This window comes from Aedes albopictus, chromosome 2 (genome assembly GCF_035046485.1).
Source record: "Aedes albopictus strain Foshan chromosome 2, AalbF5, whole genome shotgun sequence".
Lineage (NCBI taxonomy): Eukaryota > Metazoa > Arthropoda > Insecta > Diptera > Culicidae > Aedes > Aedes albopictus.
Window position 1 is genome coordinate 251,015,827 of NC_085137.1, and position 72,089 is coordinate 251,087,915.

Here is a 72,089-nt window from a genome sequence, read left to right on the forward strand (position 1 = left end):
GAGATTTTACTTTTATTGAACCCAATGTTACGCAAGAGTGAGTGTGCAAGGTCTATGCGTTATACTCATCATTACATTTGGAAATTAGAAGACAATGGGCGCTAGGATAGAAAAAATGACAGTTGAGCTTAGATTAATAGAGTGAAAAGACTAAGGTACACCGGGGTAAGTTGAAACGGGTGGGGCAAGATGAAACACGAAATTTTGAAATAGATTTCAATACAATTTGAAAATTTGTCCTTCGCTAAAAGATTGTTCAAATCAAAACCTGTGTGTAATGGCGATCAAACTGTTTATCATCATTAGAAAACATCATGTTAACCCGCTGTTTCATCTTGCCCCACCCGTTTCAACTTGCCCCGGTGTACCTTAATAGGGTATCAGACCATTTGATTGGAAGAGACGAACCAGCCAAGGGCTGAAAATCTCTTTAATAAAGACAAATCAATCAATCAACCATTTGATTGTGGACGGCAGAAAATAACATTTTACTTTTCATAATGATCTACAATAAATGAAGTTTAAGCAAGAACTAGAATAATGAATATTATTTGACAGAAGATGGTATCCCTTGGTCCTCCTAAATTCCTAATGTCCTCTGGCAACCCTGCTGCGTTAAGAAGCTGTGTTTTTGTTTTGTGCTATCTGTTTTCCGTCGAATTTCGTCGCAATCACCACCCACAATTGTTTTCCGCCACATCATTGAACCTGCAACAGCCCGATCCAAACGCAACACAAATTGTTTGCTGCATTCAGTCAGGTAGGATTAGTGAAATTACATTTTCCGAGCTGGCTTGAGTGTGGTATGAGAAACCGTCCACTCCGCCATAGCCCAATATAAACCGTCTCCCACCTCGCCGCTCTCCACCTGCACTGCTATTCGCAACTTTGTGCACCGTACCGCTCGGCCCTTTAAGGGACGAATGACCTTCGGGTTAAAGTCCCTCGAACCCAACAAAAGAAGAAGAAGAAGACCGCTCGGCCCAAACATAAACAAGCCTACCAGCTGGTACTCCCGCCTAGCATCGCAGTCCAATTTCGTACTCAATATCGATCATATCAACTCACCTGTACAATTCATGCAAATAGAAAACGCCTGCTTCTTCTGATCTTCTCATTCCGTAATCCGAAAAACCCACCGGAGCTTCGCCAAGACTCAATTTTCGCATAGCTGGAAATCATCAACGCCGTCATTTCATCCCGGATCGCAAAGGTAAACAAGTATTCAGTACCTCTTCTTGGTTTGAGTTTGTGTGAGTAGAACGAAATCAGAGAAAATCAACCGCACATGAGCCTCTGCACAAATCTGGCATACTGCTCACTCCCACAGAAAATTTGAAAACAGTTCGCACAGTAAAAGTCAAATGTGACTTTTACTGTGCGCGGTGTTTTCAAATTTTCTGTGGGAGTGAGCAGGACAGGGCAAATTCGTACAGAGGCTCATTGTTTGATGATCAGTCAACTTCACTTCGCTGTCATCGTTTGAGCTAGTGGCGCCATCTGTTTGTCAACGCTTGAGTTATCATTAGACTATCTTCATCGTTGGCGTTATAGCACAGGGTAGCTAAATAACACCATGGCATGTTCTGAAGTTTGTCACAGCTGCGCTTGCAGTATGAATGCTGCTGAAGTTGTCTGTCGCGGTTTCTGCAAGGCAACTTTCCACTTCAGTTGTGCGAACGTATCAGAGGAGTTGTACAATGAAGCTTTGGGAAAGCCCGCTTACTTCTGGATGTGTCCTGGCTGCCGTGAAATAATGGGCAATGCACGTTTTAAAAATGCTTTATTATCGATGAATGCTGCAACCATCGAAGTCAACGATACTTACCAGAAGCTGATCGAGGACATGAAGAGTGAGATAAAAGACAGCCTGATTGCCGAAATCAGACAGGAGATCAAAGGAGGGTTCAACATGTTATCTCCAGCGGTGCTATCTCCTCATCCTCGCTTCTTCAACTTTAATAATCAAAACCAACCGAAAAGAAGGCGTGACGACGAAGCTTCGACATCCGACCAACCGTCAAAAATTCTGCGTGGTGCTGGTCCATCCATAGCCAACGTTGCAGTTACTCGTGTGGATAGACCTGTAGACCAATTTTGGGTATATCTTAGCAAAATATCACCCGAAGTTTCTGAGACTGACGTAGTGAAATTCGTTAAAGATTGCCTCCATACTGATGAAGTTGCCGTTAAGTCATTGATACCGAGAGGCCGGTCTCTGTCGACCCTATCTTTTATTTCATTCAAGGTAGGAGTCAGCCGTGAATTGGAAACAAAAGCCATGGATCCTATGTCGTGGCCTCAAGGTATTGAATTTCGAGAATTCATCGAGTAGGAAGGACGAAGGCCACAGAATTTTTGGAAGCCGATGCCGAGTGTAGATTCGGGTCCGGTGTTCAGCTCGTAGAGCCCACCGCAGTTGATTCAATCAGTGTCTTCTATATGCTGCCACCTCAGCCTAATCCCGCTCAACCTCGTGAACAATTGACCGTATACTACCAAAACGTCCGGGGTATGAGGACCAAAACAAGCACGCTTCTTCTTAAATTGTCTTCCTGTGATTTTGACGTTATAGTGTTCACCGAGACGTGGCTTCACGCTGATATTGCGAATGCTGAACTGGCAAGTAACTACACTATTTACCGCTGTGACCATAATCCTCGAACTAGTCAGCTTCGGCGTGGCGGCGGCGTGTTAATTGCTGTAAAATCGGAACTCAACTGCAAAGCTGTCCGTCTAGTAGACTGTGAGAGTCTCGAGCAAACTGCCGTGGAAATAATGCTCCCATATCATTCCATTTTCGTCTGTTCCGTCTATATCCGTCCTGTAAGCCATCCTGACAAGTATATCAAGCACGCTGAATCCGTACAACAGCTTCTTGACATGGCAGCTCCTTGCGATACGATAATCGTCATGGGCGATTACAACTTGCCTGATCTAGTCTGGGATTTTGATGAGGATGTGAGTGGGTTCTTGCCAATCAACGCGTCTACCGACCAAGAACTAGCCGTAGTTGAGTCTTTGCTCTCTAAAGGGCTCAAACAAATCAACGATCTGGTCAACGAGAACGGCAAGCTGCTCGACCTTGTTCTTGTGAGCGACGCGGACTCCATGGTACTATTTGAATCGCCGTCTGCTATGCTGAAAGTCGATCCGCATCATAAGCCGCTGGTGTTAAGATTTGACATCCGATCTGCTAAACATTCATCTTCGTCCAATTCAACCCGCAGTGAGTATAATTTTGCAAGGTGTGATTTCGACCTCGTGAACGCGAGATTGGATGCGTTGGATTGGTCGCAGCTACTCGATCTGCCAACTGTTGATGCAGCCGTATCCGCTTTTTATGATAACATTTATCAAGTAATAGATGCGACTGTTCCTCTGAAAACCCGCAGACCTACCACAGTTTTCAAACAACCGTGGTGGACTCCGCAACTGCGCAACTTGCGTAACCGTCTGCGTAAGGCACGAAAACGATATTTTCGCTGCCGTTCTCAAGAAAACAAGTATGCTGTTCAATTTGCAGAAGCTGAATGCGAAAGCCTATGTGAAGTTCAGTTTCAGGAATATGTGGGTAATCTCCAAGCTGATCTCAAAGAAAATCCGTCGTCTTTTTGGTCGTATGTAAATGCTCGTAAACGATCCGCAGGCATTCCAGCAGATTTGACCTATGGTGATCAGAGTTCGTCCACCGATGCTGCTTCCGCTAAACTTTTTGCTGATTTCTTTAAAAGCGTATTTGAGCCCAGTCAAACTCTTCCGTCGCAGCAGTATATCGACCAGCTACCTAGTTACAACATCCGTTTGCCACAGTCCGATTTCAGCCTGGATACTGTATACAAAGCCCTCTGTGCAGTCGATGCTTCGAAAGGACCTGGACCAGACCGTATACCGCCATCTTTCGTTAAAACCTGCGCAGCGTCATTGGCCTCGCCCGTCATGTTTGTTTTCAACCGTTCGCTTAAGGAAGGTATTTTTCCTGATGCCTGGAAACTCGCGTCCATTACACCGATTTTCAAGTTTGGAAATATTCATGTGGTTGATAACTACCGCCCAATCTCGATTCTGAACTGCTTGGCCAAAGTCTTGGAAGGTCTACTACATGACTTGGTGTACCCAGTAGTTCAACCTGCGATATCGAAATTTCAGCATGGATTCGTGAAAAAACGCTCGACCATAACGAACTTAATGGCATTCACCAGCACCGCTACCAACACCATCGAGAAGCGGCATCAAGTTGATACTATTTATGTTGACTTCTCCAAGGCTTTTGACAAGGTTCCACACGATCTCGCCGTCGCAAAGCTGAGCCGACTAGGGCTTCCTCCATGGATAGTCACCTGGATTGATTCGTATCTTTCCTCCAGAAAGGCCTTTGTGAAGATCCGCAGTACCAGATCCGACGTTTTTGATATCCCTTCGGGTGTACCACAAGGAAGCCTCTTAGGGCCTCTAATTTTCATTCTATTTATAAATGACGTGTGTGACCATTTGTGTTCCTGCAAGCTGTTGTATGCTGATGACCTAAAAATTTATCGCATAATCAAATCAGTGCTGGATTGCTGTGCACTTCAGTCTGATATTGACAGATTGACATCGTGGTGTCGAATGAATGGAATGCAGACAAATCCATCAAAATGCAAAGTCATCACCTACACCCGAAAGCATGAACCGATACGGTTTGAGTACTCGATGGACTCTGCGATGCTGCAGAGAGTTTACTCCATTAAGGACCTTGGAATAACTCTAGATAGCAAACTAAAGTTTAATGAGCACATTTCCAAGACCATTGCGAAGGCCAATTCAATGCTTGGCTTCTTGCGCCGTAATACCGCTGATTTCGATGACATCTACGCCCTAAAAGCATTGTATTGCTCGCTGGTTCGCAGCGGCCTTGAATATGGAGTTCAAATCTGGGCCCCGTATCGCGGTGTTCACGAACTACGAATCGAAAATGTTCAGAAACGGTTCGTCCGATTTGCATTACGCCGACTGCCCTGGATTGATGCCCGAAACCTACCACCGTATGAACACAGGTGCGCTCTAATTGGACTGCAGACTCTAACGGAACGACAAAATTTCCTGCGGAGAATGTTTATTTTTGACATGCTGACCAACCGCATCGACTGTAGCTGCTTGCTCCAAAGAATCAGTTTCCGTGCACCCAACCGACAACTCCGCGTTGCTAGCCTTTTATGGATTCCCAGCCATAGAACTGATTATGGACGTAATAATCCTCTGGACAGGTCTTATGAATTATTTAATGCTGTTTATGACGAATTTGATTTTAGTATTAGTAGAATAGAGTTTAAAAATAGGATTAAGTATCGGTCTGTGCAGTTTTTCTAACTAAAGACGGCAAATAAATAAATAAATAAATAAAATAAATTAAATTGGTTAGAAAACAGTCTGGAAAACGCGATGGGCGTAAAGTGGGTGGCGGCGTCTAATATGAGACCCGACTGTATCCAGAGAAGTACAAAAAATGAAAAAAAAAAAAACAAACGATAACATTACCATATGCTGATTTATCGACCGTATTCTATTAATAACTTGATGATTTTGTTGCTATATCGGTCTCTTTCTACTCATAGTATAAGGGAGTAGAGATCAAAGTGGATAATGAAATGATAGATATGATAGAATTCGCTAGGTAGCGAACAAGTGTGAAAATTTTATAGAAAGTGAAATTAGGCAAGTAGGCCATGTATTGAACAAATACATCGAATGCGTGAAACTTCTGCCGTGCGACCTGTGCTTTTAAACAGATCGGCTTGGTTGGTAGTTCATACCACCTTACCAAGACTGGCAAAAGTTTCAGGCACCCGACTGCCTAATGTATTGTTCTGTTTTCATCACAAATTCTATCGATCAGTAGCTTTTTCGGAATTCGCACTCCGTTCATAGGGGTATGCCTATATCGCGGTGTGTTCTTCCTATTAGCTTTTTCGATCAATACATGGCCTACTTGCCTAATTTCACCTTCTATAAAATTTTCACACTTGTTCGCTACCTAGCGAATTCTATCATATCTATCATTTCATTATCCACTTTGATCTCTACTCCCTTATACTATGAGTAGAAAGAGACCGATATAGCCACAAAATCATCAAGGTAACATTACAAAATTTAAAAAATCTACATCAAATAACTGACAAATTGACAAGAACCTAACAGAACTTGCTACTAACCCTATTTTTCATAGTACTTTCTGCAGTTCCGGGTAGTTGGCAAAGTGAATTCTTGGATATTCTTGGATGGGAACACCATCCGTACACGTCGTGTAAACTGCTTCAGAAGGATTTTGTTCATATCCTGTTCTGTCATATTTTGTCTTTCCATTGTGCGCACCTCCAACTTTGCAGGGTTATCGTCCGGCATTCGTGCAACATGCCCTGCCCACTGTATCGCTTTGACCAGCTTCTGGACGCCGTAGAGTGCAAATTCCGACTGATCGCAGGCCTATGTATCGTGTCCGTAGAGGACCACCGGTCTGATACGCGTTTTGTATATGGTGCATTTTAAGCGGGGGTCTATCGTTTTCGACCTGACTTCCACTGATGATGCGCTTTCTAATTTCTCGACTCACATCGTTGTCAGACGTCAGACGAATTCTTCCACTAGCTCGAAGGTATCTTCGTCGATCGTGACATCATAGACTAATTCAGCATTTCACTGCCCTGGAGGATTATTACGAAGAAGTCGGCATTTAATCCGAGTAATGTGTGATTCATAGCAGATCCTAAATGCTTGGCATGAATATTTTTATATTCATCAATGGTTGTATCAAAGAGTGTGTAGTGCAGTGAGCTAGAGAGTTGCAAGAGGAATTCAACGTTCACTCTGATACCCGCCAATGAAACACAAATTTCGTATTACGATCAACGGGAACAAAGAGAAACTTTGGAGTTAATCAAGAACTTCTTCAGGAAGCAGTTCCACGGTATTTCTTCCAGGAATTACAAGAATTTCCCCGGAAATCCATCCAGCAATTATTCAATAATTACTCAGTTTCACATGAGTCTCTTTAGTTATGGGAATTTTCTTATGGATTCCAAGGCCGATTTTTCCGCAAAAATATTGATTACCAGACTGCATTATCTCGAGAATTTTTATGAGAAATCCTTCAGGATTTCGCTGGGAATCCTTCAAATATTTCCTCGAGAATTATTGCGAGATATCTATCGATTTTTCTCCAGTAGTTCCAGAAGTTTCACAAGCATTCCTCCAGCATTTATGTGAGACTCCCTCCAAGATATTTCTGGAATTTCTTTTTTTTTTTTTCGTATTTGCTAGTACAGGACTTTTCTAGAAATTCCTGCAGAAGTTTCTCAGAAATTCAAACAGCATTTTTGTGGAATGTCCAATCCGGGATTTCCCTCATTCGAGTTTCACAGAAATTCATCCTAGAATTGCCTGGGACTTCAACCAGGTTTTTCCCGACGATGGTTTTAGAAGTTCCCTGGAAACAAGAAACTCATCAAGAGTTTATAGGAAATCCCTTCCAGAAGGAACCCGTGAATTTTCTTCATTAATTCCCCGGAATTTCCTTGTTCCCGGGGAATCCCTCCTGCAGTTCTTCAGGAACTCCTTCAGCAGTTCCACGAAAATTCATTCAGATCAGATGATCCCAATGAATTGTCCCAGGAGTTTCCCTGGAATTCCTCCATGGATTCTTCAGGAATACTTCAAGGAGTTCCATGAGAATTCCTAAAGAGGATCACCAATAATTCACTCAAAATTTTCATGAACATGTATCCGAGATTTCTCTCGAAATTACTTCACAGTTATTTCTAAAATTCCCATCAGTATTTCCCCAAATCCTTAAGCATTTATGCAAAACCCCTCCAGGATACCCCTAGTACATCTAATTTTCCCAAAAAAATCCCTAGGAGTTCCACGAAAATTTCTCCCTAAGTTCATCGAGAAATGCTTCAGAAGTCCCTCGAGAATTTCTCCAGGAAATCATCGGGTATTCCTACAGGAATTCCCCGGACATTCCTACAGAAGTTCCTCGGTTATTTCTTCAGAAGTTTCTCATGTATTTCTTCAGGAGTTCTCCGGATATTCATCCATGAGTTACTCGGGAATTCCTCCAGGAGTTCATCGGGGATTTCTCCTGGAGTTCCTCGAGAATTCCTCCACTAGTTCCTCGGGAATTCCTCTACGAGTTCATCAGAAATTACTTCAGAAATTCCTAGAGAATTCCTCCAAGAGTTCCCCGGAAATATCTGCAGGAGCTCTTCGGAAATATCTCTAAAAGTTCCTCGAGAATTCCTCTTCAAGTTCCTTGGAAATTTCTTCGAGAGTTCCTCCAGAATTTCTCAAGAATTTACTCGAGCATTAATCCAGGATTTCCCGGGATTTTTTTTTCTAGGAGTTTATCGGAAATTCCTCCAAGAGTTCCTCCGAATCACTCCAGGAGTACCTCTAAAATATCTCCAGGAGTTCCTCGGGGATTCCTTCTAAAATTCCTCGGGAGTTCGTCAGGAATTTCTCAAGAATATCTTTGAGGATTCATCCAGGAGTTCCCGGAAAATTTTCTGCATGAGTTCCTCGGGAATTCTTCCAGGAGTTCCTCAGGAATTTCTCCAGGAGTTCCTGAGAAATAATTCTCAAGAATTTCCTCGAGGATTTATCCAGGAGTTCCCGAAAAGTTTTCTCCAGGAGTTCCTCGGAAGTTCCTGCAGGAGTTCCTCGGGAATTCCTCCAGGAGTTCCTTGAAAATTTGTCCGGGAATTGCTCAGGAATTTCTCAAAAATTTCTTCGAGGATTCATCCAGGAGTTCCTGGAAAATCCTCTCTAGGAGTTACTCAGAAATTCCTCCAAGAGTTCCTCTGAAACTTCTTCAGGAGTTCCTCGGGAATTCCTTCAGGAGTTCCTCAAGAATTCTCCCGAGAGTACCTCTGGAACTCCTCCAGGAGTTCTTCGGGGATTCCTCCTGAAGTTTGTCGGGAATTCCTTTGGATGTTCCTCTGAATTCCTCCAGGAGTTCGTCGGAAATTCCTTCACGAGTTCCTCAGAAATCATACCAGGAGTTCCTAAGGAATAGCACCAAAAGTTCATCGGGGATTTCTCCTGGAGTTCCTCGAGAATACCTCCAGCAGTTCCTCGAGAATTGTTCCAGGAGTTCCTCGGGAATTTCTCCAGGTGTTCCGCAGAAATATCTTCAGGAGTTCTTCGGGAATATCTTCTGAAATTCCTCGGGAATTCCTTTAGGAGCTTCCTGAAAATTTCTCCGGGAGTTTCTCAGGAATTTCTCAAAAAATTTCTCGAGAGTTTGTCGAGGATTTCCCGGAAAATTTTCTCCAGGAGTTCCTCGGGAATTCTTCCAGGAGTTCGAGGGTTCCTCCTGAAGTTCCTTGGAAATTTCTCAAGAATTTCCTCGAGGATTAATCCAGGAGCTCCCGGGAATTTTTCTCAAGGAATTTCATGGAAATTCCTCCAAAAGTTTCTCTGAAATTCCTCCAGAAGTTCCTCGGAGTTCCTCCAGGAGTTCCTCGGGGATTCCTTCTAAAATTCCTCGGAAGTTCGTCAGGAATTTCTCAAGAATATCTCTGAGGATTCATCCAGGAGTTCCCGGAAAATTTTCTGCAGGAGTTCCTCGGGAATTCTTCCAGGATTTCCGCGGGAATTCCTCCTGAAGTTCTTTGGCAAATCCTGCTGGTGTTTCTACAAATTGCTTCAGGACTTCCTTGGAAATTTCTCCGGGAGTTCATAAGGAATTTCTCAAGAATTTCCTCGAGGTTAATCCAGGAGTTCCCGGAAATTTTTCTCCAGGAGTACCTCGGAAGTTCCTGCAGGAGTTCTTCGGGAATTCTTCCAGGAGTTCCTCAGGAATTTCTCCAGGAGTTCCTCAGAAATAATTCTCAAGAATTTCCTCGAGGATTTATCCAGGAGTTCCCGAAAAGTTTTCTCCAGGAGTTCCTCGGAAGTTCCTGCAGGAGTTCCTCGGGAATTCCTCCAGGAGTTCCTTGAAAATTTGTCCGGGAATTGCTCAGGAACTTCTCAAAAATTTCTTCGAGGATTCATCCAGGAGTTCCTGGAAAATCCTCTCCAGGAGTTACTCAGAAATTCCTCCAAGAGTTCCTCTGAAACTTCTTCAGGAGTTCCTCGGGAATTCCTTCAGGAGTTCCTCAAGAATTCTCCCGAGAGTACCTCTGGAACTCCTCCAGGAGTTCTTCGGGGATTCCTCCTGAAGTTTGTCGGGAATTCCTTTGGATGTTCCTCTGAATTCCTCCAGGAGTTCGTCGGAAATTCCTTCACGAGTTCCTCAGAAATCATACCAGGAGTTCCTAAGGAATAGCACCAAAAGTTCATCGGGGATTTCTCCTGGAGTTCCTCGAGAATACCTCCAGCAGTTCCTCGGGAATTGTTCCAGGAGTTCCTCGGGAATTTCTCCAGGTGTTCCGCAGAAATATCTTCAGGAGTTCTTCGGGAATATCTTCTGAAATTCCTCGGGAATTCCTTTAGGAGCTTCCTGAAAATTTCTCCGGGAGTTTCTCAGGAATTTCTCAAAAAATTTCTCGAGAGTTTGTCGAGGATTTCCCGGAAAATTTTCTCCAGGAGTTCCTCGGGAATTCTTCCAGGAGTTCGAGGGTTCCTCCTGAAGTACCTTGGAAATTTCTCAAGAATTTCCTCGAGGATTAATCCAGGAGCTCCCGGGAATGTTTCTCGAGGAATTTCTTGGAAATTCCTCCAAAAGTTCCTCGGAGTTCATCCAGGAGTTCATTGGAAATTCTTCCAGGAGTTCCTCGTGAATTCTTCCAGGAGTTTTTCGAGAATTCCACCAGCAGCTACTCGGGAATTTCTTATGCAGTTCCTTTGAATTTCTCCGGGAATTCCTCCATGAGTTTCTTAGAAATTCCTTCAGCAGTACCGAATTGCTCCAGGAGTTCCTCGGAAAATCCTCCCCGGAAATATTTCCTGGAGTTCCTCGGATATTCCTCTCAAGTTTCACAGAAATTCTTTCGGAACTTCCTCGGGAATATCTTCAAAAATTCATAGAGAATTCCTCCAGGAGTTCCCTGGAAATATCTGCAGGAGCTCTTCGGGAATATCTCCAGAACATGCTCCAGAAGTTCCTCGGGAATTCCTCCTGGAGTTCCTCTGAAATTATTCCATGAGTTCCTCTAGAATTCCTCCAAAAGATTCTCATGAATTCTACCAGGAGTTCCTCGGAATTCATTCAGGAGTTCCTTCCTGAGTTCCTCGAGGATTATTCCAGGAGCTCCCTGGAACTTTTCTCTATGAATTTCTCGAAAATCCTAAAAATGTTTCTTTGAAATTCCTCCAGAAGTTGCTTGGGAGTTCCTCCAGGAATTCATTGGGAATTCTTCCTAGACTTCCTGAATTCCTCCGAGTTCTTGAGTAGGCTATAAACATAATTATTCAGAGAGTAGGTTGAGAACCAGGAGAAAGTAAATAAACGTCATTGTTATAATTGTTTACAACCGAACAACACGGTTTGCTACTATTCTACATTGGCGACGAGAATAAAGTTCAGTTTTCCGCGTTTGATGTGTTTATTTGCCCTGGAGAGGCATAGCAGATTCAGAAATTTGTAAATACGTAGTGGTGTGGTATGCGCGGTATTTCGAAGAAGGAAGAAGATTTCGTGACTTGACGTTGACATAGTTTGAATGAAAACGAGTGTTTTGGCCAAAACAAATAAAAAGGAAGGAGGTAAGGAAATATAATCCTTAGTTAACCTTGAACATGTGTAGATTTAAAAAAAAATTGGATATCCGGATTTGATACGGAAGAAGCTAGAAATGTGCCAGAAACTTCGGTTTGATTGAGGAGCTGCACAACAGTAAAATAGTGATGGTTCTGTTGAAAATCATATCATGGAAAAAATGTAGGGTTACTGAACCAACTTTGTAAATCTGGTACATATTATAGAATGTGATAAGCTGCGTGGAATCGAAGTGCAGGTGCCATTCAGGAGTGGTTGAAAATTTTATGCTTTTTTCTTAATTGTTACGAGGTTGCTATGCAATCAGATGATGTACACAGTTGCTTTGTTTGAAAAATCGAATATTTACAACAAGTTTGCTGAGAGTGAAGAATTTAATTGGTCTTCATGCAAATCAAGTATGAAATGAGCATGTATTGCATATATGTTATCGTATCACTGTCCGTTGCTTAATCAACGGAACTATTTCAGAGAGGATCATTCTGCCAAACGATCTATGTAAAATTTAACGAAGTGATCTCAGATTTCTTATTTCATGAGTTTCTCAGAAATTCCTTCAGCAGTACCGAATTGCTCCAGGAGTTCCTTAGATTTGATAGATTCCTTGATTCCTCCCCGGAAATATCACCTGGAGTTCCTCGGATATTCCTTCCGAGTTTCTCAGAAATTCTTTCAGAACTTCCTCAGGAATATCTTCAGAAATTCGTAGAGAACTCCTCCAGGAGTTCCCCGGAAATATCTGCAGGAGTTGAGGGAATATCTCCAGAACATGCTCCAGAAGTTCCTCGGGAATCCCTCCTGGAGTTCCTGTGGAATTGTTCCAGGAGTTCCTCTGGAATTCCTCCAGGAGTTCCTCGGGAATTCCTCCAGGAGTTCCTCGGGAATTCCTTCCTGAGTTCCAGGAGTTCCTCAGACATTTCTGCAGCAGTTCCTAAGGAATATCGTCAGAAGTTCATCGAAAATTGCTTCAGGAGTTCCATGGAAATTCTTCCAGGAGTTCCTCGTGAATTCTACCTAATTCTAAGATTGAACTAACATGAAGTGCAAAAACATTACAAATTGTCGTATGTCATTAAATAAATGATATTTTTCTCCGAAACCTGCCTTAGACGAGCTAAATCTGGTACACTGATGGCACCCTAAATATTCTCTCTATCATACTAATGTTCTCTGATCCTCAATACTTTTGGAATATCCTTCAGTAATAAATCTATATGATTTTCGATTGAATAACTGTTAATATTTTTATCTCATAGGAAATATTCTGGAAGCGGATTCAGGAGGAGGTTGGTGATGTTCCTGTGTACCTTCAAAATATCATAAATTTTCATCAACTGGCAGCAACCAAAGCCCTAGGAAATTTAACTCGAGAGGATATACACACCATTGAAGACGAAATGCGGAAAGCTGTCTCGCGAATCGAGAGTTCGGCGGCTCATAGCGGAAAAGCTTTGCAGGATTTTTATGGAAGCTACAGTGAGATGCCGTCGGAGTTCCGCTTCAGCATCGGCGATGTACGGATTCTTCAAACTATTGTTGCGACCGTCCAGCAAAACGGGATACATAATCTGTTGAGCCTGAGTCCGGTATCCGGACAACTGGCTTCGGCTCCAGCTACCGTGATCCCCTCAGTTGAACAAGAATGTAATGCGCTGAAAACACGCATCAAATTCCAGTTTGGTGAAAGGTATGAAACTCAGAAATTAGTATGGGGATTCCGATGCAATAGTGGTTTCTGAGGATTTATCTTTTAAAGTGGCAAGTTCAATGCTTGTATACTGCCTTTGATCGCATAACTGTTCCATATGAATAGAAAACCCAGCAAATATGGGACTGATATGCTATCATGGGCAGTATATTCTATGACCGATCCAGTGTTCCCCAGTATTAATATCACCGAAAATGTATTATACGATATTCTAGGTATTTATCTAGACCTAGACCTGCAGGTCCTTAAGGTACAATAATTCGTTCTAATTTATTTTACAGATCCACTGATGATCCAGAAATTCGTAACCAAATTCTCCAGTCATTGGATAACGTGCAGCCTAAAATGGAAATAACGACCGGTGGAAAAATAATGGCAAAGGTTACGTGTCCAACATGCAGCAAAATTATTAAAATCGTACGGGATCCACCCCTTTCATGGCCACTGTATAATTTTATGCGACACCTAAACCGCCACTTACCAAACTTTTCCGGAGTTTCTTCTAAGAAGAAGAGATCAAATGATGTTCAAGAGATCACCTGCGATAATTCCAATGTTATTGGACAAGATTCGCCAAACACTCCGTGTATTCTCCGGCAATCACCGGTATTGGCCATCTCAGATCCGTTGCACAACGACGACACGTCCAGCCGAACCGATCTCAACATCACCTCAGGCTATCTAAGTGAGACCAGCATCCAACAATCAACGATCGAATACGGAGAAGAAAATAACGAGAAGAAATCAGCTGTCGTTACTCTGTGTATCGAACCGGTCGAGTTCACTGCAGCTCTACACGACGAAATCGAAGATGGTCTTTCTGATGTAGAAGTAACGAGTGCCGAAAATATGGCAAATGTGCCAGATAAGTGTTATGGTGAATAAAAAGTAACCCATTTACCAACACCGACATTGGACAACCAATAAACCTTTTTTTTAAATTTCAGAGAACGACCCATCTTTCCATCGTTCGGTTGCTACAGATAATCACTTTGAGTGTAGAATTAGCAACTAGTTAAAATACACATAAATAAAAAAAAAAAATGATAATCACTTAAACACGAATAGTAGTGACACAGCCTTTCTGAACATCTGGAGTAACTTGCATGAAAAAACCAAACAAACTGATTTGCAAACTAGAAGATATAGCGCAGTAGAAAAAGATATCTGTGATTTTGAGTATCTAAGCACCGGTAATGCCCATTATTAGTACCGTGATTTCGGGTGAAATTGATCAGTGGGGTGAAATTGATCGGCGAGAGGGCCATTTTTATTTGTTAAAATAACACTTTAAACTTGGAACAATTTGTAAAACATATCCATCAAGGGTTATTGAATGATGAGTTTACATGTTTTACAACCAATTAGCCGCATATGTATGTATAAAATTCAATATTTTCCGAAACTTCCTGTCAGGCGAACTTCAAAGACACTTTCAAACTTTTGTTACCGTAGCTGTATGGCAAATGTACCGTCGATGGGGGTGACAATGGGTCTGGGGGGTGAGATTGGGTCAAAACGGAGAAACATAAAATTTGAAATAGCTCATCAACTATCGCTAATTTATAAAGAAAGCTTTATATTATTTCAAAGAGGAGATGTTTTTACACGTCATGATTTAGAATAACATTTTTAGCAATAATCGTTTTTTGTTAAATTTGTGGCTAAATATACATGATGAAACTACTAGTAAATCACTCTGAAAAAATTTCTCCTCCGTAATGTTTCACACAAGTACCTAACCATAAATTTTCTTATAAGTGGTTAGCTGTAGGTATTGCTTAGTTGATGCAACGAAAAAAGTGGGCTGTCATTGCTCTTTTTATTTAAAAATTCAATATTTACGACCCTATGTCAAAATATTAAGAATGGGGGTGAGATTGGGTCAAGCAAGTTATTGAGTGCACATACCCTAACTAAAAATTCAACTTGTTATACAGTCCCCGTTTGACGTTAGAGTGGTGCCATGTTTACCGTATCTTCATAAAAGCACTTTTTTTTTCGAAAATTTGTCGAAGAAGTGTCAAGCGAGTGTGTTCCTAAGATTAGTGCCTAAATTATTTATAACAATAAACCCATGCGTTTGGACGGCTCCTCTATTCATTAGCTAATCTTTAGTGTACTGCAATATCGTTAGCTCAAAAAATAGACTTAATAGCGTTCTTTTTCTCCACTTATTTTTTAAATTTTAAGGAAATATCGTGAAACTACCAGACGGTAGTGGGATCCAGGAAATAGTGGGGCTATAAAACCGGTGACATAGCACAATGTCGGAAAGTTTTTTTGTTTTGGTTTTTATTTCTGTGTATTTTAACTATTGCTACATTTCAATGTCGGAAAGCAAACGAGATGCGACATACGTGATTGCTTATTGAGTATTTAACTTGAACTTTATGAATTAAGAGTGGCATATAAGGATCATTCATAAAATACATAAAAATACTAAAGAAAGAAAAATAAGTCTATCGTTGTACTAGGACTCATACAAAATTTATAAAAAAAAAATCCTTTAAATATTATTGCGGGAGAGGGTCTAATAATGTGAAATGCTGTGTAACAAAACATTTGAACGACCCTCTCTCTTGAGATATAGTGACAATACAGGGACCAATGATCATGTACATAAGAGTTTATAACGGAGAGTTTGGATAAACATTTCTTATGCAGTATACTATAAATATCATGTTTTTTCGATCAATTTTTCAATGCGCCCTTCCTTCCTCTCATGGAAGTTGAAACTTTAAATAAGGATGATTATGGTATCTAAAAATAGTGATACAACATACAAATTGAAGAATACAAACGTTATTTTATCAAATTTCAACCATTTCTTCGGTTGTATTAGCCCTTTTAGGTGGATTAATCATCTTTTAAAATTATCTAAGTTTTTATTCGTCATGGTTACATTGTATTTTAAGTAGGTTTACTAGATCTGATCAATAAAATAAACTTATATTCTCGGATAGGCGATTTCGAATACTTTGACCCATTCTCACCCCCTCTAAGGGGTGAGATTGGGTCAATTTTCAATCATTTGTAGTTTAGTGAGCAATTCATATAATGTGATTCTTTCTTGCTAAACTATCATTACCACATAGAAGAGTATACATACCAAATAAAAAGTTATTCCGACTTCAACTGCATTTGTTATTTAACAAACAATCTTTTTTTTTTTTTTTTTTCCTTCTAAACCATAGGGGGATAAATCTGCTCATTAGACACCCTAACAGGAAGGTTAGGGTAGTGTGGGGATGAGGCCGTCTTCTACAATGCCGGTAGAAGCCAGGACTACTCTCTCCTCGACCCACTAAAACACATTCCTATGGTCGCCAAACCCTACGTCTCTCCGGAACCACCAAGAAGGTATTGCTTCAGAGTGGGGCTAGTGCATATCGCACCCTCAAGGTTAGCTGCCGTAGCCTAGCAGCAACGAACATCGATGACTCGCACTGGAGAGTCCATCACGATAGCATGCTGGCGCTTAGCCAGTTTCCCGAGTGGTCCTCGCCACTCCCTTTGTCCTCGGAAGGCGGGCAGGGTCAACCCCGCCCGCGCCCTACTGCTGAGCGGACATCAAGAACTGATGCCCACGTGCAACCCGATCTGACCTGCCCGCAAAGGAAGGGTATCACTACCCTTCAGGCCCTATCAGATGCACCCATAGGTTGCAGACAGCAGGATCTCACCTACCCCGACCCTTGCCGAGGACCCCTTTCCAACCGCGGGCTCAGATCCAACCCAGTAGACCGACGCCACGACAGCACCGCTACCGGGACTTCCTCTCCGCGGCCACTTAATCGCTGTAAGGGTCGATCTCGACCGCAGGGCACCGGTATGACCTACGAAGCCGACTTCGAACCCCTGGACCACCTCTTGTACTGCATCTGGACTAGCCATTCTCCGAGTCCACGCGCCACCTCCTCTGTAGCTCCCAGACGATATGGGTGATTGCCGTTGAAACGGCATTCCAGCTAATCTCATCCCTACACATTCTCTGGACCAAGTTGTCCGGAGTTGTGTCCTCCCCGCATGTGGCAAGCATGCGGTCACGCATTGTGCGAAAACGCGGGCACACGAACAACACGTGTTCCGCCGTTTCCTCTAAACCATTGCACACTGGGCATTCGGGAGAATCCGCATGCCCGAAACGGTGTAGATATTGTCGGAAGCAACCATGACCTGTAAGGACCTGTGTCAGGTGGAATGATACTTCCCCATGGCGCCTATTAATCCAACTATCTACCCTCGGTATCAACCTATGGGTCCACCTTCCTTTGGTGGAACTGTCCCACGCGCGCTGCCATTTGACCATAGAGGCCATCCTGACAGTTTTGCGTATGCCTCTTGTGCCGCGCATTTCGAAGCACTCCATGTCCTCACTGATAAGAATGCTGATAGGCACCATACCAGTAATGACACAGAGAGCGTCGTGTGACACGGTACGGTACGCGCTTGCAACCCTCAGACACATAAGCCTGTAAGTACTTTCCAGCTTCCGTCGGTAGCATTCAGTACTTAGCGCGGTACCCCACGCCGGGCCGCCATACCTAAGTATGGACGTAGCAACACTAGCCAGAAGCTTGCGCTTACTGGCGTACACCGCTGAGCTATTGGACATCATCCGGGACAGTGCCGCAATAGCTGTGGAGGCTCTTTTACAGGCATAATCGACGTGGCTACCGAAGGTAAGCTTATCGTCGATCATCACGCCCAAGTGCTTGACAGAGCGCTTCGACAGGATAGTGCATTCTCCTACACTGATCTCCGTCTGCTGCGCCGACTGCATGTTGTTAACAACCGTCACCTCTGTCTTGTGGTGAGCCAGCTCCAGTTTTCTGGACCGCATCCACGCCTCCACAACCTTGATCGAGTGGTCGGTAGTCAACTTCACCTCCTCGATCGTTTCACCGTAGACTTCGAGCGTAATATCGTCGGCAAATCCGACAATCACCACTCCCACTGGGTACTCTAACCTCAACACCTCGTCGTACATGACATTCCATAACACCGGACCCAGGATGGAACCTTGCGGGACTCCTGAGGTTATGTGAAAGCACTTCCGACCCACCTCCGTGTCGTATACTAGAACGCGATTCTGGAAGTAGCTTCCGAGAATCTTGTACAAGTACCGTAAACCGGGGTCAAATTGATCAGCGGGGCGAAATTGATCACTCGGGTACTACATTGTAATTCCATACAAGGAACTCTTAAGCGTTGTAATGATCTTAAACTTTTTACGTCATCTGATTCGTAGATGTCTAGAGATGAGTGTAGACTTTCAATTTTTTAGAAAATGTTAGTTTTGCCTTATTTTTTTCGAGGAATTTTCAATGTATTTCTCATTTAGCCGAAATCATTTCTACTAAACAATCAATTGCTAATAGGACTTCCCGTGCATTCTCTGTTTTAACATTTTTGTGGAGCCTTGGTAGGGATGTAATGCAGCTAATCAGAAAATGAAATAGTTATAAAAAGTTCATTTTATGAAGAAATAGTCATTTTTTGTGATAGAAATCACTTATTTTAAATGAAATTGCCTACCTTTAGGCGTTTAGGGGGGAAATTTCAAAATTTAATTTTGCATTTAAAGTAATAAATTCACTAGTTGTAAGATTTTAAACGTGTTATTCGCTTTTAGAAGAGCAAAAATAAGTGGTGAAGGAAATTTTCCTTTCCAACCGATGCTAAATTGTATACTGATCAATTTCGCCCCAAAGTGGCATTTCCAATATGTTGATATATGAAGTTATTTAACTTAAACTTTAAATTTGTTGAACAAAATTCTGTCACATGGTTCCATGGAGATCCACTGGGTACTGGTTTTACAGAAATTCTTTTGGCAATATTTGGAATTCCACTAATGTTATCAGCAAAAGTTGTTTTAAAGTGATCAATTTGACCCCGGATTACGGTACTCCGGTATCCCCAGACGCAAGAGCGCATCGGCAATAGCAGCCCAACTGGCGCTATTGAACGCATTCCTTACATCCAGAGTCACTACCCCGCAGAAGCGAATTCCCCTCCTCTTAGGCTCGAGTGCTTTCTCGGCGGTTTTTGTAACCGACAAGATAGCGTCTACGGTGGACCTCCCCTTCCGGAAGCCGTACTGGTTGCTCGAGAGACCATTTACGCCCTCAGTGAACTTCAACATTCTATTGAGGATGATCTTTTCGAGCACCTTCCCCGCCGTGTCAATCAAGCATATTGGTCTATATGCCGACGGGTCTCCGGGTGGTTTCCCCGCCTTTGGCAATAGTACCAGGCTCTGCCTCTTCCAAGCTTCTGGGAAAACTCCCTCGTCCAGGCATTTCTGCATAGCAGACCTGAACATCTCGGGAGCTTCTGCAATAGCTACTTTTAAGGCCAGGTTCGGAACTCCGTCCGGACCTGGGGCCTTACCTACGCTAAGGGACTTAGCTATCCCCGCAAGTTCCACATCGGTGACCCTTTCCTCATCGCCAGCCCCAGTCCCCGGCTGTCCTACGAAAGGAGGCCAAGGACTAGGATCATGACGCGGAAAAAGTCCTCCAATGATCCCCTCCAACATCTCTGGAGATTGCTCTGTAGGAGCCATCACACCTCTCGTCTTGGCCATAACGATCCTGTAGGCATCACCCCACGGGGTCGTATTGGCACTCTGACAGAGACCCTCAAAGCAGGCCTTCTTGCTTGCTCTTATCTCGGTCTTGAGCGCGGCTTTTGCAGCGGCGAACACCACCCGCCGTTCGTTTCGCTCTTCCTCTGATCGTGCTCGCTGCATCCGCCGCCTAGCCCGTAGGCAGGCGCGGCGCAGGTCCGCAATCGCGTCGGTCCACCAGTAAGCCGGTGGCCTCCCATTTCTAGGGTGGACTCTCCTAGGCATGGTCGCATCACACGCACGTGAGAGCACCGCTACCAGCTCGTCGCTGTCTAAACCGAGTAAGTTTCGCTCACGGCGGAGCGCTTCCCTAAATACCTCTTCGTCGAAGTATGATGTCTTCCACCTACGAGGGCTTGGCCTTGGCCTAGCCGCCTCTTCTTCTATCCGCTGTCTGCTGTTGTTGTAGTCGATACTGTAGCGAACCGCCAGGTGGTCGCTGTGAGTGTAGCCATCATCTACTCTCCAGTTCGAACTACTTGTTAGGCCAGGACTACAAAAGGTCACGTCAATAATTGACTCCGCTCCGTTTCGACTATAGGTACTCTTGGTACCGACGTTAGCCAAGTCGACATCTAAGATGGCCAGTGTTTCTAGCAGGATCTGACCCCGCTGGTTCGTGAAACGGCTTCCCCATTCCACAGCCCAGGCATTAAAGTCACCCGCTATTACCACCGGCCTTCGCCCTGTTAGCACGGTCGTTAAGCGGTCCAGCATCTGCGTGAACCGATCGATCGGCCACCGCGGAGGCGCATAACAGCTACAGAAGAAGACCCCGTTTACTTTGGCGACCACGAAGCCCTCATAGGTAGTAGACACCAACTCCTGCACGGGGTATTTACCCGTCGTCCATATCGCCGCCATTTTCCTGGTCCCATCCGAGGCCCAGTTGCCGTTGCCGGCGGGTACTCGGTATGGGTCCGAAATGATGGCGATATCCGTCTCCCACTCAGAAACCGCCTGACAAAGCAGTTGCTGAGCCGCATCACAGTGGTTCAGGTTCAGCTGCGTTACCTGCACTGTGATTTGTTGCTCACTGCGGCTTTCTTAAAGGCCGGGCACCCTGGACCACCCATCGCATGTCTGTTTTTCGAGGTTTTCCCGGTACAGATCATGCAGATGGGCGGACTCGTGCAGCTTTGGGCCTTATGGCCTTCAGCGCCGCATCGCCTACACAGTTTGCGCCTGTCGGGGCCTTTGCAGTCCCACGACTTGTGTCCTGGTTCCAGACACCTGAAGCAAACCTCAGGTGGCTCGTGGAATGTCAGGTGACAAACACACCAGCCCACCTTAATACTCCCTACTTTAACGGACTTTTTAACATCCGCCACAGGTAGCTGAACCAGAGCTATCTGTGTCCCTGCTGGCCCCTTCCGCAGCCTGACGGCTGTGGCGGCCGCCTGAACATCGCACTGTTGCCGCAGTGCCGTGACGAGCTCTTCCGCTTCGGTGATCTCGTCTAGGTCTTTGACCTTCAGAGTCGCCTCATGCGTAAGAGCCCTCACCTCCACTCCATCTCCAAGGACCTCTTCTGCCAGCCTCTTGTAGGCGGCGCCCTTGTGATCCTTCTGGCGCTTAAGCTCCAGGATCATTTCGCCCGTACGAGTACGTCTGATACTGCGTACGTCGGCTCCAAGACCCTCGAGCTTGGCGTCGCACCTCATCGCCTTCAAGACGTCCGAGTATTTCGACTGTTCGGTCTTGATGACGATTGCGTCACCTTTTTCGCGCCTGGCACCTGCCTTCCTACGCCTTGGCTTGGCGACCTGCGCTTCTACCTGCGGATTCCCCTTCTTCTTCCTTTTCCGCTCCACCTTTGTCCAAGGAGGGTCTTCTCCTTGGACCGCCCTGCTCTGTGGCTGCTGAGGGCCCACCATTGGTCGCAACCCCTTGTTCCCATCCGAGACGGGCCGGCCTTTTCAGGCCCACCCTTCCCAGCTTTCCGGGAACCCTGGCTGGGGTCCGACTTTCCGGCATAACCACCGGCTTTCGGGGTTATTATGCGCCTGGCCTTGCGGGCACCGCCAGACAGCTCCTCACCTGACGGCTGCCTCGCCCGCTTCTGCGAATGCTTGTCGCTTTTGTCGCGAGCATTCGCTTCCACACTCTTAACAAACAATCTTTGAGTATCCTTTTTTGACCCATTCTCACCCCCAACGACGGTTATGAATATTCGAATAAATGTTTCTAGCAGTTAAATATTCGATAAACCCGATTTCGACAACAAAAGTTCTATAAATATTGAAATTTATGAACAAAATTGCACTGTTCCGGAAGTTATATCATATTTAGTATGGAAAGTGCATACTTTCAGGCGTTTTCTTAAGATTTATTGAACTTCAAACTTAAATAATTTGAAATTTAGTACAGTAGTAAAAATTTTGCCTAGCTTTTCGCATTTCAGGGTGGTTAATTTAGGATGAAAACATATTTTTAGCACTTACAAAGACATCTCACTGACTGATCAATTTCACCCCGAAATTAAATATATTGATTTTTTATTTCAAATGATTTTTTTTTGTAAAAAAATGATTTGCAGTAAAATTTTTAACCTCATTGACTGATGAAAACCGTGGTTGTACTTGTTTTAATGCATTAAATTTATCCATATCGATAAGTATTCCAAAATTATTCACCAAAAACTACGAAAAGTGATTAATTTCACCCGAAATCACGGTACGTGCGTGCCAACGTGGCCGTGATGTCGAAAAAAACCATTCAAAGACACATGAAACGGAATACCATCCATATCAAGGAAGGTATCGTAGACGCTGAAGGCTTGAAAGCATACCTGATCGAGTACGGCTTTCCGTTGGTTGTAGTTTTATGTGAAGATGGTACGAAAATAACTTCTTCTACGGACTACGAGTACAACAATGATTCGATAATCGGGCTGGTAGCTCCGATGGGTTCTAATGGTTTACCAATGACAAATTTGTTCCAAGCGACCACGCCTTACAAAATGGCAAGTGATTTGAAATCGTATCCCATTGGGAGTTACGCCTACATTCAAATGGCCATTTCATTGAGCAAAGAAGCCGCGCCGTATGTGCTCTACCATGCTTGCTCAAATAATCAGTTTATTTGTGTATAATAATCAGCTACACAGACGTACTTAATCGCTGGGAATACACAGAATCTCTATTAAATAGTCATGGGATCACAGTGTTGGCTAATGCGTCGGACGGTGATACAAGACTTACACACTTATTTCAGATTTAGCTGTTCGGTACTTCTTTTAACTGGGCTTGATTTGTAAATCTCCAAATTAGCGCCAATTCAGTAGTTTTTGCCGAAAATTGCTGTTCTTCGGTAAAATATTTACCTTTTTAACTGATTACTGTAAATTCAACAACTGGATTTCCAGTAATTTGAATGTTTTACTGAACTTAGCAAAAGTCAGTAAACACGAGTACCGAGTTTCAGTAATGCTGATCATTTTACTGACTTTTTTGTCAAAATCAAATAAAAACAACACAGATCCAGCAAGGAGCTGTCAAATTTCAACAATTGAACCAAATTCGAGCAGCAGCAGCGGCGGCGGCCACAAAAGCATTGGAACTGCAACTTATTTGCCTGCAGGATTAATTTTGCCTGCAGCGCCAGCATAGATTCCGGCCTTCTGGATGCGTCTTTGCCAAGTAAGTAGCAAAAAATCTGCGACAAATTTGTGCTCACCTCGCAATTGTTTGAACTTTGAGGCTTCCGCCAATGGAAGTCTGCAACATCGTAATTAGAAACGAGCGGGAGGAATCTTGAAAAACGCAACACCGCTCAAAGAACTCTCCTGATTTTGCGAACTAAGCAAATGTTAAAATAAATCATTTTCACCGCAGTCGCAGATTTTTTAAATTTACAAGGTCAAAGCTTCACAATAAAGGCTAAACGATCCGAAATAATGATCGAAAACACCGAAGGAATCAAATGTTAAATGTGGAAACGGGCTGCTGGTGCTTTTCTTTGGAACTGGGAATCTCGGTAAACTAGAGTAAACAATTATTTAACTGAAGAACCCAGTAAAAGATGTTACTGAAAAAATACTGACTTATTCGGTAATTTTTGACAGATCAGCATTTTTTCATTTACTTGCTTTTCGGTAACGGCAAAATTTACTGGGTGTTCAGCAGTTCAAAAACCCAGTAAAAATTTACCGAAGTCGGTAATCAAAACTAGCTGTGTATGAAAGCCATGCGGATCAGAGCCGGTTTCGATAAACCATGCATTCCTTCTCCATGGGGATCATGGTTCCGTGTAGACTGGTCGAGCAAAAATCCGATAAATGTGCAAGACATGACACACACAGTGAATAAGTTCAGAAACCGCTTGCTGAATGGAGATATGACCATCGGTAAGATTATCTATTATTAATCTAGTCGAAACGCAACATTTAATGCGAGCGAAAATCGATTTCACTCCAAATCCAAGCGTCTCCAAATCTAAGGTCCTATCTACAGAAGAGAGGCTCTCTTTGGTTTTCCTCTCTTTCGTTAATATCTCAGCTGTTTATTTGCATTATGATTGTCTCCTTGCATTGGACGATGGTCAAAACAATCGTCTTTTGATTTGTACTGCAAAAGTAGCCGAAAAATGTACCATTACATTGCAATAATTGAAAGAGAAAGAGAGCCTCTCAAACGCAGATATCACCTATTGAAATGTTTGGCCTGATACCAGCCCACCCCGCTGCCAGTTGGTGTCGAACTCAGCCAAATCCCTTTATGCCTTTTCATTTGCAAACTATAAAAAAAATATTCATTCGAAATGAATGATGCGTTTAGACTCTGCAAACGACTCGAACGGACACTTGAATGCTCTTGAATGCATCTCAGTTGAAGCAAGAGTGTTTACATTGTTGAATTCGTTCAGTTCGTAAGCAAGCTGAATTGAATTCAGTTCATTTGACAGAAGACTTGAATTCAACTCACATGAAACGCGGGTTCAGACGGGGCAAGTGAGATGATTTCGTTCGACTTGAACCAAAAAGTTCAACATGTACAACTTTCGTTCAAGTCAAGTCAATTGCTCAAGTGAGATGAATGGTGGTGCTAACACGTTCAATTCACATTCAATTGGGCACTTTCCATTGACTTCAATCAAGTCACTTGCACCATGTAAACCAGGAATATTTTTTTACAAGCGGTGGTGCGATAACTATGGGCCTTTTCATTTGACGTCTTAAATCAGCTGATTTCTCGGACCTTTGACAGTTATCCTATGAAAATGACAGTTTAGCGTTTGCGCCTTTGTTCGGCAGTTGTAAACAGTGGCCTGTCAGCTGGAAAGGCCTATTAGTGTATACAAAAATGTTGCATCTACCGGGCTATCAGTAAAAAAGCATTGCCGTTAACCCTTTGTGAGGCCGAGAAAACTAGGCGGTGTAGGTTGGTTGATACTAGTTATGCTAAGCCGAAATATTCCAAATAAAGACAAAACCAACAAAAGTTTTGCGGGTTTTACCTTTTTTTGTCTTTTTTCGGCTTTTTTTTATATTAAGGCTTGGCAAAACTAGTGTAGCCCCCCAGTTGCAAACATTGACGGAACAAACTTTTACAACTAATGTAAAATCTTTAAATTTTATTTGCAATAGTGTTATGTATTAAAACAAATTCGTTGAATTCCAGGAATATATAAAATTAAGAAAGACCATTTGGAACAGCTTATCGCAAATCATAGCAAAGATAAACACAGCTTGTGCGTTTCGGACATCTATCTAAAAGACAAGATGAAGTTTGATTCTACGGAGAAACTCATGAAACTTGACCTACAATACTTCGAGAAGCACATCTCGAACAGTAAAGGTACTGCCTTGTTCATCGATCTCATGCGGCGCATGTATCAGGCTTTCGACAAGGCTGAAGCATCTGTTCTCGACCGTATCGAGGACATCTGGTAAACTCACAACAAAACTACAAAATTTGTAGTAGTGACCTTTATTTTATATATTTCTAGGACTGCATTATTCGTAGTACGCGGATGGAGAAATTTTTGTAAGCACAATTACAATAATCTGACGGAATGTATAACGCCTACCACTGCCTGGAGCTGGACGCGCAAGCAATAATTTTATTTGTATGCATATGCCGTGACCAGAAGGTGCCCGAACAATTTATTGTTGAATTTCTATCAAGCCAGCCATGCGAGAATTTAATTCGCGAGCTGCGGTCTCTGTCATCAACACATCAAACTGTGGTCAACTTCTCTATAAAAGAATTGACGGAGAAACTTGAAAAATCCATATGACACGAAGTATCATGTATAAAAACCGTAACCAGATCAATTTCCCCTTCATCGATTCAAAAAATGCAAACCAACACAGTCCAGTACTACCATCTAATGATGAGATCATCATAAGGGTTCAAACATCTAAAATCAATGCTGAAAAAGTATTGCAGAGCGTTGGCATTGAAAAGGAGATTATGGATTTGAGTGATTCTGTTTGTAATTCGGTAGCAGTTGCAAGAACAGAGTTTGTAGAAGTGGAAAACTTTGAGGAAGATGAGATTACAGACACACGAGGCATGGAATACATGGAAGTAGACGACAGTTTTGGAGAACAGGAAGCAATATCAAAACAGCAAGCAGGAACCGTAGGAGTTAAAGACAGTTTCTTAGAACAGGAAGTAACAGCCAAAGAACAAATAGAATCCGTAAGAGTAGAAGAATGTCTGGACGGGCAAAGGTGTGAGCACGATGATCTTCAAGGTAAGGTGGACAACACAGTGTATGAAGCCAATAAGGTGTTCAGCAACTGTGATGAAATGAAACTGAAAAATTCTCTATGTGGACAACAACATGCATTTAGGATTTCCGATTCTAGCGGTCGTATAAAAATGTTAAAAAATCCACGTTGTTGTGGATGCTAACCGATGGCCGAAAAAGACTATCGGCAGACAGAATGAGGAGATTTCAACAAAACTGATATTGCTATTGCAATTTTTGTTTAGGTTGTTTTGCCAACGCGTTTTTTATTGATTGTTAATATTGATATGTTAAAGATTTTAACGTGTATAAACTGTTATTTTGTTTTTGTTTGTATCTATTATTGGGTCCTTAAAGTAGAAAAAAAAAACATTTTTATCACATAATACGATCAATCATGATGTTCCCTCTTATAAAAGAACATTCCCCAACTTAAAAAACTACCTATATCTTAAACAGAAGTTTAAATTGCACAGAACATCATATCCTATCAAGAGAATGATTACCGTAAGTGTACTAGTAGCCGCTCATGTTCCAATCCAATAGTCTAGATGTAGGTTTTCTACATCTGGATACTATTAGACCCGCATATTGTATATATCCGTGCAGAAAGATTGTATTTTTGAAGGGATTCTTTTCTGCGCTCAAGGGTGGGTACTGGTACACTGAGGGTATTTTGTAATTTTTTTCTTTCTTCGCGTATCGTAACAGAAGCAAAGAAGTTACCATTTTCATTGCACTCCATAACTACATAGAGCTCAACGGGTTTCCAACAAGTTTTTAGTGACAAGTAACCAATGATTACTTTCGATTTCTCTGAGTAATCAGGTTATCACAAGTAATCATGGTAATCTGAAGTAATCATTAGTAATCCAAAGTAATCAATGGTAATCAAATGTAATCAACTAGGTAATCAATGTTATACCATTGACAAAGTAATCATGAGAATTTAGTTGTAATCATATGACAATCATAGGTAATCTAACTAATCAGTAGTAATCTTAAGTAATCAATAGTAATCTTGGTAATCAATAAGTAATCAAGGTAATCACAAGTAATCATGGTAATCAGAAGTAATCATTAATAATATAAGTAATCAGTAGTAATCTTGAGTTATCAATAGTAATCTAGGCAATCAATAAGTAATCATAAGTAATAATGGTAATCTGAAGTAATCATTTATATTCCGAGGTAATCAATGGTAATCAGATGTAATCAATGGAAATCAAATGTTATCACCTAGGTAATCAACAGTAACCAAACAAAAGTAATCATGAGTAATCATATGATAATAATAGGTAATCTGAGTAATTAATATTGAGTAATCAGTAGTAATCTTTATAATCAATAAGTAATCAAGGTAATCACAAGTAATCATAGTAATCAGAAGTAATCTGAGTAATCTTGAGTAATCAATAGTAATCTTGGTAATTAATAAGTAATCTTAGTTATCACACACACCAAAATTTTTGAAATGCTTCCAGCACGCCAAAAATCAGCAAAAGAAATTGCTGAATTTCAGCAACATTTTTTGCCGAATTTCAGCAGGCAAAATGTTATTGCAACCATAACAAATTGCAAATGCTCCATAGAAAACCAAAAAGCGCTCCATAAAGAATGAACATATGTTCCATGAAATGTGCAATGTTACCCATAAATAATTGAAAACGATCCATACTTTATAAAAAATGTACCGATAAAACATAAAATTTTCTCATTAAAAGTGAAATTTTGCACCAATAAATAATACTGAAATGCTCCATAATAAAATACAAATGCTCCATAAAAAAATCAAATTGCACCCATAGAAAATTGAATATTGCTCCATAGAAAAATTAAATTGCACCATAAAAATTGAAAATGCACCATAGAAAATAGACAAATGCTCCATAAGTATTATTTAACTGCACCACATAAAATACAATTTGCTCCATAAAAAATTGAAAATTCTCCATAACTTTAAACATTTGCACCACTAAAGCAGTGCAATGTAAAGCAATTCAGCCCTGTCGAATTAAATTATGAGAATATGCTATCTATGGAGGTTTTTCTATTTTTCTTGGAGCTATTTATATTTTCTATGGTGCAATTTGATAATACTTATGGAGAATTCATCTATTTTCTATGTGCAATTTCAATTTGTTATGGGTACAATTTTAATTTTTTATGGAGCATTCACATTTTTCTATGGAGCATTTGTATTTAATTATGGAGCATTTCAGTATTATTTAGGGTGCAAAATTTCACTTTTAATGAGAAAATTTTATGTTTTACCGATACATTTTTTATAAAGTATGGAAAGTTTTCAATAATTTATGGGTAACATTGCACATTTTCATGGAACATATGTTCATTCTTTATGGAGTGCTTTTTGATTTTCTATGGAGCGTTTCTATTTTTTCATGGGTGCAATAAATAGGCTGCCATTTCAGCACAACTTTGCTGATCAACTGTCAAAATTGCTGGATGATACAGCAAGTTGAAAAATAATTGCTGAATGCAATCAGCACGCCAAAAATCAGAAAAGTTGGCTGATTACCAGCAAAAATATTTTGCAGCGCAGTAATAAATAAGTAATAAGTATTTTTTAGTAGTTTTCAGTTGGAAACCCCTTGATAGAGCTCGTTTCCTTTGTCTGCGACCAAAACGCTCGCTTTCGATCAATTTTTGATTCCGCGGTCCACTTTAACGTTAAAGATAAGGTTTGTTTCTGGATAACTCTTCAGTTAGCAAGCTAACATTATATGTTTAATCTACCTTGCATTTTGAAGTTGTAACACAAACGTCGGTGGTTGTAATATATTCATTATCACTTGAAATGAAATTAATAACATATTTGAATCTTTTTTATTTTATTATTATTTTATTTGATTGTATCTGATGTCAGATCGGAATTTATAACCTTTATATCTAATAAAATGAACTTTGAAAACGACTTACTTAAATTAAAATCGCTTATATTGCCACCTACTATTTTTATTTTATTATTCTTAATAACAAATCATATCGAACTTCGTTTTTGTTTTACGGATACTAGTGATTATTACGTTTGTTGGGTATTATTCGTTTTTTTTCTTACATTTACTTCTAGCAGTATGTGTAACTCCGATTATCATCACAATAGAAGTTCCGATTACCATCATCATCGAGTCGGCCTATTATTGTACTGAATGGCTTATTAATTTGCATTACATAAAGTGTATATTTATTTATAAGTAATAAATAGTACTGGAAGGGGGATTCTTTAGGGCTCTATAAAAATCCGAAAATCCGAGGATCAGTTCACCATGTCTCATCAAGTTGCGAGGTGATGCTTTCCAGAACTATTTTAAAATCTGATACTTTTAAAACATCTCATATAAAATTCATATTTACATTACATTGCATATTTACATTTACACTTCGTAACTTCGAGCTATTGCTCCTCTCCATCAGAACTTGTCGTTGCGAAGGATCACCAAGTCCTCTGAGGTTGTTTGGCGGCGCACAATACATCTTGCTTAAAAATCGAAACATGCTTGTTATCATTTCTGAGATATTCCTTAGGAAATTAGAATTTGTCGTTATTGATGGTTTACTAAGTGCTCTGCTTTAAAACAAGCCACTTTTGCTTTCAATCCTTTGATAGTTTGTTTCAACGTAGTCAGAATTTGTCGTTACGAATGTCTTCGTAAAGTTCTCGAAAATTGTTAGGTGACACAATGCTTCTGATTGGTTACGATTGGTTCACCAAGTCCTCTCAAATTGCTAGGTGACATGCTTCTGCTTTAAAACAAACCACTTTAATTTCAATTTTTTGATAGTTTGTTTCAACGTAGTCACAATTTGTCGTTACGAAGTTTGTGATGTACGCCTCAAAGTAATCAGAAATGGTCATTTCGAATGGTTCACCAAGTCCTCCCAAATTGCTAGGTGACGCACAATGGTTCTGTTTTACAATAGGCCACTTTTGCTTTAAACTTTTCAATAGTTTGTGATGTACGCTTCAAAATAATCAGAAATTGTAGTTGCGAATGGTTCACTAAGCCCTCCCAAATTGCTAGGTGACGCACAATTCGTCCATTACAAAATAGGTCACTTTTGCTTTGAATAATCTAGCAGCTTATGAGACATCATTTAAAGTATTCAAAATTTGTCTTAGGTTCACTGAGTCCTCTCAAATTGCTAAGTGGCGCAAACTTCGTCTTGTAATAGGTCACTTTTGCTTTGAATAATCTAGCAGTTTATGAAACATTCTTGAAAGTATTCAAAATTTGTCTTATAGTAGGTTCACCAAGTCCTCTCAAATAGCTAGGTGGCGCACAATTCGTCTATTATAAAATAGGTCACTTTTGCTTTGATTAATCTAGCAGTTTATGAGACATTCTTGAAAGTATTCAAAATTTTTCTTTAGTAGGTTCACCGAGTCCTCTTAAATAGATAGGTGGCGCACAATTCGTCTATTATAAAATAGGTCACTTGCTTTGAATAATATAGCAGTTTAGGGTTCATTCAAATATTATGTTACGCAAAATTTGACAATTTCAGACCCCCTCCCTCCCCCACGTAACAACTTTTGTAAGAGAAAATTTAAAATTTTGTATGAAGCGTAACACAGTGCTAGACCCCCTCCCACCCCCTTTGCGTTACGTTATATTTGAACGAGCCCTTATGAGACATCATTTAAAATTTGTCTTAGGTTCACCGAGTCCTCTCAAATTGCTAAGTGGCGCAAACTTCGTCTTGTAATAGGTCACTTTTGCTTTGAATAATCTAGCAGTTTATTAAACATTCTTGAAAGTATTCAATGTCTTAGGTTCACCGAGTCCTCTCAAATAGCTTGGTGACGCACAATTCGTCTATTATAAAATAGGTCACTTTGGCTTTGAGTAATCTAGCAGTTTATGAGACATTCTTCGAAGTATTCAAAAATTGTCTTTAGTAGGTTCACCGAGTCCTCTCAAACCGCTAGGTGACAAACAATACTTACACTTCAAGTATTGTCACTTTTGTTTTTAGTTATCGTTGTAGTCCAAGAATATTCTTCCAATCAGTACTTTCAATTAAGAACATTTATTAAATCCCTTCAAATTGTGTAATAGCACAATATATGTTTATTGAATAAGTAACAACAGGTCACTCCCGCACCTCTTCCCAGTAATATTCTTCTCTACATCGTCGCCAAAACTACCTATACTGCAAGTCATGTTCCAGGAGCACCTCCTCTACATACGGCTTTGGACCGATCTGGGTTCTCCGGAAGCATCCACAGACCCGAAGCCGGCTACCGTCGTTAAAAACCACGTTTTCCACCTGGTAACGGAACCTGGAAGCAGTTCAGCTTCTCCGTTCACACACGCAGCTCCCGTAGCTGTCCATGTCATCATGGGGCTGCTGCTGATAGGATCTTCCATCCAACACTCCAGGCTTGATCCTGGTCGTCAAAATCCATGGTAGCTCTGCTTTAGTTCAAACCTGGAACTGTATATACTGGCAGCTGACAAGGCCGTTCGCAGCGGAAATTTAGAGGTTTCCACTTCTGTGTTCTCGGAAAAGTCATATTCCGATTTCAGGGCAGTGCTTCCTTGATTCCTTCATCGGGGTTTCCAATAAACCACGGGATGTAATCCATGAGGTCCTTACCGTCACTGTTCTCGAATTAGAATCAATTCCTGTGTTGTTTCAGAATGAGGCAGCTTCCTGCCGTCAAACTGAGCTGTAGTTATTCGTCATATTGGTTTCGACCGTTTCCAGTGGTTTCAAACAGTTCGCAGCGGTTTCAGAAAAATAACGTTCCCGTTGTGGTTATGAACTGCGAACCCCTGGTCGATTTCTTGTAGCAAATCACAACACCGTTATGTTGGTGGTAATGTAGCTTTAGCTGTAAATTTTATTTTTAATTAGTTTAAGTTTTAGGTTAATTGCATGTTTGTACTCACAGAAAATCGTTTGCATGGGTAATTTATCGCACAATTCTAACCGTACTACCGTTAACACGAGGAGTATCTGTATATATAGTTTAAGTTAGGTTAAGTTCAAACAATTTAGACTCTAACTTACAATTTGTGTAACGTTTTGTGTAGGTTATCGGGAATAACAATCTATGAATTTTTATAGCTGTAGATACTAGGCACAAATAGCTGTAAGTTCAAATTAGATTAAGTTTTAGCAATACATTTTTAATTAGAGTTCAATTGAGTTTTCACCTTACACAAGTGTTCTTCACTGTACTTTGGCCAACAATAACGATGACGAGGCTGGCCATCACATTGCTCTATTAATTGTCATCACCCACCACTACAGATTCCCTGACATAAGTTTGACGGTTCGCTCCGGCCGTCATCGGAGCGTGACCAAAAGTGTTGCCAGTATCAACATCCTCACCCCCGTAACACTGGCCACCAGGTCCAGTTTTACCAACCTCACCAACCTCTAATACTGCCAACCTAGCCACCGGTCTACGAACAAGCCCCCTCGCAGTTTGGACAATAGCTTGCCGTACTCTCCCATCAGCCCCTTGAATGGTTTCGACAACACGGCCTCTTGTCCACTCGTTTCTTTTTCCTTCACCGACCACCAGAACCAGTTGTCCTTCCGCCACTGCCTTTGCTTCGCCACACCACTTCGGTCGTCTTGTCAGCGTTGGCAAATACTCTTTAAGCCACCTCCTCCAAAACATGTCGAGCTGGTGCTGAACTTGGTGCCAAGATGAGCGGAGAGCTACCGCTGGATCCGTTGCTTCGACAGCAGGTTGTTTAACGCCGTTCGAATTGCCCAGCAAAAAATGATTTGGAGTGAGAGCTTCGCTTTCCTCCGACGTTAGCGGCAGATATGTGAGAGGACGGCTGTTCACGATAGCTTCGGCTTCCACCATAAACGTTTCCAACGCCTCGTCATTCAGTTTACGGTTGTTGTTGTACGCCGCTTCAACGGCTGTTTTGATGGAGCGGACCATCCGCTCCCATGCTCCGCCCATATGCGGAGTGCCAGGTGGAATGAATACCCACTTCGTAGCGGTGCCCGTGAATGTTACTGCCAATTGCTCAACTTGATCCCGAAGAAGTCTGGCGGCGCCTAGAAAATTGGTTCCGTTGTCCGAATATATCTCGGCTGGCGCTCCTCTGCGACAAATGAACCGTCGAATGCATTTGATGCACGAATCCGTGGTTAGATTGTGAGCTACTTCAACGTGTACCGCCCGTATGGTCAAACATGTGAACACGGCTATCCAGCGTTTTGCGTTGCTTCTCCCGATCTTCACCGTTAACGGCCCAAAGAAATCCAGGCCTGTGTAGGTAAACGGTCTCATAAACGACGCCATTCTTGCTAGTGGCAGAGGTGCCATACGGGGAATCTCCGGTGTGCTTTTGTAGACTCTACACCATTGACAAGCTTTAGCTGCGCCTTTAACCGCCAACCTGAGTCTTGGAATGTAGTAAGCTTGGCGAACCTCATTCACTACAGTCTCAGCGTTACTGTGTAGATATCTACGATGGTAGCCATCCAATAGTAGTTCAGTAAATTTGTGTTTCCGCGGGAGGATCATCGGAAATTTTGTTTGCATATTGACATTTGGGGCTGCTCCGATTCTGCCATCAACGCGAAGGATGCCTTGCTCATCCAAAACTGGACATAGTTGATAGAGGGCACTAGATTTTCCCAGAGATTCTTGTTCGGTCCTAGGCTTCGATCGGTTGCGTACAAGGACAACCATTTCGTCCGGAAAAGATTGCCACTGTGTCTCACGGATAAGCAGACATTCAGCTCGTACCAGTTCTTCCGAAGATAACGGGCCAACGAATCCCTCCTGTTGTGTGACTTTCCGCTTGAGGTTCCCAATGAAACGTAAAACGTAAGCAACAGCTCGAGTAGCTCGGGTAAGCTGAGAGAAGCGCTCAAGTTCTACCAAACGTACAGGAATACTCGTAACCTTATGCGCATAGCAGGGGCGTAGCTCTTCTTCTGTAGAGGGCGTCGACGTTTTCTGCACTGGCCATTCGTCTTCCGATAATTGAAGAAAACCGGGACCTCTGAACCATACGCTGTTGGCCGTTAGGTTGGGCCCGTTTCCCCACTTCGTTGCAAGATCTGCTGGGTTCTGTTTGGTTGGAACCCACCGCCAGTTTCCAACATCGGTGATGGTCAGCAATTCTCCGATCCTGCACGCGACGAATTGTTTATATCGTCGATTGTCAGCTCGCAGCCAGGAGAGGACGGTTGCTGAGTCACTCCAAAAGACTTTCTTTGAAATGCGTAGAGTATGGTTTTCTTCCACGAACTGCGATAGTCGAGCGCCCAGTACTGCAGCCTGTAACTCCAATCGAGGAATGGATTGGGTCCTCAAGGGAGCCACCTTCGTTTTCGCTGCAATGAGCGCACATTCTGGTAGTCCATCAGCGTTGGATGTTCGAAAATACGCTACTGCGCTGTACGCACTCTCACTGGCATCCACAAAAACGTGAAGTTGAAGATCCCGATATCTCTCCTTAGTAGCAGCAATGAAATAGCAGCGAGGAATTTTCAGGTTTCGAACATCTTTGAACAGGTGGGTCCAACTTTTCCACCTTTGATGCAGATCGTTGTTCACTCTTTCGTCCCATTGTATCCCTTCTCTCCAGACTTCTTGAAGAAGAATCTTCCCGTGCACCACAAAGAGGCTTAGCAGACCCAAAGGATCAAAGAGTGACATCAGACACTTCAGCATTTGTCTTTTAGTAGGATGTTGGTCGCTCTGCAACAGCTCAGTAATATCTTCCTTCATCTCGGTTGAGAAGCTGAATGAGTCTTCCTGTGTCAACCACAGGAGCCCGAGTACACGGTCGAAGTTGCTTTGCTTGTCCGTCGCGAATTTCTTGTCTTCTCCGGGTTTAACTTCACCTAGAGCGTTCAGAACTTCGCTGCTATTGGATAACCAGTTCCTCAGCTCGAACCCTCCATGCGCGTGGATGAAACGCATTTCCTGGGATACTTTTATTGCCTCCTCTGTGGACTCATAACTTTCAAGAGAGTCGTCCACATAGTGATTGTCGACAATTCCTTCGACTGCTCGAGGGTACGTCTCTTGAAACTCCTTGGCATTCTTGTTTTTAATATATTGGGCTGATGCCGGGGAGCAGGTCGAACCGAACGTAGCAACATCCATTAGGTACACTTCAGGTGTTTCGGACGAATCGCAGCGCCAAAGAAACCTCTGCGAGTGGCGATCTTCCTTGCGTATAAGGATTTGGTGAAACATCTCCTTTATATCAGAGCAGACTCCCACATGAAATTGACGAAACCGTACTAGAACACCAGGAAGGGACGTAAGTTGGTCGGGACCTTTCAGTAACACTGAGTTGAGCGAGATCCCGTTCACGGCTGCTCTAGCATCCCAGATCATGCGAATCTTACCTGGCTTCCGAGGGTTCACTACTGCTCCTAGCGGCAAGTACCATACGCGTCGAATGTCAGCGCTTGCTAGCTCCTCCTCAGTGGCGCGATGTGCATATCCTTTAGCCTGATAATCCTCCAGTTGTGTCTGTAACGCTTGCTTGAGATCCGGGTTCCGCATCATACGTTTTTCCAGGCACTCCAGTCGTCGACGAGCCATACCATAGCTATCAGGAAGTTCAACATGGTCAAACTTCCATAATAGGCCCGTCTCAAAGTGATTGCCGACCCGCACTGTAGTATCCTGCAGTATTTGCAGAGCGCGTTCTTCTGCTGCTGATACGAGAGGAGCTACGGTCGGTACACTGATGTCTTCCGTAGAGAAGAAATCCTTGACAAGGTTGTGTAGTGACTGGTCCGATGCACATCCACAGGCATGGTAGTTTACTGATAATTGTTGTCCGTCGCTCGCTTTACCGCCATAGATACACCAGCCTAGTCTGGTTTTGGCTGCGATGGGTTCGCGTTTGTATCCTTCGCGCACTTTTAATGGAACCATCAAATCTAGATTGTTGACACCAATCAGTAGCTTTGGAGTCGCCTTGGAATAGCTCTTAACAGGAAGACCTTTAAGATGTGCGAACTGCTCGGAGAGATGGTCGTATGGCAGCGATTGTGTGGGCAACGACAACTCCTTTACGGTTTGAACTTCCTCGAGTGAGTATCTTTTCCCATCAGTTGATGAAACGGTAAGCGACAGTTGCTTCGACCCCTTCTCTGTGCGTGATACGTTCGCTGTCCATAGCAAACATAACGGCATCGTTACACCTTCGACGCCCAACTCTTTGACCAGGCTGTCTTCAACTAGCGTCAAAGATGATCCATCGTCGAGGAACGCAAAAGTATCCACTGATCCTTTGGGCCCGTGCAGGGTCACTGGTAGTATTCTGAAGAGTAGCGATTGTTGCCCCTGCCGATGCGTATGGTTTTCTGCGGTATTCACTAACGGTTGAATCTGCGTGTCTGTACTGTTCCGCGGCGAATGTAGAAGCGGATGATGCCGGTATTCGCAACCGTTCGTCCCGCAGTTGCTGGTTTTTCTACAGCTTCTTCTAGCATGCGAACTCAAGCAGTTTCGGCACAACCCGTTTGACTGAACACACTTCCAGCGGCCGTCCACGGAAAGTGATTGGAAGGCCCGACAATCCTGGATTCGATGCCCGACGTTCTTGCAGGCTGGACAATGCTTTGCACCCTCACGACTGGATTCGGAGCTGAAAATCGGGTCACTACGGTGGGTGTTGACACTTCCTCTCGAGTTCGAACTGTTCTTCCCGAATGCTGAAGACCTTCCACTACTGCTGGCGTACACTGTCACTTTGCTCACTGCTTTCACTACACTGGACATGAAGAGGCCGAACGTTTTCAGATTAACCTCCGAAAATCCCTGGAGATATGAGCCCCATTCCATTTGAAGATGTGGTGGGAGTTTTGTGACGAGTTCCGCGAGAAGAGATGGATTTGACAGATGGGCGGTTTGTCCTGCGACTTCAAGGTGATCGCAGAGACTTTGTATAGACATCCCAAAATCAATAATCGTTTGAAATTTCTCCACTTTTGGTGGTGGTGTCGAGCGAACTTTGTCCAAGAGGGCTGAAATCAGCAGCTCTGGACGGCCATAAAGCATATGGAGAGTTTCCATAATGTGAGGTACCGATTCAGGTAGAAGTAGTCTACTTTGAACGGCCTCGTACGCCGCGCCCTTCAGGCTTCGCTGGAGGCGGCACAGATTTTCGGCACTGGAGTACCCACAAGCTAACGTAGTGTTCATAAAACAGCTTATGAACACTGGCCAATCGGCTGGGTTGCCAGAAAAGGGAGGTAAGTCACGAGGCATGACTTGCCTGGCAGCTAACTGCGAGGGGGAGGGGGCAAAAGTGGCTAAATTTGTGTTGAGGAATGGTGATTGCGCGGGCGACAAAGCAATGCTACCAAATTGCCTCATTAGATGTTGAATGTTATTGTCATTACTGGTTGGTTGCATATTCACTGGAGGACAAATATCTGGCTCACCTGGTGGCTGAGGGAATGATACTTCTCAGACCAAAGATGCAGGCTGGGCGGCCGGCGCGGACGGTGGCACGAGGGACGATGCAGGTGTAGATGCGATCACTGGCGAAGTTGCCGACACAGGTCCAAGGGCTGGCGCAGGAGCAGATGCGTGTGCCGTTTGAAGCATCGATGGAACCACCGGATACGTTGGTAGGTGGTACGGTGCCGAGACTGATGGAAGTATCGGCGCAACTTGGAACACCGGCGGGGGTATGGGTGCACTGAGAGTCGACGCCAAATTCCCCTGGTGATGGCTAAATTGTTGAGACGGAGCGGCAGGATGAGGAATCATCGACATCGGCGGTGCCCGCACTACCGCGGGAGGTGGTGGAGCCGATACGGATCCTGGAAAAAGTTGCGAAAACGTTTGCTTTTCGGAAGAGTTCTCTGGGATGGAGGCCAACTGATACGGGGCGGCACCGGATGGCCCCGAGCTCAGTACTGAAGGGAACAACCCCGTCACAGTGGATTTGTGCGCAGATGCAAGCGAGTACACCGGCGCCATGGACGGAACGTCTGTTGTTTTGGACATCACTGTTGGCAGTGACGATGCTGGTAGCACCAGTGTCGCAGGAGCAAACGAGGGGTAGCCAGGGGTCGATTGGGCCAAAGGTGCTGTCCCTGTGAGCTTATTGAAAACGGAACGTTTGGCTGAATCTTCGCCCTGATTCGGATTCGTTTTAGTATATTATAGAGCGGGTTTGGTGGCTGCAGCTGGTGGAGCGAATCGCTGCTTGGGCAACGAAGGATGTTTGAGGGGACTCTGTTGATTATCGCCCACTGGAAACTGCACTTCATCCGGAACGTGTTTGCTATCGATGTGTGCGTTCGCCACGGGATGGCTGGAATGGGCTGGCGGCAATGGAGAATCGGTGTCCTTTGAGGTAGGCACGTTGACGTCATCCTTCTGCTCTGCGCATTTGTTTACCCAATTCGCTACCTTATCGAGGCTGGTTTGCTTGCTGACTCGGCTACGTTTGCTCCGAATACTCTCGTTTTCGCCCTCCAGTTGAGATTCTAGCAGCTTGTATTTCTCCTCGATAAACTTCTCTTTCATTGCTTGGAGCTCCTCCAGCTTCTCAAGCTGCAGATTCACTCTCGCTGATTTAACCGAGCTATTGGAGATTCGGGAGCGACGAGAATGAGACACGCTACTGCCCAGATCGTCTACCTGACATTTTGGACAGGACCACGATCGATCGTTGATCGAGTCGGTGACGCCTGCGCATGCGAAGTGCCACCACGTCTGACAGGTGTCGCACTGCACCATTGAATCTTCGCCGTTCCGGCGGTCGCAACGTACGCAATCTGACCGGTTTTCGTCGAGCGTGTGTGCGGGATTCAATGTTAGCTCGCTGTGCATGTCCGGGAGGGATTTTTGTGGATTCGATTCCATATCGACGAGTTTATAGAAACTGCTGTCGATTTTCTCTAAAGTTTGTTCCCGTTGTGGTTATGAACTGCGAACCCCTGGTCGATTTCTTGTAGCAAATCACAACACCGTTATGTTGGTGGTAATGTAGCTTTAGCTGTAAATTTTATTTTTAATTAGTTTAAGTTTTAGGTTAATTGCATGTTTGTACTCACAGAAAATCGTTTGCATGGGTAATTTATCGCACAATTCTAACCGTACTACCGTTAACACGAGGAGTATCTGTATATATAGTTTAAGTTAGGTTAAGTTCAAACAATTTAGACTCTAACTTACAATTTGTGTAACGTTTTGTGTAGGTTATCGGGAATAACAATCTATGAATTTTTATAGCTGTAGATACTAGGCACAAATAGCTGTAAGTTCAAATTAGATTAAGTTTTAGCAATACATTTTTAATTAGAGTTCAATTGAGTTTTCACCTTACACAAGTGTTCTTCACTGTACTTTGGCCAACAATAACGATGACGAGGCTGGCCATCACATTGCTCTATTAATTGTCATCACCCACCACTACAGATTCCCTGACATAAGTTTGACGGTTCGCTCCGGCCGTCATCGGAGCGTGACCAAAAGTGTTGCCAGTATCAACAGTTCCCTCTTTGATGTGTGCCGTGGCGTAAAGATATTTGCCATGTAAAGGCCAAAATAAACAAAAATTAATTACTATTTATGAATTCTGCAATACTTACAGTTCAGAACTGTGGGCTACCTTTTGGGAAGTTTTCGGAAGATCTGTCCGCCCCGATGATGTGCACCAGTCAGCAGGATGAGTTTAGGTCCAGAGAGTCTTCGAGGAGATTCCGGCGGATCACAGGGACCGATTTTAGCTTCGAAGTAACGTATGCCCGTAAAAGCGCGAACCAAAACCGAGAAGAAGCTGTACCCGTTCCAGGAGGATCCACATAACACGCCTTTGATTTGTTTTTGTTTTGATCACTGCTGAGCATGGCGCGGTTTTCCCACCCTATAGTAATCGCGTGTAGGCACAGATGCAAATTGATGATATCTCACGCAAACAAATGCATATTGAGCAAACGTGAGTTACTCTGGTGCCTTTTTGAAAAATTCAATTTTGCTATTCCCACCCTCTTTTATCTTGGGATTGCCTAGCAAGATTTTTATAGGGATACGTATTTCGAGCAATAGGAGGCAATCAGTGAAGTACTAGATTGAAAGTAGTGAGCTGAATTTTAGTATGGTGAGATGATCAATTCTCTATTTCTGCAATGAAATGGAGCAAACAGCGTGGGTTATATGATTTCATGTCCAATTTTATGCTGTTTGAGCAAAAGTTTGGGTAACTGTGTTGTTGAAGTTGCAAGTTATTTATACAACATCACAGTTACCCAAACTTATGCTCAAATAGCATCAAATTAGTCAAGAAATCATATAACCCACGCATTTTGCTGAATTTCATTGCAGAAATGAAGAATTGATCATCTCACCATACTAAAATCCAGCTCACTACTTTCAATCTAGTACTTCACTGATTGCCTCCTATTGAGCAACTTTGATGAATTTTGAGTAACATTGATGAAAATATTTACTCAGGTTGAAGCTGTCCCGCCCCTTGTCCTACACTTATTCCTAGGGACGACGGAAATTCACGAAATGCCGTACAATTTGAAATAATTGTTAAAATACAAATTTTCATCAATTACACATATTTCAGCATAAATTGCCTGAAAACTTTGAACAGTGTAAAGTTATTTACAAGTTTATTGCATTTTGAATATATGCCTATTTAATACATTTTATCGAATGAGTTATTTTTTCGGTGAATTTATTATTACGCTTCTCAAAACCAGATTACGGTACCAGAATAGACGCCGTGCTATGGCCGCTGCAGCTCGTCTCAATATTGACATTCAAATCCGTAGGTTTGACCTCGAAAATTGGTCCAAATTTAGCAGTGAAATGTTCTTCCTCCTGCTCTTCCTCTAGCGAAATAATGACGTTGTCGAGGTGCTGCAAATACAAAAATAAACACTACCGTAATACGAGGTATCATTGATCAGCGGAGTAACATTGATCGGCTTGACCGACCTCATGAAATGTTCAAACAAGCATTTTACATTGAGTCAGTTTCTGCTATCGAATAGTATATCGTAATCTGTTATTATTTAGCTATTAAATGACATGTAATTCATGAAAATTGAATCACATAAACATTGAAATAAATGTATTTTTCCAAAGCTGTGTTTCATAACGCCATGAGATACATTGTTAAACATTCATGCTTGGTATGAATACTAGATACAATATGACGTTCGAAATCACTGTATTACATACTTCAATTCGATATCTTGGAGTTGGATTGAATAAATCAAATGAAACTTCTATGAAAGTGCTCTTTTTCAATAAAATATACGAATTTTAAAAAAGGCATAAAATTTCTTAAGCCATTGCCTACCTTTAGGCGTTATTCGCAGTTTAGAGGATTTTAATCTTTAAATAACTTAAAAAGTACAAAACTTGTAAGAATTTGGACAACATATTCGAAATCAGCGTCCCCGAAGTTAGTAGGTAAGGGTATTTTCAACACAAACGAACATTGATCACTGACATGATCAATGTTACCCCAAATCCACAATATAAAAAAATAGATTAAAAAGCTTATTTAAACATGTTTTAAAGTTTCACAATACTTTTTCGAGTAGCTTAACACATACTTAGAGGGCCAGTACTTGTATTAAAAATATAAAACATGTAACGTTTGCTTTAACAAGAGAATTATTCAAGAAAGATCGAAAATTCTGATCAATGTTACCCCGGATTACGGTATCCAGATTATTTTATAATCGGAATCTCCGTCCAAAAATTAGTCGAAATCCAAAAATTCATTATTTTTGGTGCCCGGGAACTATTTTAAAATGCATTTAAAATTTGTATGGGATTTTTTTTTTATTCGGGATGAACTGTCATTTTATCGATTGAACTGTCATTTTATCCACAAAAATAAAAACTGTTTTGTTTATTTAACCATCAAAACAAAGGTATTGGAAAGCAATAAAATCACGTTATACTCAGAAAAACGAGCTCTTTCTATTATGATATAGAAAATAGCAATATTTTGTTCACTAAACAACCCAATTTCCTCCCGATCGGTTCAATATCCACAGCAGTGATTGCTGTTGAAATGTTCTCTATATTTTTATCTCTGTATTTATTCGGCCTTAGATTGTTTTTCGTGGAAGCTGCTCTTACTTATACAGCCTGAGGTCTAAGCCTTAATAAATGAAAGGGTGATTTCGTGATCGATACGGCTGGACGTGTCGGAATCATCGTCGTTGTGTCCATCATGTTGCAACGGTTCTGAGATAGCCTAATAATACCGGCGACTGCCGAAGAATACACGAATCGACATCAGGAGTTATTGGCGTACTATTGATTGACTATGTCGAATCTAGTACAATCACACAATGAAGGATTTATTGAATATCATTCTCAATAAATTATACAGCGACCACAAACTGGGTGGATCCCATAGGATTTTGATAGTTTTGTTACAAGTTTGACATGTGACTTTCGCCATAATTTTTCCCTGGTCGTTATTCCCAACTTAGACTGAACGATTTTGTTTCACGTATCTGCGGAACCTGCATCATCGCTGAGTCCTTTAGAAAATTGGAATCTGATGCGTGTTCTCAGAGCACTCCATTACTGTTCTTGTGAGGGAATAACAATAGCTGGAGCCGAAGCCAGTTGCCCGGATACCGGACTCAGGCTCAACAACTTATGTATCCCGTTTTGTTGGACAGCCCATATTAATCCTGCATGGTTTTTCCGCTTTGGGCCGCCAAATTATCAACTCGTTAGGCAGCCTTCTGCAACCGTGATTCGTCTTCAATGGGCTGTATTTATTCTCGTGCTAAATTTCCTAACGCTTCAGTTGCTGTCAGCTGCTGAACATTTACGATGTTTTGGAGATACACTGCAACGACGCCCACCTCCTCCTGAATGCGTTTCCAAAATATGTTGATTCGAGCGCTAGGGTTTTCTGCTGGCGTGGTATTCAATTTTTTCACTTATTTTACTCGAAGTTCTACAATCGAACAAAATTCACCGTTACACGAAGTTAACTATGTACAAAACGTTGATAGACTCTACGTGCAATGGACCAAAGGGCCCTTGAAGGTTTCGAACGGAAGGTGTTACGTACTATATACGGCGCAGTGAAGTTGGAAGACGGGATTTTGAGAAGGCGAATGAACCACGGACTGCATCAACTTCTTAGAGAACCAACCATCGTCAGATAGCAACCCGATTGAAATGGTTCTCGCGAGTCATCCGACCAAGTGGTGGACGATTAGCGGACCCTTCGCAGACCGCGGATCTGGAGACGTACAGCCATGGACCAAGTAGAATGGAGACGACTCTTACGTACAGCAGAAGGCACTCAGGAATTAGTCTGGCCGGTAAGGTAAGTTATTCCTCCTCAAAATGTGTCTCCCCCGACGTAGAACGTACAGAAAGGCACTGAAAGTTCTGAAACGTTCTTCCCGTGACAATAACATAACGTTACATCCCACGGATATTTGAACAGATTTCGAATTGGCAGATTCGAGGCACTCCGAAAAGTTATCAAAAATTGAAATCAGTATGACTGTTTGTTTCACTTGCTCAAGAATTTCTGGAAAGGATTGCAGAAATGTGGTCTGATATCTGATTGCATCAAAATCGCCTTCCGACAAGTCGAAACCTTAGTTTTGCTTCCACCTGATGAAATATCTTATAGGCAGCAACGCTTTACATAATTATTTTAATACCGTAATCCGGGGTAACATTGATCAGAATTTTCGATCTTTCTTTAATAATTCTCTTGTTAAAGCAAACGTTACATGTTTTATATTTTTGAAACAAGTACTGGCCCTCTGAGTATGTGTTAAGCTACTTGAAAAAGTATTGTAAAACTTTAAAACATGTTTAAATAGACTTTTTAATCTAATTTTTGATTTTGTTGATTTGGGGTAACATTGATCATGTCAGTGATCAATGTTCGTTTGTGTTGAAAATACCCTTACTTACTAAACTCGGGGTCGCTGATTTCGAATATGTTGTCCTAATTTTTATAAGTTATGTACTTGTTGAGTTATTTTAGGATTAAAATCTTCCGACCGCGAATAACGCCTGAAGGTAGGCAATGGCTTAAGGAAGTGATAGCATACTTTTAATAAATCGTATATTTTATTGAGAAATAGCATTTTTTATAAAAGTTTCGTTTACTAAATCAAACTCTATGATATCATATTGAAGTAATACAGTGATTTCGAACCTCATATTGTATCTAGTATTCACGCCAAGCATGAATGTTTGACAATATATCTCATTGCGTTACGAAACACTGTTATGGAAAAATCGATTTATGCCAATGTTTATGAAATTAAATTTTCATGAATTGCACGTCATTTAATAGCTAAATGATAGTAGATTCGATAGCATAAACTGATTCAATGTAAAATGCTTGTTTAGACATTTCATGAGGTCGGTCAAGTCAATCAATGTTACCCCGCTGATCAATGATACCCCGTTTCACGGTACTTGATTTTTAACTAAATTATCTGATGTTTCATGTATTTGTACATTTTATAGATTACTATGACTTGTTGAAGATCTGCTCGTTTAAAAGAACGTCGAATTGTTCTTTTGAAACATCAGTTAAAAAACGAAAGAAAGCTACATCGATCATGTCGCCGGCTTGCAGAACGAAGAAAACGTTTGCTGGGGCTAAAATCAAACACAATTCGAAGACTCATTATAAAGCAAAAAGACAGGGACACCGTCAAAAAGCGTGATAAGAAACTCCTGGCGACGACTAAACCAAATACATTGTTGGAATGTTTGGAAAATGCTTTTTACAAGAAAGATGCAAAGCGCTATCAAGTTACGAGGTAGTTTGCAAGTCGTATGATGATATCTTCATCATCGACGTACAGAGCGCTTAAAGCAGAGTCACCTTTAACTTTACCACATCCAAAGAGTGTGGTAAGATTTCATCGGCACGGCATCCTGGTTGAACACGGAAATAATAAAGTTGATAAAAATTGCCTGTCAAAGGTATTACAAGTTTTATTTTTGTGTTAAATGTGCTATTTTAACTTGTAAATATTCCCCTAGAATTATTGCACATTTATAGGGCTCTGGCAGGATAGAGGCTCGCAATCCTGTTTCGATTGCCAACATTCAGGCCATTTCGGGCCGTGATAAAGTACTAGAGATGTAAACCTTTCCCTGGCCAGACATCAAGTTATAGAACTCTAGTGATAAAACCCAAATTGGGGTGCTCCCTAAGGATTCGAAATTCCTAGACAAAACCCAAGCTATGAAAGCAACTAATGCTGCGAACGAATGGCAACCACCAGAGAAAATACGATTGCAGGATTGACTGATGGACCAACAACATTAATGAAACCTCGTCATCCTGTCATCGGAAATTGTTATCCAGTAGGGTAACAGGGCAAAATATATGTTGTTCTATGTTGTGTTTGTCCAATTGTGATGTCCTAATTTATTACGCATTTGTAAGGTTCCACTAAAATATGTTATATTTTAATGTGCATTTGTAGTGCTTCATTATTTTTCGTAATAAAGGTTGTTGCAATACTAATTGATGGTAGGGTATGGATTCCCTTATTAAGCATGTGGCTCTCTTTTTCATCCAATGAAAACAAATGATTGAAGCGCTGTTTGTATTGTTCTTTGTTTTTGTACTTTGTGTTAGAAGTGAGAACGCATGAAAACAAAAAGAACGGAATCAATCGCTGCCGTAATCGTTTGGCGTCGAATAGAATGAACTTGAAAACGGGAGAATACTTATGGCACTCATACCCTATGTCCAATAAACCATATGTGGGCTAGGGTAATTCATATATTTTGGACAAGCTGAGGACAACGTTAGAGAAATCGTCCCCTAGCTACCTTAGACAGGAATTAATTATTTTGCCAAGTTACTATTACGCTTATAATATGATTGTACTTTGCGTTCTTGATGATAAAAAGCTTAACGAACGCATTTTAATCTGAGAAAATCACAATTTCCAATCGACTGTAAGAATTGCATTTTGGATATATGTTTTGGACACCCTCAGGTATGTATAATTTGGACAGGCCAATTATTTCCATGTTTAGCCATGAAAACTGCTTTATCATGAAAGCAGATTAAATTAACAAATATTGTCTTGTAAATAATCAAATTTCTCCGCTTAACAGGCATCTATTTTGATAACTACAGTTTTTGTTAAAATCGAGGAAATATTGACAGAACCATATAATACGCCTCCAAGTATGTAATCGCACAGCATCCCCATGTAGTTCGTCAGATGACCAAAATTACAGTAGAAATCTTGTAATTAATGTATTTTGGACTCCACCTATTTTAGGCGTTCTAGATGAATGTTAGGAGATTGGCTACCCAATGCTTCTTTATTGAACAGTTTTCATTGCAATAAAGCTTATAAATTTCTTACAATTATTAATTCAACGATTTTGAGGTGAATATTGTATGTGACTGTGAAGTGTATATCGTCTTGCATACTTGTGCATTTGAGGGGTTTTAGTGAAACATTTTACATATTCGATAATTTTGAAGTAAATTCTTAATTGTTAAGCGTATTTTCAACGTAAGTCATCAGAATAGAATGTTTGATCCAATAATCGATATTCATAAGCATCAACTTTTATTAGCTCTCCGGAACAAGACATACATCGCAGTGCATGTCCAATTTATATACATGTCCAAATTATATTTTTTACCCCACTCATAGAAAAATATTTTGAAATCCAACTCTGGATATCATACTGAGTTTATACAGTGATATCGAACTTAATATTGCATCTAGTAATCATGTCAAGTATGAATGTTTCAGAATGTATCTCATCGCGTTACGAAACATAGTTAAGGAAAAATCGATTTATTTATATAAACTCAATTTCCTTTCCTCAATTCAATATTTATTATTAACTCAACTTCCATGAACTTTGTGTGATATAGTTGTTTAACAGTAACCGATTGTGAAAAACTATTCGTTAGCAGAATCTGATGCAATGAAAATTACATCATGCATACTTCGATACATACTTCGATACATACATACTTCGATACCCAAATGTGATCTTTCTGCACCTATATCTGCCAGTATTATATTCTGGCAGTACTGTACTTTTTCCTAATCATCTGTATTCTTTACCCGGTAGATACTCCATCATTTTAAAATTAACCGAGATTTCCCAATTTGTAGCGAAGCAACTTAATCCGATTCCGAACAAAACTCCACTGCATGCTTTTATACCCTTTCAAACATATTTCCCCTCTCTCCGGCAGCGGGCGAGCACATGTGAGAACGCGAAAAATTTAATAAGTTTATTCATCATTAAATTAGCATACCACGTACCGCGAGCGAGACAGCCGATCGAGGCAGACACGTATCTGATATCGTATTTTCGGAATTCACTGACGTTTTCCCCTCGCCTTCGCGTCAGTGAAGCATCCTGCCACCCTAAAATGTGAAACCTTTGTCGTACTTTTTTTTTACCGAACGGTGCAGCACCGCACCGGGCAGAATGGAACACCACCCAAAGACAAACGTAAAATTGAAATAATATTATGATTGATGAACAATGGGAAGACGGTTCATAATTTGAAGTGAGATCCCAACTTTGACAGGTATTGTATATGTTGATTCGAGCATGAGAAAGGGACTAGCTCAGCTGCAATGGCATCGGGGCGAATGGATGATAGAAAACCCTAATTGATGGAATATTTACGGGCACTAATTTGATATGAAGGATGAGTGTTTTTTCACCGATGCTGTTGAGTTGGTTCGTGATGCTACAGGGACTCGAAATAAGATAAAATGGAATAACGTGTGACGCTACTTTATTCGGCCAACTTTTAAATAAAATTGCAAGGTTTAAATCCTCCGTACACTGTTTTTTGATAGCTTGTTTGTGAGCATAGATATTAACCAGAGAGTGTAACTCTTTGCAAATGACTGTTCCTGGAGCTCAGCAACTCCTTCATAACTGCGATAGAGTTGGCTGCAGTCAATCCCTCTATACGATCGAATCACCTTAGACCGCAAACAAAATACCGCCAGCAAAGCCGACGATGACGTTCCCACTGGAAACTTCAACCTAGGCACCTCGCCAAACATGACATTTCATAACACTGGACCCAGAATGGATCCTTGCGGAACTACTTACTTTGCCTTGCCGGTTAAACTAAGGCCTGAGTGGCCTCTGCTCAACATAGTTGCCGTCTCCGTTCTTCTCGGTCCATGGCTGTGTGCCTCTAGTTCCGCACTCTGCGAAGGGTCAACAGATCGTCCTTCACTTGATCGGCCCACCTAGCTCACTGCGCTCCACGTCTTCTTGTACCGGGCGGATGACTCTCGAGAACCATTTTAGTCGGGTTGCTATCCGACATCCTAATGGCGTGACCCACCCACCGCCTCCCGATTTTCGCGGTATGGACGATGGTTGGTTCTCTTAGCAGCTGATGCAGCTCGTGGTTCATTCGCATTCTCCAAGATCCGTCTTCTATCTGCACTCCGCTGTAGATGATACGTAGCACCATCCGTTCGGAAACTCCTCGTGTTGGTCCTCTGTACTTAGGGTCCATGTTTCATGCCCACAGATGACTACCAGTCTAATCAGCGTTTTGTAGATAGTTAATTTCGTGTGACGGCGAACTTTATTCGATCGTAGAGTTCTACGTAATCCAAAGTAAGCTCGATTTCCTGTCACAATGCGTCTTTGATGTCGTTGTCGGCGGTCACCAGTGAGTCCAGGCACACGAATTTTTCAACCGCCTCGATTTCATCATCGCCGATATAAATTCGGGGTGGCGGGCGCGGTGATTCCATGTACTGAGCGATTCCAAGCAACAGCATCAAAATTAAGGAAAATTTTTAATTCATGATTTTCTATTGAACTGAAACTTTGCACAGTTTTTCAGTTCCAGCTAAATCGCCATTTTTCGATATATCAAATTTTTATTTAGAGCCACGACTAACTTTTCAAAAGGGTGTATGTGAAAATGGTTCAAAAATATTCAAAAATATGCACAGCAAAAACGGATTGTTCGATTGTTATGAATTTTTCAGCAAAGTTAGATAGCTAAATGGTGATTTCTAAGAAAATATACACTGTGAAAAAAAATCTATTTTATCATTGAAAAACATCATTTTTGTCACAAAAACTCAAATATCTCAAAACCCTATCTTTTTACCAACTTGAATTTTTTAGGGAAAACGGTCCATTGTATTAGCAATCTACCATAAAAATTTGGTGATGGTAAACTAATAAACAAAAAAGTTATAACATTTCAAAAATTTCACAATTTTTACATTTAGTAAAAAAAATTTTTCTGTGTAAATTATTTCGGCCGGGAATCGCGATTTGATGCTGATTTTATTGTTCAGCAAAGTTAGATAACTAAATGGCGATAACTAAGGAAATATACACTGTGAAAAAAATCTTTTTAACATTAAAAAATATCATTTTTGTCACAAAAACTCAAATATCTCAAAACCCTATCTTTTTACCAACGTAATTTTTTAGAGAAAACGGTCCATTGTATTAGCAATCTACCATGAAAATAAACAAAAAAGTTATGACAATTCAAACATTTCACAATTTTCACATTTAGTAATAATTTTTTTTAGTGTAAATTATTTCGGCCGGAAATTGAAGTTTGATGCTGATTTTATTGTTAATGGACTTGGCGTGAGTAAAACAAGTTGTTTTTATTATATATTATATATACATATAATATACTATGTACAGTAATGTTCCGATTTTATCACGCCCTCCGCGCATTAGTCGTTTATTCATTAATTTGCTGTTACATTTGAGGACAAGTGTTTTCCCTCTTCTTCAAGATGAATGTTGAAAGCGTGTTTTGCAACGTTAAAAATATTGAAATGGGTATAGATGTTGAAGAATATTACAGGGCATTTTTGAAAAGGGGCGTAATTAAATTGTTTAAACAGATGTCGCTGATGGCAATTTCTCAGTTGTTGTCGTTTTCGAACTTCCTGCGCCCTGCTTTACCGATGATATACAGATGGCTCGTTTGTCAAATTCTAGACGGCAGGACGTGCAATTGCGTAATTTTGTACACAATGTGGACATTTGGGCATAACCAGTCTCTTTCAGTTTATCTATGGTGCTTTCGGTGAGATTTCGTAACTCTTTTGAACATTTTTTTTCATCAAACGGTCTACAAGAGAGCGTTGAGTTGAAGACCTTTGAGAAAGCGACTGTTCATCTTGTTCGTTAGATTATAATAAACAAAATCACTTATTAATTTTAACTTACTTGTTTGGTGTTGGTGGCTGAAGAAAAAAAATACTATACAATTTTTAATATTCATAGCGGTAGTATTTTTTTTGTTTTTTTCGGGAGCATTGTCAGGTATGTATACAGACAAACAAACGTAACACTGGCGAAATTTTCATTGACCACGATCATTTTGAATCTTGGTTGTGGCTTTCATAACAAGAAGAGCGCCCATCGTTTTTCTTTGCGTTTGACGTTTCACACTAGCGCCTTCTGATGACGATATTGCACAACGCAGTGTTTCGTGAAACATTTCCACCAGCTGGTGATAGTGTGAACTGGGCGATGAATTTTCACTAAAATTGTTCTAGGCGTTTCGTCTGTTTGTCTGTGGTATGTACCTCTTATGCATTTGTTGTTGTTGAAGTTACTCGCATTCTTCCGATCATAAAGTCTGTTCTCTACACACTTAATTTTGATTACCGAGTTCGGTAATTTTTTGACGAGATTAAAACTGCTGAGCACCGAACTCGTTCAGCAAAAATGCATTGTTTACCTTTTCCATACGATTTAGACAGTTGTTTTACTGAGCCTCAGTAAAATCGATTACCGAAACTACCGAGATCGTACTGCTGTTATAATCTCGTCGAAAAAGTACCGAACAGGCAATTTAGAAATAAGTGTGTAAGAGGGATTTTTTTTGCGGATAAACTAGACGTATACGCGTATATAAAACTTTTATTATACAGCTTTTGTCTCAAAAATAAATTCAATTCCATTTTTCTTATAATCAACAGCTTTTTAACACTATCAAGGGATTTTTTCACCAGTCACGTACAATAAAAAGTATGACAATCTCAATATTTTTGATCACAACACTGGATCGCGTCTAAGTTTCAAATAGATACTATAGTAATTACGAATAATCAAACTAAAGTATCATGAAAACAACTTGTTTAATTCAGGCGGTAGCCTTTACAATAAAATCAGCATCAAAATATAATTCTCGAAATAATTTACACAGAAAAAAATTTTTTTTTGTTACTAAATGTAAAAATTGTGAAATGTTTGAAATGTCATAACTTTTTTGTTTATCAGTTTACCATCACCAAAATTTTATGGTAGATAGCTGATATAATGGGCCATTTCCCCTAAAAAATTGAAGTTGGTAAAAAGATAGGGTTTTGAGATATTTGAGTTTTTGTGACAAAGATCATATTTTTTCAAAGTAGAAAAAGAAATTTTTTACAGTGTATATTTTCTAAGGAATCATCATTTAGTTATCTAACTTTGCTGAAAAATTTATAACAATCGAACAATCCGTTTTTGCTGTACAGCTTTTAGAATATTTTAGAACTATTTTCGCATACACCCTTTTGAAAAGTTAGTCGTGAGTGAATATGAAGGTTTAATATCAAAAAATGGCGATTTATATGAAATTAAAAAACTGTGCAAAGTTTCAGATATTTTTGAAATGGTCGCTCAGGATCGACTGACATGACACCGTGGAATTCCTCTACTTTGTCTTCGGCACATGAATAACTAATTCGATTCGCCTGGTGAATCTTTAGTCGGATGTACGTTTCCGCTATCGCACAATGGTAGGAAAAAGATAAAGTTCGGCCAAAACTCTTTTTATGTGTTTATCCGAAGTTATAGGTTGTCTAGATATGTTATATAGTATTTTTAGTGTTTCAAAAGGGGTATTCAAAAATTACGTAACTTCAATAATTTAAAAATCTGTATAAGTCAGTAAACTACACATTTTTTGAGTTTTTTGTTAGAAAATCAATTTGAATTGAATTGAATGATAAACTTTCGATCAAATCCAATCAAGTTTGTTCAAAACGTGTAAGAAATGTGAGAAGATAAATTTTATTTCAGTCAAAAATGGAAAAAATACGTAAAATATATGAAAAAACATAAATTTTTTAAACAGCTCTAATTTGAAAACCAGCAAATTTCTGCAAAATATTTAAACGTTTTTATGCAGCCCTAGGCTTGATTTTTAAGATGTACTATTCGAAATTGCGGCGACACGTGACGACACGAACCGTTTTTTAACTTAAAAATTACTAAAATTCCTAAGGTATAATATATGAGAATTTGAAATGTTTTGTCACATATTAATTTTGCACCATACATGCATTCGAACTGTCAAACAACAAGCTTTCATATGCTGGATAACATAAAACACGTATTACATTCTCAAAATATTAATATTTTACTTTTTTCGAGTGGTTCATTTTTCAAATTTGTGACATAGGCCACTTTGGCAGTGAAAATGTCGTTGAAATATAAAAGCCGGCATGCTTTAAATTAAGAATCATAAAACTACAATACATTAACTTTGTTATAAGATAAAATAAAGTTTAAAAATATCAAATTCGTTTTTTGGTAGTTTTGGCCGCTCCTTTCTATGGAGCCCGACCAATGTGTATCGTCTCAAATTTGCGAGCTATAATATCAATATCATCAGCGAAACCAAGCAACTGAACGGACTTCGTGAAAATCGTTCCACTCGTGTTTATTCCCGCTCACCTTATTACACCCTCTGGAGCAATGTGAAACAGTAAGCCCGAAAGACCATTGCCGTAACCCTCTGCGAGATTCGAAGGAACATGAGAGTGTCCTATGATACTTGAACTACGCACATCACTCGATCCATCGTCGCCTTGATCAATCGTTTCAGTTTATCTGGGAATCCGTATTCGTTCATAATCTGCCATAGCTGTTCTCGATCGATTGTATCATACGCCGATTTAAAATCGATGAACAAGTGATGTGTGGGCACGTTGAATTCACGGCATTTCTGCAACCTGGCGGATAGTGAACATCTGGTCCGTTGTAGCGCGTTCACTCATGAATCCAGCCTGATATTGCTCCACGAACTCACTTGCAATCGGTGATAGATGGCGGCATAAAATTTGAGAGAGTACCTACCTTGTAGGCAGCGCTCAGTAGTGTGATCGCGCGATAGTTCCCGCAATCCAACTTATCGCCCTTTATGTAGATGGGACACACGATATCTTCCATCCACTTCTCCGATAATAAATACTTCCTCCTCCCAAATCTTGGTAATGACCCAGTGTAGTGCTCTCACCAGTGCTTCTCCACCGTATTTTTGAAACTCGCTTGGTATTTGATCTATTTCAGCGGCTTTGCTGTTTTCAACCGGTCAACCACCTCTTCGATCTCTTGGAGGTTAAGGGCCGGAAGTCTTTCGTTTCCCTCACGTACTTCAAGATCTGTTACCACGCCACCTTCAGTGCTTACAACGTCGCCATTGAGATCATCATCGTAATGCTGACGCCACCTCTCGATCACCTCAAGAACCTCTGTGAAAACTCCCTCGTCCAGGCATATTTGCATAGAAGATATTAAGATCCCCGGAGCCTTTGCATTACATAGCTCATTTTAAGGCCTGGTTAGGAACTCTGTCCGGACCGGAGGCCTTACCTACGCCAAGAGATTTTGCTATCCACGCAAGTTCCTCATCGGTGGCCCTCCCCTCATCGCCTGTCCCAGTTAACGCGGTCCTATGAAAGGGGTAAATGACTAGGATCATGACGCGAAAAAGCCCCTCGATGATCCCCTCCAACATCTCTGGAGATTACTCTGCGCATTTCTATCGTGCACTTGCCTAGGCATGGTCGCATCGCACGCACGCAAGAGCATCGCTACCAGCTCATCATCGCTTAAACCAATTAGGTTTCGCTCTAGGCGGAGCACATCCCTAAATACCCCTTCATCGAAGTATGATTTCTTCCACCTACAAGGGCTTGACCGTGGCCTATACGTTTCTTCCTCTACGCGCTGCCTGCTGTTCTTGTAGTCGATACTGTAACGAACCTCCAGGTGATCGATGTGAGTGTAGTGATCGTCTACTGTCCAGTTCGACCTACTTGTTAGGCCAGGACTACAAAAAAAAAGTGTCGATCAGCTTCGCACTGTTCCGACCAAAGGTACCGACATTAGCCAGGTCGACACCTAGCAAGGCCAGTGTAGGATTTTGGGCGTTTTGATCGCAACGCAACCCATTAAGGTGAATATATAACGAAGCCACACTTCGAATTTTCAAAAGCACAAATCTGAAGAACCGAGGGTTTGTTTGCGCTGAAAAGTTGATCGATTTGTCACCACCAGCGAATCACCAATCGATCAACTTTTCAGCGCAATCCGTCTTTTGGTTCCTCAGATTTGTGCTCTTGAAAATTTGAGGTGTGGCTTCGTTATATATTCACCTTAAGCATGGAAATATGTTTTTTGAGCAATCAAACGGTAAATTGGCCAATTAACCCTCTAATACCCAACCCCGCCTTTAGACGGGGTATAGTTTGAGCATTTTTGTAATTTTTGTTTCGTGGACAATCAAAATTTTTATATTTTTTGGTGATATTTAGGACTGTTTTGTATATCTTAAAATGGTTTTTGGTGTCTTCTAAAGCGTGTTTACATTTTTCTAAAATCATTGAAAAATTGATGTTTTAGTCACCTTTAAGAAAACATTGATTTAGTATTGAATCGCTAAAATTAACATATTCTAGGTTTTTCCCAAATCATTCTATCATAGTAGAATAGTTTAAGGGAGTCGAATACACTCTAAAATTACTTTCCTTAACATTACACGAAAAATAAAACTTTCATTGAAAAAAATTTAAAATAAAATTATTTCAACAATAATCCTAAAATCTCAAAATGTTTTCGTCTCAAAAAATCCGTATCCCAAAGAGGCTTCTAGGAATGTTCAAAAATAAAAATTAGAAAAATCAAAAACCGAAAATCACAAAATCGAGAATCAAAAAGAATCATCTTCCAAACATGTTTAAATCGATTTTAGATGAACAATGATATTTAGATCAAAATCAAAAATTTGGGTATTAGAGGGTTAATATCTAAATCAACGACTCATGCTAAATATTTTATTTAACCAACTCAAATTTGAGAGATTCCTTAATATTAGTGAGTAAACTTGCATGCATCTTTTGGAGGGTGATTTGTATGGGAAATACCGTACCTAACATAAATCGCTTAAAACTATCAAACTCGATTTATGTTAGGTACGATATTTCCCATACAAGTCACCCTCCAAAAGTTGCATGCAAGTTTTCATACTAACATCATTCATACATTTATTTAGTATTAGGTACATCAAATTCAAGATAAAACTGAATCAACAATATTTCTCCATAATACACGGTTCGTGGCTGCCGCTCTCCATCCTCGGTCGCGCCCGATGCTCGCCAAGTCACACTCCATCTGGTCCGCCCATCGTGCTCTCTGCGCTCCACGCCTTCTTGTGCCAACCGGATCAGTTGAAAACACCAGCTTTGCAGGGTTGATGTCCGACATTCTTGCAACATGCCCTGCCCACCGTATCCTTCCGGCTTTGGCCACTTTCTGGATGCTGGGTTCGCCGTAAAGTGCAGCGAGCTCGTGGTTCATTCTTCTCCGCCACACACCGTTCTTCTGCACACCGCCGAAGATCGTCCTTAGCACGCGTCGCTCGAAAATTCCGAGTGCTTGCAGGTCCTCCTCGAGCATGGTCCACGTCTCGTGCCCGTAGAGGATTACCGGTCTTATTAGCGTTTTGTACATAGTGCATTTGGTGCGTGGGTGAATCTTTTTCGTCGGGCCGACTTCCGCTGATGATGCGCCTCCGAATTTCTCGGCTCACGTTGTTGTCAGCCGTCAGTAAGGATCCGAGGTAGAAGAATTCCTCCACCACCTCGAAAGTATCCCCGTCTATCGTAACATTACTACCCAGACGGATCCGGTCGTGTTCGGTTCCGCCTTACAGCGTGTACTTTGTTTTTGAGGCATTCACCACCAGTCCGACCGTTGCTGCTTCGCGTTTCAGGCGGGTGTACAGCTCTGCCACCGTTTCAAATGTTCTGGCAATAATGTCCATGTCGTCCGCAAAGCACACAAATTGTCCGGATTTTGTGAAAACCGTTCCCCGGCTGTTGAGCCCGGCTCGTCGCATCACACCTTCCAGAGCGATGTTGAAGAGTAGGCATGAGAGTCCATCACCTTGTCGCAGTCCCCGGCGAGATTCGAATGAACTAGATAGTTCACCCGAAACCCTTACGCAGTTTTGCACACCGTCCATCGTTGCTTCAATCTGTCTAGTCAGCTTCCCACGAAAGCCGTTTTCGTCCATGATTCTCCATAGCTCTGCGCGGTCGATACTGTCGTATGCCGCTTTGAAGTCGATGAACAGGTGATGCGTTGGGACCTGGTATTCACGGCATTTCTGGAGGATTTGCCGTACGGTCCGTTGTCGACCGGCCGTCGATGAAGCCGGCTTGATAACTTCCTACGAACTCATTTGTTTTAGGTGACAGACGACGGAAGATGATCTGGGATAGCACTTTGTAGGCAGCATTCAAAATAGTGATCGCCCTGAAGTTCTCACATTCCAAATGGTCGCCTTTCTTGTGAATGGGGCAGATTACCTCTTCCTTCCACTCCTCCGGTAGCCGATGCAGACATGTGGCCAACATAGTCATTTCCTCCGCTGCCTTGGTCCTCCGTGCCTACATTCTCTTCGCCATTCAGGTGCTCGTCGAAGTGCTGCTTCCACCTTTCGATCACCTCACGTTTGTCCGTCAGGAGGCTCCCGTCCTTATCCCTGCAGATTTCGGCTTGCGCCACGCAGCCTTTGCGGGATGCGTTAAGCTCAAGGGGGTGTCGCTGAGCACATCTTTATATGTGCCAATTATTTTCAGTGTGCCAACGGGTATTGAATTGTGCCTCAGTGTGCCCCGAAGTGCCACTGCTTGATGATTAAGATTTTGCTTGGCAACTACCAAGACAACCAACTGTTTGTTTTCATTTTGCAGGTCAAATGCACATGGTTGCCTAGTCTTTTCACCCAAACTCAAGTGTCAAAATTGTGCCTCAGAGTGCCTCGGTGTGCCACACAGCGTATAAGACGGTGTGCTTGGCATTTTTTGGCACAATGTTCCAAGCGACTTGCCCCTTGGTTGAGCTTCTGGTAGAACTTGCGTGTTTCCTGTGAACGGCACAGCAGTTCCATTTCCTCGCACTCCGCTTCTTCCAGGCGGCGCTTTTTCTCCCGGAAGAGACGGGTCTGCTGCTTCCGCTTCTGTCTGTATCGCTCCACTTCTGTCGGGTTCCATGCTGCAGCATTACCGCCCGCGCTGAATCCTCCTCCTCCAGAACCGCTCTGCATTCCTCGTCGAACCAATCGTTTCGTCGACTCCGTTCTACGTACCCGATAGTGCTCTCGGCTGCGTTGTTGTTGGCTGCTTTGACTGTATTCCAGCAGTCCTCTAGAGGGGGCAAATCGAGCACACCCTCGTCCGGCAACGCTGCCTCGAGATTCTACGCGTATGCGGTGGCGACATCCAATTGCTTCAGTCGCTCTAGATCGTACCAGGGCGGCCACCGGTAATGTACGTTGTTAATAACGGAGAGTTTTGGGCGCAGTTTAACCATCACTATGTAGTGATCAGAGTCGATATTAGTGCCACGATAGGTCCTGACGTCGATAATGTCGGAGAAGTGCCGTACATCAATCAGAACGTGGTCGATTTGCGATTCCGTTTGTTGTGGTGATCTCCAGGTGTAACGATACGGGAGGCTGTGCTGGAAGAGGCGAAATCGATGAGGCGTAGACCATTTTCGTTCGTCTGCTGGTGGGCGCTGAACTTTCCAATCGTCGGTCTGAATTCCTCCTCCTGGCCTACCTGAGCGTTTAGATCCCCTATGATGATCTTGTCATCATTGTTTGGGCAGCGGTCGTACTCGCGTTCGAGCTACGCGTAAAATGCGTCTTTGTTATCATCAGTGCTTCCGGAGTGAGGGCTGTGCACGTTTATTATGCTAATGTTGAAGAATCGGCCCTTGATCCTCAACCTACACATTCTTTCGTCGATCGGCCACCAACCGATCACGCGCCTGTGCATGTCGCCCATCACTATAAAATTTGTTCCCAGCTCACGTTTGTTGCCGCAGCTCTGGTAGATAGTATGATTACCTCTAAACGTTCGCACCATAGATCCTGTCCAACACACCTCCTGCAGCGCTACGATTCCGATCCCGCGGTCCTTCAGTATATCGGCGAGTATGCGGGTGCTCCCGATGAAGTTGAGAGATCTGCAGTTCCACGTACCGAGCTTCCAATCGCAAGTCCCTTTTCGTCGCTGTGGTCGTCGCCATTGGTATCGGTTCGCATTCTTCTCTTGTTGATTTTCCGGTGCTAGTCTTTTTTACGGCTGGCTCGCAGGGCCTGACACCAACCCACTAACCCAGGGAGCTGGGCTTACCTTCCCGGAAGCTACGGGTTCTGCATTGGCATTTCCTCCAACTACAGTACTAAATAGCTAGGCTCGAGCGCCAGTCTTCGCCGGGGGTGGTGTTTTTAATGGGCGCCCAGGAGATAATATTTTACCTGAGCTTCCACCCCCAAGTCGTGCATTCTATTTCGCCCGATTACTGGTCTGTACATTTTTTCTTTTCCTACCTGCGCGTTGATGTCGCCGACAACTACTTTCACGTCACGCGGCGAGCAACCACTGCAGTGCACTGTACTGCGTGTAGAACGCTTCTTTCTCGTCATCAGGTCACCCTTCGTGTGGGCAGTGGACGTTGATGATGCTGTAGTTGAAGAAACGGCCCTTAACTCTCAACATCTACATTTCGTACATCTTTGAATTTTTCGGCTGTCACCCGATCACACGTTGTCGCATTTTGCCCAACACTACAAATCCAGTTCCCAGTTCATTGGTGGTGCCACAGCTTTATTAGAAGGTAGCCACTCGATGCCCGCTTTTCCACACTTTCTATTAAGTGCAAAGCTGTTCAACATCAACTGCAGGTATCTCTTTTATTTTTTATTTACGATCCGAATCTACCGTTGGTATCATAATTGAACTTTGCTGAACGGACTTGTCGCTACTTCGGTGTGGAGTTATTTGACTGAAGTATGTTGTTAGAAGACCGGTAGCTCATGAATTAAGGATAAGGTTGGAAAAATCGTATTTCCTATTTTGTAGGCTGTCAAACAAAATATGACAGACCCCATATATTCATGAAATTATGAAGATCCCGTGCCAAATACTCAACTCTACTAAACTCATTGCTACATTTATCAGTAAAATTTATTCCACTCTAAGCGCATCATTTACGGGAAGCATCAGAACACCTGTGCAAAGGTCCGCTCTCTACTTAAAATATACATAAATTATTGCCATTGTCTGGGTTGCTTACAAAGTCAAGATGGAAGAGGCAAAACAAGGAGCCCTGGGAAAACAGCAAATCCTACAAGCTTTTCCCTTCGAAGCGGGAAACTCATATTTGGTGGCAGCACACCCACCATTGGATCGGGAGAAAAAAATACACGATGAAGCAACTCCTGAAGAGACCAGCAATAAGGCAAGGCGAAGTACTGCCACATCGGGTTGGATGTTCGGCCCATCCGCAAATACTACAATGCAAAAACCCTTAACTTTTTTATTTTTCCTCCCGAAGCTTTTTCCCTGTTTGCAGTTGATGGTGTTCCGACCAAGACAATACCATCGTGTCGTAGTTTCCCAGTCAGTGTCCTGGGCGCAAAGTTATTCCACCCTAGAAGGGTGAAACGCAAGCAAGCAGGCAGCAAGAGACAGGTCGTAGGCAGGCACGGCTATATGTTCCAGTCCAGAGTTGGCACGTGTCTGTGGTTCGCGTCTGTTGCGCGCCGCTTCATTTTAATAAAATGTACACACCGAGCGAGAGAGTCTTAATAAAATGGATATTATTGAGTTCTTTCTGTTCCACCGAGCGCACCTGTCACCTCCCATTTATTATAATGTGGCCGATTTATCTGCCTGATGCTGCTTGCGGAAGCAACAATAGTCGCTAGGGATTATCCTGGGAATATGGAATGGATAGCCACGAGTGCAACTAGCTACAGTTAAGGTACTATGCATGATAAGTTTCCTTGCTTTCTCCTTGATTAGCTTCAGTTAATAACTATTAAGCATGATTGTAGGAACTGTTATAGCAAGAATGCTTTACTAGAGAAACGATAATCCTCTAAGAAAATGATGACATGCTTGCGTATGAAATCAAGCCCCACGAGTGTCCTGTAGCAAATGGATAATGAGTAAAGTATGATTTAGTGAACCGGTACCAACTCGTGGTACGAATTATGCAAATAAGGCAATGGTTAAATTATCCTATTACGGCCGGATTATAACATAATCATGATAAACATCTGATATTTTTTCTGGAGTATCTCAAGACCAAAAGAATGTACATCTACACGCAAAACAAGAAAAGCTACCAAAAATTGAGATATGCCTTTTCTACCAATTTATGTATTAAAAACGTACAGAAAATGTGATAAATCATAATCCATTCGTTGTATTAAGATGCGCTACACGGTTCCATAGCTTCCATACCACTACATTCAAACACCTCCATTGAAACCCGAGAAGTTGAACCGGGTTGCGTCTAAAAATAACTTTCGCTTCGCTGCTGAGCTTCGCGTCCTATTGTCTACATGGAATTTTCCACTTGCAAACAGCAACCTGCTGGATGCGGGCTTTTCAGTGCACAATGGGTCTAGAGTCGTATTTACGAAGACAAAAATGTTTCTGCCAAGTTCTGTCATTTCTTTTTTTTCATTATTGTGAAATGATTACGGTCAATCAAGTGTGGCTTATCCAAAAATCTGCTGATTAATTATTCTCTATACAATATCAGAATGTTTTACAAAGTTATATCAAATTTTCAAAAATAAAACATTCGATTGATTTGATTGATTTGTCTTTATTAAAGAGACTTTCAACCCTTGGATAAAACATTCGAATCATTAGAGCTTTTCGAAAAGTTTTCAATAAATTGCAACTTTTTTGCCTTTGGTCATATTTTAGTCGAGTCCAACGATACATGAAGACCAATACATTAGTCATAAACTTTCAAAATTTAATTTAATTCGGTTCGCTTAGTCCTAAGGTACAGTAATTTGATAAACGGAAGTCAAAAACTAGTTCTTCGTTTAATTGCTATATCTCTGGATCAAGTGAACCGAATGAAATTCGACATTGCACAGTTATGACTAATACATAGCTCTTTGAAAAACCTTTGACTTGACTTAGACACGTTCAAAGAAAACAAACTTACAGCTTGTTGATTACTTCACGAAAAAATATCAATCATTTGAATGATTTTACAAATTTGTAACTAGCGCCGCCTAGTGGACCATTAACTGTAAGCCCTTGAGTCACTTAACAACGTTGTCGAAGACACCAACTTTCTAAGTGGTGAGAGTCCTGAGATATATGAAATTTAAAATTTGCCGTTTATTATTGGTGGAATTTCTAATTAAACGATCCATCACGATCCATCATGGCATCGCAAATAAAATTATTAGAAAGCAGATTTTTGAATCAGTTTAACCAGACGAACCACCCTAACATAACAATAATAGGTAATGGGGTCAACAATTGAAAATAAACTTTCTAAAACACAATATGTGTCTAAAAACTTAAGGCTGAAGCATAAACAGTTTTGTCTTCGCAAATACGGCTCTGGACCCATTGTACAGTGTGACGGCTGTATCACTTCCATCACCAAGCCACGTTTGTGTTGATCATGATGGCTTTCAGCCTCTTGACTATTCATGTGCAGTTATAGCCGTGCTGGTTAGAGCGCATGATACTGTGTATCACCATGATTGCGTCTCGGTTCGATTCCCGCCGCAACCCGTATTTCTTTTTAAACATGTATTGGTGTTTGATGCCGCCGCTGCTGCCATGATCAGTCTAAAAATAGAACAAATATTGAGAAACCAGTGCGACAGAGCACACGCACACATGCGAAATTTTCCTTTTCCAGATTCTAGGAAGCCAATACAATTTTTGGTATACTGCCACCTACCAATTTTTGTATTTGCAAGGCCCTAATACAATATTTGTATATGTTTCATACCCAACTGTATTAGAATCTGCCAATCTCAGGTTGCGTGTATCTTCTCGACATCGGGATGAATGCCTGTCGGCTTCAAGGAAACCACTGATCCTGTCGTCACAGTCAAGCCATTTCTGCCAGCGTCCTACAGTCATCCCGGTTCTGTGTATGAGTATGGAGAACGGGGTTTCCGAACACTTTATGCAGGCAAGTATGTAAAGTCTCGGTAAAATATGTTTGCAGTCAAGTCTATCGCTTACAGTTTTCCCACGATGAGTACATGTGATAGTGTACTGAGTATCCCGCAACATCACTGCCAGCCGTTTCATCCGTTCGACATTCTGCGACGCTCAGAGCCTCTCAGCTTGAGGTGGGAGCCTAGGATTCTTTTCTAAGCGAACCATATCCACACACCAGTGTGGACTTACCACCTTTGGCACCGGAAGGTGACCGAGCACCGGGGTATATTGATTGCTCAAGCGGAGTAAGCCTAGGCCTGGCGGGGACCCAGCAGTGGGCTCTCCTGGACCTCTTCAGAAATTACACATATCTGTAAGCAACCCTACAAGCGGTACGGCACCGCTTCCAAAGTGTCACAGCTCTGCCAGGAGTGTCTTGGGCACATCAGGAACGTCGTTAATCCGGCTCTGAGCTCAGTCTTCATAAGAGCCTGTACCGGCCGACCCTCGGGTGGACTTCCTGCTTGCATAGATGACCACCAGGATCATTGGCGACTACTTCATTGGCAGTGAGGAATAGTGGCTCTAAGAAGGACCCAACAGAAATAACTACTAAATCCTTAAAGCATGTGACCGAAAGTGGAGATGCAGAGGGAACGGTGTTGAACCAGTTCTCGCGAGGAGGACTGTCGAGATCGCCATTGCGAGGGGCTGGTGTACTCACCAACGGGCAGGCGGCAGGAGGACCACGAGGCGGCACAGCATCGGCCTAGGAAACGCCGATACAGGCGCGGACCTCACGCGGGTGGTGAACCGCAACAGGAATGGGCTACCAAAGATGTTGGTAGTTGCCGAATAGCTGGACGAGCCGAGCTAATCGGCCACACGAACGGGCGGAATAACATCAGCAAGGACCTGAAACAATTGCTCCGCAAATCGCTTCCTCTGGCCAAGAAGGGGTATGATCTCCTGGTCGAAGATCGGAGTGAGGCTGATGCAAGCAAGGAGGAGCGGTCCATCCAAAAGGACAGCTTCCTCTTTGCAAGAAACTTGGCGATGCAGCACGAAATCATATAGCTCGCCCTAGCCGTAGCGGTGTGGTCAAACCGCCTACGGCTCAAGCTGCATGGTCGATACCTGCCGAGGAGACACGGCCCAAGAAAAGTCCTGCTGAGGTGGACGAAAGGCCAAAGAGGAAAACAGGAACGGCCAGCGTGAGTTACCAGGCTGCCAAGTCGGTTGGGAAACGCGCGAGGGGCAGGGAAACCAAGCCCAAGAGGCCAACCCTTAGAGGAGAAGTGAGTAGTGAGAAAAGTGAAGTCAGCTAGCAAACGCGAACAGAGCGACGTGCAGGTTTTAAAACCCCAGACAGACACGTACGCCGATGTGCTGAGGGCCATGCGAAGCGAAATTCATCTCTCATCGCTGGGTGCGGATGTAAAACAGCATCTGGCGCTATAGCGAAGTTTAATAAGGCTCCGGGGCCGGACGGTTTCCCGACAGTAGCCATCAAGACGACCATCGAGGCTAACCCTGACATCTTCAGAATGGCTATGCAGGTGCGCCTAGACAGAGGCAAATTTCCGGAGAGGTGAAAAATGCAGATCGGTTCTACTGCCCAGGAACCCGGGAAGCCTGGTGTTCGCGAACATACGCTCCCAACGGAGGGCAGCATCATGCTATACTGCGCGACCAACACCAACCATCGCATCGGAACCGTCACCAAGCATCATCACGAGGCACTATGGGGGATTCCCATACAAGCAGGCGGACAAAAATATTTTCGTCATATTTTCGAGGATTTATTAGTATTCTGTAGTTGGTTCGACTAAAATATATTGTTTATGAACATTTTTAAACATCACGACCAAGTTTTGAAAAGGGCGTATTTTCAATATGGCCAAATAACTGATAATGTATAAAAAGTTTGAATTTGTTTTATTTTTTAAATTCTGATTTTGTTTTTTTTGTGCTTAGAATGATTAACACTATTGTATAGTTACTTTCAAAAATGGATTCCAAGGGAATTTGCTTAGAATGTTTGAGAATCGTCGTTTAATCTCAAGGGGTGCACCCGGGCGGTCTCCCAAGACCGCAGCATTTCGCATACAAAATCATTAGAGTAGACCTAAAGCACTACCATAAACTGATTTTGAGCCTGGGAATGTTTGGGAAAAAAAAAGATGCCGATTATCAAAATTTGAATCTCATGCCTTTTTCAACTTCTTCTTCTTCTTGTACCTTTTTTCATACAATGGTTCAATTATTTCACAAAACCACGTGTTTGTTGGAAAGCTTGCTTCATTATCTCACCAATGATGTATTGAAACCAATAGATAATGATGATAATAATTAGAAAATATCGATTTGAAATTATGTGTTGTTTTTTTGCGAAAATTACATTTTTTAGCTTTATTCAACTATGATACTCAATATCTTAGTAACTACATCTGCTAGAAACTTGAAATTCTAGATTTCTCTTAATTTATATGTTTATTATCGATAGAAAATTAGTGGAATACACTTTTCTGATTTTTGTCCGCCTGATATCCTATAGTGGCGAGGCACGCACACTCACCCGAGCCGACAGCTGCGATTAACAGTGAGAGAGTGAGTGCCGTGAGATCCTGTCGTGAGTGCAGCGGCGATCCCCACCGTCGCAACCGTCGTCATCATCATCATCATCATCGACTCTCGTCGTCGTCGCCCTCCAGGTAGCGTGTTGATGATGATTTGTTCCGCACACGTCGCGTGGGTTCTACGCGCGCGTAGATCTTTCCACGCGGTTCTGGAACACCACATTGTTGGGTATATATGTGCGACCCGTTCCCAGTAGCGAGTCAGTTCAAATTCAAAAGTGATGAAGTTACAAGCGTTCGCGTAGCTTGGACAACGCGAAGTGAAACTAATCCAAGTGTAAATAGTAGCAGTGAGAGAAATAAAGTTGTTTAGTGTAGTAAAAGTGATCCAGTGTTATACCTTCCAGTCCGAGACCCGTTTCTCTACTGCCGTACCATACAGTCCAGTGCTTTCGCCTAAAATGTGTTGTGCTCATTGCCGAACACCTGGTGACCCGTCAACAAACAGACCTATCTGCCTTCTGGACACCATCGGGAAAGTATTGGAACGGATCATTCTGTCGAGGGTCCAATACCAAGAAATCCGATGACTCTGGCCTCTCGGATAATCAGCTCGTCTTCCGGGAGGGCCAATCGACGGTGGACTCTATTAAAACTGTAACCAAAATGGCCGAGATAGCGCTCCAAAAGAAGTGAACAGGAATCCGCTAGTGCTCGGCTGTCACGCTGGCCGTAAAGAATGCGTTCAACAGCGTCAGCTGGACCGCCATCAAGTGTGCCATACACCACCTAAGAGTCCCGCTTATGCCGGATACTGGTGAGGTATTTCCAGAGTAGGGTGCTTGTCTACGACACCGAGGAGGCGAGAGGAGTTACAACATCACCGCGGGGATACATCAAGGCTCCATTCTGGGCTCGGTACTATGGAGCGCGGCGTATTGAGGCTCAAACTTTTCCGAACGTAAAGGTCGGCTTGTTACCCTCATTATACACGGCGAATCAATAGATGTGTGAGGTCTGAACAGTTGACGCTCGCGCACCACAAAACCGAGGTGGTACTGGTAAACAACCGCAAATCTGAACAACAGGCAGTGGTCACTGAAGCAATTGGGGGGACGATAAGCTGAAATTGGTGAACCGAAACGCTAGTGATGAACCGAAACGTTAAGCGACTCGATAGTACTCTCAGGCTGATGTGCCTGAGGGTGGTCAGCACATACCGCACTGTCTCAAAGGACTCGGTATGCGTGCTAACGGGCAGAGGAGCTAGTGGTGGCAGAGGACGAAGAGCCACATCCCAGAACATCGTCTATGTTGAAGTGGGATTCCTCCAGCAAGGGTAGATGGACGAGCCTAAATGGACGACTAGGTTCCATGGCGAAGTGAACTTAATCTTCTTCTTTATGGCTCGATTTTCGAATTGGAACTTCGCCTGCCTTCTTCAACTTAGTGTTCTATGAACACTTCCACAGTTATCAATTGAAGGGCTTTCTTTGCCTGCCATTGCATGAATTTGTAAGGACTGTTCAATTTATAAAACGGACAACTTGCTTGTGTGATATCTTTTTTATTTTTCAATAAAATCATTATCAGTTTTTTGCATATCTTTCTGTAGCTATTCTCAAATGTAGGAAAAATATAACATTAGAGGAATTCCACGGAGTCATGTCAGTCGATCCTGAGCGACCATTTCAAAAATATCTGAAACTTTGCACAGTTTTTTAATTTCATATAAATCGCCATTTTTTGATATTAAACCTTCATATTCACTCACGACTAACTTTTCAAAAGGGTGTATGCGAAAATAGTTCTAAAATATTCTAAAAGCTGTACAGCAAAAACGGATTGTTCGATTGTTATAAATTTTTCAGCAAAGTTAGATAACTAAATGATGATTCCTTAGAAAATATACACTGTAAAAAATTTCTTTTTCTACTTTGAAAAAATATGATCTTTGTCACAAAAACTCAAATATCTCAAAACCCTATCTTTTTACCAACTTCAATTTTTTAGGGGAAATGGCCCATTATATCAGCTATCTACCATAAAATTTTGGTGATGGTAAACTGATAAACAAAAAAGTTATGACACTTCAAACATTTCACAATTTTTACATTTAGTAACAAAAAAAAAATTTTTTCTGTGTAAATTATTTCGAGAATTATATTTTGATGCTGATTTTATTGTAAAGGCCTGAATTAAACAAGTTGTTTTCATGATACTTTAGTTTGATTATTCGTAATTACTATAGTATCTATTTGAAACTTAGACGCGATCCAGTGTTGTGATCAAAAATATTGAGATTGTCATACTTTTTATTGTACGTGACTGGTGAAAAAATCCTTTGATAGTGTTGAAAAGCTGTTGATTATAAGAAAAATGGAATTGAATTTATTTTTAAGACAAAAGCTGTATAATAAAAGTTTTATATACGCGTATACGTCTAGTTTATCCGCAAAATAAATCTGTACCAGTTTCGGATAAATACACTTTAGTTAAAACCTTTTAATCACACAAAACAATATATTTTCCGAATAGCGTTCTTCACTCACATGCGTACTCTCTAGTGGTCACAGTCAAAATCCCCCACTCTTTTCTTCTTCCTCTCCACGCTACTCTGCTTATCCTAATCTCTACACTTTCTTTCCTCAGACGAGGGGTGCGCCTCTACATCCCCCCTAACACTTCTTAATGAAATGTGGCATGTAATCTTCAAACCATGTTGGTTCTTTACGCTTTCGCTTTTCCTTTCTGTCGGTAGATGCTTGGTGATCAAGTTTTGGTGATGAACTACCTGAAGATTCAGTAAGTTTTGGAGACAAACGATCCGAAGATTCGAGATTAGGTTCCGGTTCTGGTGTGACATCGTGGTCTGTATTCGCATTACCACTTGACGACCCTGTATCACACTTATCGATCTTTTTCATATGTGCCGTGTTTCTTCTGAACTCTTTCCCAGTAACTAACGACCTAACTATGACATCCGATCCACATTTCCTCAATATTACAAATTCCTCATTCATATATTCCGTACTCAGTTTGTTATCTTTCTTCATTTTTTTTAAAAGCACCTTATCGCCGACAACTAGTTCCCTTACCCTAGCTCCCCTTCTGCTGTCACTGTATTCTTTCCCTTTTTCTTTTTGTACTGCATCGCGGTCTCGAGCAGCCTCATCATCAACACGAATGTTTGACAGCTGTGGGAGTTTTGTTCGGATCCGTCTCCCCAACATCATTTCGGCAGGTGAGCGACCAGTTGTTGAGTGATTTGAAGCCCGGTAGGTGAGCAAAAACGTCTGCAGTTCAACCCGCCAATCTTGTCCCAGCTCCTGAGAAATTTGCAACCGCTTGAGGATTGTCCTGTTTTGGCGCTCCACTTCCCCGTTCATCTGGGGCCAATAAGGAACGGTGTTTATGAGTTTGATCCCGTAGCTGCGACAAAATTCAGCAAACTGCTCACAGTCTTCGCTCAATTGTGGTGCATTATCTGCCGTTAGAGTGATGGGAACACCGAAGCGGCAAAATATGGTTCTCAACTCTTCAATCGTGCTTTCGGCAGTTATACTGGACATCTCACACACTTCAAAATAACGACTATAGTAGTCCACAACAACCAGCAGGAATTGGCCTTCCGGTAGTGGGCCCAAGAAGTCTATAGCGACGTCCTGCCAAGGTCCAGACGGTAGGTTTCGGCGACTCATCGGTTCGGGTGGATCGGGAGCAGAGACCAACGTGCATCCACGGCATTTCAAATGCATCCACGTCGATGTCCATTTTGGGCCACCAAACAGAAGCACGAAGGTAGGATTTCATCATGCGTGTTCCAGGATGACCCTCGTGGGCCAGCACCAGCAGCTTCTCTCGTAAACATTTCGGAACAACTATTCTATCTCCTCGCATTAAAACATTACCGACCTGACATAGTTCTTGCGAAATTACGCGATTTTCAGTTGGGAGCTCGAATAAGCGCCCCCCATCAATTGTTTGTAGAAGCTCTCGAATTTCGTCGTCTTTCTCGCAAATTGCTTCAAGTTCTTCCCACCGCAGGGCCACATTAGTCGCAGCTGCATTTGCAATTTCATTTACGAAGAGCTCTTCTGAATAATCGAAGGGGGTTGGCTCTAGAGTTGCTAGCCGTGACAGAACGTCTGCAACATTTTTGTCTCCAGCTATGTGTTTGATCGTATAATCAAAGGCTTGAAGCCGAAGTACCCACCTTTCTATTCTGGCACACGGTTTGGAGCGTGGTGTGAAGAGATACAATAACGCCCTGCAGTCTGTGATCAGGTCAAATTTCTTCCCGAGCAAATACATCTGAAATCTTTCGATACCCCAAACTGCTGCCAACGCCTCTTTCTCAGTTTGGCAGTACCGTTTCTCCGTTTTAGTCAAGGATTTAGAAGCATAGCATATGACACGGTGGGCACCTATTTCATCAGTCTGGATCAGCACCGCTCCCAAAGCATTTGGACTCGCGTCCACAATAACAGATGTTGCATGATCTACGTTGAAATACCCCAGACTGACGGAGCTTGAAAGTGCGTTTTTAATGGTTTCGAAAGATGTTTGGTGCTCAGATGTCCATTCGAATTTCACAGATTGCTCTGTTAGTCTTCGCAATGGTTCGTCCAGGGTTGCCAAATTATTTATGAATTTATTCATATAGTTTGCAAGCCCAAGGAAGCTTTTCACTTCCGATGCATTGACTGGACGCCGAAAGGAGATAAGGGCTTCAACTTTTGACGGCGATGGGCGAATGCCATTAGAGGAAATAACGTGCCCGATAAATTGAAGCTCTGGGACACCAATTACACATTTTTCGAGGTTCAAAACTACCCCACGACTTCGCAACCGTGTAAATACAGCATTTAAGCGAATATTGTGTTGTTCCAAATTCTCACCCTCGATGTATATGTCATCTAAATAACATACTGTTCCTATTCACTGAAGTTTAGTGTAAATAAACTAGGTCATTAGAAAAGGGCAACATGTAACTTACCCTCACATCCAGCCAAAATTCCCTCCATAACTTTTTGGAATATTTCAGGTGCAGACACCAGCCCAAACGGGAGTCGTTTGAATCTAAATAGACCCCGACTGGTGATGAACGTGGTCACGTCACGTGATTCTGGAGCCAATTCCGTTTGTAAAAATGCGCCGCGAATGTCAAGCCTGCTTCTTATTGCACCCTTTCCGATGCGTGCCAGTAGCTCGTCGACAACTGGCATGGGATGTCGTTCTCGTAAGACTGCTTCGTTTACACGTCTGAGATCTAAACAGACCCGAGGTTCACCATTTGATTTGCCCACAACGACCAGTGGTGACACCCAGCTTGTTGGCCCCGTTTTAACCTAAAACATATTTTTTTAACATATGCATTGTAGTTGAATGTCGTGTTTCAGATAACAATTCAAGGATATATTTCAGTGTTACCCTACTTGAATCAATTACAATTTGCCATAGACTTATTAGTTATGTTTCGTATATTATTTGATATATATGGTAACAAGGAATTATATGTATCATTAAACAAAATCAGTTCACCTCAATGATATCTTGAGCTAGAAGTTGCTCAAGTTTCTGGTTCACTGCTGACTCATATGGGAGTGGCACACGTCGCACAGGCTGGAACACAGGCTTGAACGTTGGGTCCATGTGAATTTGTACCTGCACATCCTTAATTTTACCGAACGGAACATTCTTCACATGATTGACCTCGACCCCAATCTTCAATATTCCAAGCGCTTTGGCAGTTGTATCGCCTAAGATCAACGTTGCACCTTCCTTCACGACGAAGAACTTGGCGATCACACTTTTACTTCCGATGGCAACCTCCGCTTTGAATGATCCCAGCACATTCAAAGGTGTTTTACTTCCATAACCTTTGATTATCTCACGAGCTCCTTTTTCCATTTCTTGCACAGTTACCCTCTGCTGCTTCAGGGACTCCCAAGCTGCCGCGTGAATCAAATTAACGTCAGAGCCTGAATCCACGAGCATGTTTAGTGAGATGCCACCGATGGTACATTCCAGGATATTTGATTCGTTTTCGAAGTAAAAGCAATAATAAGATTTTTCTTTCGAGTCGGATTGATGGTCCGGAGCAGAGACGTCTATTTCCTCCTGGTTGACCTTTTCGACCAAGCGCACCTTTTTCGCCTTCAGGTGGGAGGGTGTATCCGTTGGAGCGAATCGTTTCCTGCACACAGCCTCGAAATGTCTAACCCGCTTGCATCGGCGACATGTTTGGTTGTGAGCTTTGCACTCAACTGATGAAGCGATGTGTCCTTTAGTGCCACAGTTGAAGCACGTAACATCTCGATTTGGTTGCATTCTACGGTTGAACATTTGATTGGCCACTCCTGGCGGTCGCTTCATCGGACCTCGGGTTTGTACTCTGAACACTTTTTCTACCTGAAGATCTCTTGGTAGTTCCTTACCGTTCAGGGACGTGAAGTCGTTCACCTGCTGTTCCACTCCTTCCATCATGGC

General features: G+C 42.1%; 3 protein-coding genes and 1 pseudogene across 7 annotated transcripts in view; 1 reads left to right on the top strand and 3 right to left on the bottom strand.

Moving 5' to 3' along the window:
• Window positions 1-22,721: 22,721 nt before the first annotated feature.
• Window positions 22,722-26,962, top strand: LOC115256244 (uncharacterized; annotated as a pseudogene).
• A 5,557-nt stretch (window positions 26,963-32,519) lies between these two features.
• Window positions 32,520-38,134, bottom strand: LOC134288006 (uncharacterized). Of its 5 annotated transcripts, none has more exons than XM_062851505.1 (3): window positions 32,928-38,134; window positions 32,782-32,861; window positions 32,520-32,727 (listed from the first exon to the last, which is right to left on the bottom strand). In XM_062851505.1, exon 1 carries the CDS (start codon window positions 38,132-38,134, stop codon window positions 32,999-33,001), a length of 5,136 nt encoding a protein of 1,711 aa, XP_062707489.1. In that variant the 3' UTR covers window positions 32,520-32,727; window positions 32,782-32,861; window positions 32,928-32,998. The 5 variants fall into 5 exon arrangements, with proteins under 5 accessions (XP_062707489.1, XP_062707485.1, XP_062707487.1 ...); XM_062851504.1 differs by having other exon boundaries at window positions 32,522-32,602; window positions 32,661-32,727; window positions 32,782-38,134; XM_062851501.1 differs by having other exon boundaries at window positions 32,520-32,861.
• A 54-nt stretch (window positions 38,135-38,188) lies between these two features.
• LOC115256247 (uncharacterized) lies at window positions 38,189-38,734 on the bottom strand. The gene has a single exon (XM_029854517.1). It carries the CDS (start codon window positions 38,732-38,734, stop codon window positions 38,189-38,191), a length of 546 nt encoding a protein of 181 aa, XP_029710377.1.
• Window positions 38,735-71,132: 32,398 nt separating this feature from the next.
• The window catches only part of LOC134286465 (uncharacterized), a 1,173-nt gene continuing 216 nt past the window's right edge, over window positions 71,133-72,089 (bottom strand). The window contains exon 1 of the mRNA XM_062848077.1: window positions 71,133-72,089. This exon is cut by the window's right edge and continues 216 nt beyond it. Coding sequence (XP_062704061.1) covers window positions 71,133-72,089 — 957 coding nt within the window.

Coding starts and splice junctions, on each gene's coding strand:
- LOC134288006 (XM_062851505.1), bottom strand. CDS start 38,134: ATGCAACCAACCAGTAATGACAATAACATTCAACATCTAATGAGGCAA.
- LOC115256247 (XM_029854517.1), bottom strand. CDS start 38,734: ATGTCCAAAACAACAGACGTTCCGTCCATGGCGCCGGTGTACTCGCTT.